The sequence below is a fragment of the Citrus sinensis genome, chromosome 5 (genome assembly GCF_022201045.2).
Source record: "Citrus sinensis cultivar Valencia sweet orange chromosome 5, DVS_A1.0, whole genome shotgun sequence".
NCBI classification, from domain to species: Eukaryota; Viridiplantae; Streptophyta; class Magnoliopsida; order Sapindales; family Rutaceae; genus Citrus; species Citrus sinensis.
In genome coordinates this window covers 14,987,057-15,059,145 of record NC_068560.1, presented here as the reverse complement: position 1 = coordinate 15,059,145, position 72,089 = coordinate 14,987,057, and the positions used below count along the sequence as shown (strand labels likewise).

The 72,089-nt window shown below is 33.7% G+C and overlaps 5 long non-coding RNA genes, 2 other non-coding genes and 1 pseudogene across 7 annotated transcripts; 2 read left to right on the top strand and 6 right to left on the bottom strand.

Moving 5' to 3' along the window:
• Positions 1–2,935: 2,935 nt before the first annotated feature.
• LOC127902846 (small nucleolar RNA R71) lies at positions 2,936–3,039 on the bottom strand. Its single transcript, XR_008055483.1, has one exon. It is a non-coding gene; the product is annotated as a small nucleolar RNA R71 (small nucleolar RNA).
• Positions 3,040–14,886: 11,847 nt separating this feature from the next.
• On the top strand, positions 14,887–14,990 carry LOC127902896 (small nucleolar RNA R71). Its single transcript, XR_008055533.1, has one exon. It is a non-coding gene; the product is annotated as a small nucleolar RNA R71 (small nucleolar RNA).
• Positions 14,991–31,523: 16,533 nt separating this feature from the next.
• Positions 31,524–37,704, top strand: LOC127902269 (uncharacterized; annotated as a pseudogene).
• A 4,283-nt stretch (positions 37,705–41,987) lies between these two features.
• LOC127902073 (uncharacterized) lies at positions 41,988–42,821 on the bottom strand. Its single transcript, XR_008054511.1, has 2 exons — positions 42,411–42,821; positions 41,988–42,325 (listed from the first exon to the last, which is right to left on the bottom strand). It is a non-coding gene; the product is annotated as an uncharacterized LOC127902073 (long non-coding RNA).
• Positions 42,822–48,409: 5,588 nt separating this feature from the next.
• Positions 48,410–49,253, bottom strand: LOC127902072 (uncharacterized). Its single transcript, XR_008054510.1, has 2 exons — positions 48,831–49,253; positions 48,410–48,745 (listed from the first exon to the last, which is right to left on the bottom strand). It is a non-coding gene; the product is annotated as an uncharacterized LOC127902072 (long non-coding RNA).
• A 5,641-nt stretch (positions 49,254–54,894) lies between these two features.
• Positions 54,895–55,673, bottom strand: LOC127902070 (uncharacterized). The gene is made up of 2 exons (XR_008054508.1): positions 55,251–55,673; positions 54,895–55,165 (listed from the first exon to the last, which is right to left on the bottom strand). It is a non-coding gene; the product is annotated as an uncharacterized LOC127902070 (long non-coding RNA).
• Positions 55,674–61,313: 5,640 nt separating this feature from the next.
• On the bottom strand, positions 61,314–62,092 carry LOC127902071 (uncharacterized). The gene is made up of 2 exons (XR_008054509.1): positions 61,670–62,092; positions 61,314–61,584 (listed from the first exon to the last, which is right to left on the bottom strand). It is a non-coding gene; the product is annotated as an uncharacterized LOC127902071 (long non-coding RNA).
• Positions 62,093–67,559: 5,467 nt separating this feature from the next.
• LOC102621752 (uncharacterized) lies at positions 67,560–68,379 on the bottom strand. The gene is made up of 2 exons (XR_369952.4): positions 68,059–68,379; positions 67,560–67,973 (listed from the first exon to the last, which is right to left on the bottom strand). It is a non-coding gene; the product is annotated as an uncharacterized LOC102621752 (long non-coding RNA).
• Positions 68,380–72,089: the final 3,710 nt, after the last annotated feature.

The following is a 72,089-nucleotide window of genomic DNA, read 5'->3' as shown; positions in this document are numbered from 1 at the left end:
ATTAACACATAAACACTTAAACAATGAGAATAGAGAACGAGATAAAGAGTTACCGCAATTGATTTGGACTTTCAAACCCTAGCTTTGCCCAAATTCTTCGCAACATTTCTAGGTTCTTCTGAGGGATATTTTAGCTTAAGGGTGGCAGCTTTCAAGGTGTTGACGGATGCAACTTTCAAGGTAGATCATTGTTAGAGAGAGAAAGAGAAAGAAAGAGAGAGGGAGGGAGGGAGGAAGAGGACTTCAGTTCTTTTAGTGAAGGAAAAGAGCTTCGGCGGCTGTGAGATAGATTTTTTACTTAGCAAAAGCTTTTAGATTTTAGGTTTCATATACACCATCGATTAGAAACGACATAGTACAATGGTTTCCAGGTAATTTATTTTAAATTTTAATATTTATTTGGTTATTAATTAAAAAATGTCATGGCCCAGTGGTTTAGCGCTTAAAATTAAAAAGTTATGGCTTGGAAGTCTTTGGTTTGATTACCAATAGATACAAAATTAAAACTCTATTTTTTTAACTACTAATACCTTAGTGTCACATATCTCTGATATTTAATTTACAGATACCATAGTATCATCAATTTATGATACTTATCTGTTAAACACGGAAAATGACCTAAATGCATGTAATTACTGATACTTGTTAATAAAGTGTTACAAGACAAGTGTCACAAGACAAGTGTCACAAAAGGCTATTTTTCTAGTAGTGTGAGTGTTGAGTGTTAGAAAATGCATATTTATAAAGGAGAAAATCATCATTTTACATTTCAAGTCTTACTAACAACCCTTACTTTTATGTATTTAACCTTCTTGTGATTTAATTACATGTGTTTTATTTTAATTAAGTATTTTATGTATTTTAGGGGCATTATAGTCATTTCACAATAAAGGAGAGATCAGACGGCAAAACGGACATCACTTTTGAACTCAGGACGGTCGAAAACCTTAGGAGGAGCATAAAAGGAAAAATGGCACTATTCATATGTACGGTACTATTCACGTGTACTGTACTAAGTACGTTACTGTTCACAACACTGTTCACATAGACAGATTGATGATGTGGCATTGACCGATGATGTGGCATTGACTGATGAGGTGTCACGATCCTGTTGGGCTAAAATTCTTATGTACTGTTGATGGTGACGTGGCAGCATATCAGTGGATGAAAAATCTCGCATACGGTACATGCATCACACAGGATTATTTTCAACCAAACCGTGTTACTGTTCATCCGAGTCAAACCGCGTTACTGTTCATCCGCGTGGTCAAACCGTGGACTGTTGACTGATGACGTGGCGCAATCCTGAGATTCCAAACTGTTTTTAATCCGATGGCCATGATTTACTCCATGTATCTATAAAAAGGGGGCCTCCCCCCCTAATTTGATATCTCTGAATCCATTTTTGGGATCCATTTTCTGTAATTCCTTCTCCATCTTGTATTTTCTACATATTTTAATAAATTTCTATTTTGCCCCTAGTTCAATTATAAGTGGCTAATTTTCTTTCAAGCTTGGGTTGAATGTGAAGTCTCAACATGTGTCATGGATTTTATTTGGTAAATTTATTTTCTCTTCCCCTCTAGTTTTTGTGGATGTTTTGACTTCTCGTCGACAAATAATACTAATCTTGTCTAGTACCGCCTTGGTTTCACCGGCCCTCTAGTACAAGGTTATTATTATTTGGCACGATAAGCCCTTAGCACCATATTGATTAGATCGTGGTTCATGAGGTGTGGATTCCCCTCTCATGATTTAATTGGCATTAATACGGATTATTTAGCCCATGATGCATGTTGATACGGATCCAGATACCCAAGTACGTCAATTTAATAGATTTTTTCTTCAATTTATTCTCTCCATTGCAATTCCAATTTTAGAATTTATTCTCGCCATTTTAATTTAAGTATTAGCATATTCCAAATCATTTCCACCATAAATCCAACTACCCATTTACAAAATTAATTCTATATATAATTAAAATCCATCTCCTCGTGGGATCGACACTCGTCACCATTAGTCTATACTACAATAGATTTGTGCGCTTGCGAGTACATTAAAATTTGCACAACAAGTTTTTGGCGTCGTTGCCGGGGAGGTAAGTAATTTTAATTCATAGAATTAATTTTTGTGAATAATTTCTTTTATTTTTTTCTTGTATTTTTTTATTATTAAAAAAAAAGAAAAAGAAAAAAAAAGTGAATCTACATTTAAAGGTTAGTATTTCTTTTCTTTTTCTCTTCTTTAAAATTCTGTAATTTAATTTTCAATTTATTTTTCTTTGTAATTTTTTTTGTTTATCTTATTAATTTATTTTTAGTTAATTTATTTCACGTATTTGTTTTTGTGTATTTTTATAGAAAGGTTTTAATAGCACAATAAGGTTAGTATCGTAATTTCTCCCTCTTATTTATTTTTATTTGTTTTGTTCCCATATTTATTTTCATTTTATTTGTTTTGCATGCATGGTCGTAGGGTATTATTACCTAATCTTGAACCTATAGACATTGAACTAGAGAAAACACTTTGCACACACAAACAAATTAAAAATAAAATGGATTTGCAACCACAGGAGAGGCCATTTAAGGACTACTTCAGTCCTTTAGCTAATTTGAGCACATCATGCATAAGATACCCAAATGTAGCTGCTAGGAGCTTTGAACTAAAACCTAGTGTGCTAAATTGTCTCCCCACATTTTATGGCCTAGAAAATGAGGACCCATATAATCATCTGAATGATTTTCATGCTATTTGTCAAACTTTTAAATACGAGAATTTTTCAAACGATGATGTTAAACTTAGATTATTCCCATTTTCTTTAAAGGATAGAGCTCGTTCATGGCTTAATACATTGCCTGCCAATAGCATTGCATCATGGGAACAAATGGTAACTAAATTTTTGAATAAATATTTCCCAGTGCATAAAACCAATGCTATTCGCAGGGAAATTTCAAAGTTTGCATAGAGAGAGGACGAATAATTTTTCGAAACATGGGAGCGATTCAATGGGCTACTCTTGAAGTGTCCACATCATGGGTATGAGAAATGGCACCAATGCCAGTACTTTTTGGAGGGATTATTGCCGAATGTGCAAGAATGGCTAATGGCAACGAGTGGAGGAGAGCTAATGTCAAAAAGTGCATCAGAGATTTGGGAATTCTTCCAGCGACAAGCAGATAATTTCCAACAACGGAGTCGATCACTCAGGACTACTAGAAGAATTAAAGGAGTGAATGAGGTTCAAATTGGCGAGTCAACTTCGGGAATCAAAGAAGTCAAGGAGATGGTTGAAGGTCTTGCTCGACAAATAGCATCGTTATCGACTGCAAAATCAACAGAACCACATGACCATGACTCATATCCAGACCAAGCCAATGCCATAGGTATAATGAAAAAGCCATCAAACTACAACCCATACTCCAACACATATAACCCTAGATGGAGAGACCACCCCAATTTTTAATGGTCTCAAGGATTCCAACAGAATGGACCAACAGCTCCAGCTCTACCAATGCAACAAATTCCTCAAGCCTCTCAGCCCCCATTTAGACCATACAATCAGAACCAGAACTACTCTCAACCTAGACCATGGGAGGATTCATTCCAGAATCTCAAGAATCTTACTCACTCTACGATTGAGCAACAGAACCGCACCATTGATGGACTACGAAATGAATTGAGAGCGGGCTTCAACTCACAAGCCCAATCAGTTTCAAGCCTCGAGAAGATGGTGGGACAACTTGCTTCTTCAGTTCAGACCTTGGCAATGACCGTTGAGAAAGGTAAGTTTCCAAGTCAACCAGTGCCTAACTCTAAAGGAGTGCATGAAGCAAGTACCAGTTCACCACAGCAGCATGGAGAAGTCAAAGCAGTAATGACCTTGCGAAAAGAAAAAGAAGTCGACAACAAAGTGGAGATGCCGGTGACAAAAGAAAATCAAATTGTACCTGTGAATGTTGAGGAATCATCACCGGAGGAGAAAGAAGAAACCAATCCACGAGAATACGTTCCGAAAGCTCCATTTCCTCAGAGGTTAGCAAAAGGAAAAAAGGAAAAATCCACAGGTGAGATTCTTGAAATCTTCAAACAGGTAAGTGTTAACATCCCTTTGCTTGATGCTATTAAACAAGTTCCATCTTATGCCAAGTTTCTTAAAGACCTTTGTACTAAAAAGAGAAACATGCATGTTCAAAAGAAGACATTTTTAACAGAAAACGTTAGTTCTATACTCCAACATAAAATTCCTTTAAAATGCAAAGACCCAGGCTCCCCCACTATCTCATGTAGTATAGGGAACCACACAATTGAGAATGCTTTGTTGGATTTAGGAGCTAGTGTAAATCTTTTGCCTTACTCTGTATTCGTGAAACTTGGACTTGGAGAATTACACCCAACTCCAGTGGTGTTACAACTTGCAGATCGGTCCACAAAAATACCTCGTGGTATTGTGGAGGACGTGCTTATCTAGGTAGACAAGTTTTATTTTCCTGTTGATTTCATTGTAATTGACACTCAACCAATACAGGATTCAAGGAAGCACATCCCCATTATTCTAGGCTGACCTTTCTTGGCAACTGCGGATGCTCACATTCAATGCAGGACTGGAAATATGCAGTTGTCTTTCGGCAACATGACTATGGAGCTGAACATCTTCAACATTGCCAAACAACCTCACAGTGCAGATGATGGAATTGTTGATGTGGATTTAATTGAAGCATTAGTTGATGATACTTTCGTTTTAAACCTTAGTGATGATCCTTTACAAACATGTTTAACTCACTTTAGTTTGAATTTTGATATTGACAGATCGGTCGATGAGGTCAACGCCCTGCTTGACTCAACACCATCTATGGACACTAATAAATGGAAGTCAAGAGTTAAGCAACTAGCACCATCAGAGAAGAAACTCATCCCATCATCAGAATCACCACCGAAACTCGAGCTCAAACCATTACCCAACACTCTGGAATATGCATTTTTGGGAGAAGAAAGTACTCTGCCGGTAATCATCTCATCATCCCTAAATGACGGACAAAAAGGTAAGTTGTTGGATGTTTTGAAAGAGCACAAAGGGGCATTAGGATGGACCATAGCAGACATAAAAGGTATAAACCTAGTAGACTGCATGCATTACATTCACCTTGATGAAAATGCTAAATCTACTAGAGAAATGCAACGTCGGTTAAATCCTAACATGAAAGAAGTTGTTAGAACTGAAGTCCTTAAGCTATTAGACGCATGTATCATTTACCTCATTTCTGATAGTTCATGGGTCAGTCCTGTGCAAGTTGTCCCCAAAAGGTCAGGAGTCACAGTAGTTACGAATGCTGATAATGAATTGATACCCACTAGAGTAACTACAGGATGTCGTGTATGTATTGATTATAGGAAGTTGAATTCTGTCACATGTAAAGACCATTTTCCTTTACCATTTATTGATCAAATGCTTGATAGATTAGCAGGCCATGAATTTTATTGCTTTCTAGATGGCTACTCAGGATATAATCAGATTCCCATAGCACCAAAAGATTAGGAGAAAACTACTTTCACTTGCCCTTTTGACACATTTGCATATAGGAGAATGCCATTTGGATTATGTAATGTGTTGTGCAAATTTTAATGTACTCGCAAGTGCACGAATCTATTGTAGTATAGACTAATAGTGACGAGTGTCGATCCCACGAGGAGGTGGATTTTAATTATATATAGAATTAATTTTGTAAATGGGTAGTTGGATTTATGGTGGAAATGATTTGGAATATGCTAATACTTAAATTAAAATGGCGAGAATAAATTCTAAAATTGGAATTGCAATGGAGAGAATAAATTGAAGAGAAAATCTATTAAATTGACGTACTTGGGTATCTGGATCCGTATCAACATGCATTATGGGCTAAATAATCTGTATTAATGCCAATTAAATCATGAGGGGGGAATCCACACCTCATGAACCACGCTCTAATCAATATGGTGCTAAGGGCTTATCGTGCCAAATAATAATAACTTTGTACTAAAGGGCCGGTGAAACCAAGGCGGTACTAGACAAGATTAATATTATTTGTCGACAAGAAGTCAAAACATCCACAAAAACTAGAGGGGAAGAGAAAATAAATTTACCAAATAAAGCCCATGACACATTTTGAGACTTCACCTTTAACCCAAGCTTGAAAGAACATTAGCCACTCATAATTGAACTAGGGGCAAAATAGAAATTTATTAAAATACGTAAAAAATACAAGATGGAGAAGGAATTACAGAAAACGGATCCCAAAAATGGATTCAGAGATATCAAATTAGGGGGGGGAGGCCCCCTTTTTATAGATACATGGAGTAAATCATGGCCATCGGATTAAAAACAGTTTGGACGCTCAGGATTGCACCACGTCATCAGTCAACAATCCACGGTTTGACCACGCAGATGAACAATAACGCGGTTTGACTCGGATGAACAGTAACGCGGTTTGGTTGAAAATAATCCTGTGTGATGCATGTACCGTACGCGAGATTTTTCGTCCACTAATATGCTGCCACGTCATCATCAACAGTATATAAGAATTTTAGTCCAACAGGATCGTGACAGCTCATCAGTCAATGCCACGTCATCGGTCAATGCCACGTCATCGATCCGTCTATGTGAACAGTGTCATGAACAGTAACGTAGACAGTACCGTATCCGTGAATAGTACCGTACATGTGAATAGTGTCATTTTTCCTTTTATGCTCCTCCTAAGGTTTTCGACCGTCCTGAGTTCAAAAGTGATGTCCGTTTTGCCGTCTAATCTCTCCTTTATTGTGAAATGACTGTAATGCCCCTAAAATACATAAAATACTTAATTAAAATAAAACACATGTAATTAAATCACAAGAAGGTTAAATACAGAAAAGTAAGGGTTGTTAGTAAGACTTGAAATGTAAAATGACGGTTTGCTCCTTTATAAATATGCATTTTCTAACACTCAACACACCCCCCAACCAGCTTATTGCTAGTCCCTAGCAAATAAAGCGAAAACAAAATTCAAATTCAAAAAAAAATTTCTTTTTTTTTAATAGAAACACTCGTATTTATTCCGTCAGATTAATGATAGCAATCAAATAAAAGTATAAGCATTATCTCCAGTCTAAAGCAACATCACACCCACATCAACCATCCACATGAATCAGCCCAGTAGACTTTGTCATAGCTACTTTCAAGAATGACATGTCAAACCCCAAAATCTCACTGAAAGTAGTGACACTCTCACAAAGAAAGTAAAACCAATAAAAATAGTCACTCCAATGAATGGTAATTGAGAGAGAAAATAATAAAGAAGTGATATCACATGCTCTCACCAAGATGAAAGAAATATGCTCTTAGCTTATAAATAATACGAACTCAAGTCAAACAAAAATGCTAGTCAACCCACTTTATTTATCTTTTTTTTTTATTATGCATCACTACATCTTTTTAGCCCATATAACTAGCTTCTACTTCAAACTATAGTTCCCTAAAATCAAGAAGGACTTTTATTAGGACGTAACGTAGGCTAGGGACATGGCTAATAAAGAAGGGAAAGAAGGAAAACAAAGTGTATGTTTGAGAAAAATGCAGAAATTTTTTTTTTTTTTGGAAGTTGCAAGGTGGATTTCACCTATTATTTTTATTTTTATTCTTTTGAAACAACAACTTTTGTTTTGTTTTTTTTTCTCTTTTTTTTTGGCATAACTTCACTGAACAAAATAATTATTTACATTTTTCTCAAACATAAATAGGTGATGGAACTTATAAGATATCGGGTAATACTCTAAATCGGAGTGGGTCAAGATGATAAGTTGACAAAGAAAAGGTTTTTTTTTTTTTAAAGGCTCAAAAGGGTTAACTATGGATATTTAATAAAAGGGATAGCTAGAAAGGCTCAAACGGATCAAAGATGGCCTTTCCATCGTCTTTTAGGGCTCTAAATAATCATCCATATCTACTAGTTAGATGGGCCTCCCAATATAACAACACACATTATTTTCTTTTTTTTTTATTTTACAATTTTTTTAAGGGTTAACTCAAAAGCAATTTAGAGATCGTGTGTAAAATAATAAACTGCTAAGCTGTATAAAGAATGGGCAAAAGGGTTATTCTCCAAGAAAAATAATAGGCTCAAAAACTCACTTGGTACTTATTATGACATGTTCATTCCTTCAAGCAACTCATATTTGTCTCCGACATCAACATGTAGAGTAGCAAACATAATGTAACATCACTTAAGACCAAAGATAATACAAATACTAAAATTTGAAATTAATCATGTCATCCAATGTTAAAACAAATCACAAATTTTTTTTTTTTTAAACAACATTCTACCCCCAACCTATTCTAAACATGAAAGGAAAATATGCATGCAGAAATGTGAAAATGATGCATAAAAACTAATTAGAAAAGTTACACGTAAAATGATAGAAAACGAAAATGTTTTTTTTTTTAAAGAAGATGCGTTTCTAGAGGAACTACACTCCATATTCAGCCATCTTCGACTCACAAGTTGGAAAATGTATATTTATAGAGGAGAAATTAAAAAGAAGAAAAATAAACATAAAAACATAATAAAGAAAAAGAAAATGTCTGAAATTTTTTTTTTACGATGAAGATGCGTTTCTAGAGTCACTACACTCCATATTTAGCCATCTTCGACACAAAAAGTTAGCAACAGTTAGTTTCTACAACAAAAATTAGTAAAAATTTAACCAAAATTCCATAATTGTCGACTATTCCCTCCCCCCAACCAGAAGGAAACATTGTCCTCAATGTTTGAAAGGAAAGAAGTAGAGTTTAGAAGACATCACCTGGGTGGTGCAACACAGAAAATAATATTTACAAGCGGAGAGTTAAATCTAATTTGTACTTCTTACTGCGGCTACTGTTACCATCATTATTTGGGCGTTCCAACACAAAGGTCCAGGGGTCTGGCTCCGGTTTATAAGCTTGTAACATAGCAAGTAGCTCATTAGCAGTGTGAGCACAAATAAAAAGTTTTTTCACATTAGAAGGAATGAAATAGTTTTTTATTGCATGGTTAAGAAATGCGATAAAGCCATCATAAAAGTTATTGACATTTAACAAACCGATGGGTTTTTGGTGGATGTACAGATGGGCCCAAGATGCTAGCGTGATAAGTGCCTCTAGTGTTGCAAAATCTCCTGGAAGGAAAATAAAAGCATCAACATGATTAAGCATTTCAGTTATTCTTTCTTGCATACCTGAGACGACTAACTCTTCTCCAGTTGATGAGTCAGACGAACTGCCTAATGGTTTTAAGACTCTTGGGATGATGCCTAACACTTGACTTCCTCTGATAAAAGCTGCTTCTGAGACCATTTTTGATAACCCTCGATTACCTCCTCCATACACCAAGTGTAATTTTCTCGCTGCTATGCTTCAACCAAGATCTATGGCTGCCTTAACGAACTCTTTATGTTTGCCATATGTAAATCCAGAAAGCACACAAATGTTCTTGAATTGTCTATTGGGAGTAGCTGACATTGTGATACTTCTCAAAAATAATTTGTGAGTGCTTGACCAAAAAGAAATCACATTTAAGAGTCTCGGTGATAGTGGGTCATAGTTGTGTATGAGGTAATATGTTAGTGTCAAATAACGTGTAAAGCACGTGGCTCGCAAGTCAAAAAGAAAACAGTAAAAAGGAAAAAGCAAACAGTAATAAAATTATTAAAGACAATAATGCAAACAATAAGACAATAGTGAAATAAAATAACAATAAAGTAAAAGGATATTTACAGGTAGTTGCGACTATGGCTCACATCTTCCTCTGGTTTTACGTCCAGAAACGGCTTGAACGCCCTCTATGGGTCGAGGATAGGCTTCCTATCCAGTTTTCTTATAAACTGGCAAACAGGGTCGTTTATAGTCAGATTCCCGAGACTATATCGTGCATGCTCTTTCTGGAATAATGGCCATAACTGGAGAATCGCTCCTTGCACATATCCACTGGGATGCGTTTCAAGAGACAAAAGGATATCATCCAATGACTCCTTATTCAAGCCATCCCTAATGAATTGAATCTTATCTTCCCTGTTATCAGACATCATTCCTAAAGAACATGGGTTTTTATTGCAACTCATTCTGGCACACTTATGACAAGCAAAAGAAATTCTTCGAGCTCGTCGTTTTCTTGCATAATTTCCTTTACCACAACCAGGCATGTATGCAATAAATTTTGGAGGTAACTCACCTGCCGATCGTACTTTAGCCTCGGTTAACCAACGGATGTCAGCAGGTATGTTATTCCTCATGAATAATCGCATGCATTCGGACTGAGCTTTATAGATCGTAAGGAGGGCATTATGAGGAAGTGAAGGGAATCGCTTGTGAAGGGAATCGCTTGTGAAGCTTCGCTAGAATCTCGTTTCTGTCCATACCTTCGCCTCAGAATATCAGTTATTATGGGAAACTGAAGTAACCAACTTGATTGTCACGGAGTACCGTTATCCGCCACTTCACCGGGGTAACAAACTAAAGCACACAAACAGAAAAACAAATTAAAACACACAAAGAAAATTAAAATCGTCCTCTTATTGAATTTACCTCAAGCTCCAACTGGATGTCGTAAACACTTCTCTCAATGTCTCTGAGTTGGCGTTCTAAACCCTCAACATAGGCTACTAACTCTGGTGGTTGTAGAGCCCAAATGCGTTGTGTTTTACAAAATTGAATCTGCCTTTTGAGATGCATTTTGACACGTTGAAGTGGTTTAAGAATGTTCAGGAGGAACGGTCTAAGTATGAGACTCATGATTAAAAATGATAAGAGAAAACTTAATGGTAAAATAAACACACACTTATGCACAAACAATTTTAATTAGCAAAAGAATAATAATAAAAAGAAAGAAAGAAAAATCAAATCAACGCAAAGAAAAAAAAAATCAATTCAAATTTGGTGGGTCACTCAAATTTATTTCGGTGTCTTCGTCATGTGGTTGGTACTCTAGATATGGCTTTAATCTTTGACCATTAACTTTAAACGTGACACCGTTCTTTGGGTCCTTAATTTCAATTACCCCATGTGGAAAAACAGTATGAACAATAAATGGGCCAGACCAACGAGAGCGTAACTTACCTGGGAATAGGTGCAAGCGAGAATTGAATAAAAGCACTTTCTGACCTGAAGTGAATGATTTTCTCATAATTTGCTTATCATGGAAGACTTTCATTCGTTGCTTGTAAATCCTGGCATTTTCGTATGCATCATTGCGAATTTCTTCAAGTTCTGCCAGCTGTAATCTTCTTTCTGAGCTGGCTTGCTGCATGTCAAACTTGAATTTCTTGATGGCCCAATATGCACGATGCTCGAGTTTCACAGGTAGGTGGCAAGCTTTTCCATACACTAGCCTGTAGGGTGACATCCCAATCGGGGTATTGAAAGCCGTTCTATATGCCCATAAGGCATCATCAAGTCTTAATGACCAATCTTTTCTGTCCGGCCTCACCGTCTTTTCTAATATGTGCTTTATTTCTCGATTGGAGATCTCAACTTGGCCACTGGTTTGCGGATGATACGGGGTCGCCACTTTGTGTGTGATTGAATACTTTGTCAAAAGAGCTTTGAATGCTTTGTTACAAAAGTGGGCACCACTATCACTAATTATTGCTCAAGGGAATCCAAAGCGTGAAACAATGTTGCTTTTCAAAAATGCTATCACCACCTTGTGATCATTGGTCCTACATGGAATTGCTTCTACCCATTTTGATACGTAGTCAACAGCAACCAATATGTATTGATGGCCAAAAGATGGGGGAAAGGGTCCCATGAAGTTGATACACCATACGTCAAAAATTTCAACCATTAGAATTGGATTTAATGGCATCATGTTCCTTCGTGTAATGCTCCCCATTCGTTGACACCTATCACATGAAGAACAGAAAGTGTAAGCATCTCGAAATATAGTTGGCCAATAGAAACCACATTGTAAAACTTTAGTTGCTGTTTTCTTAGCACTGAAATGGCCTCCACAAGCTTGTTCATGGCAGAATGAAAGAATATTCTGAATTTCACTTTCTGGGACACATCGTCTAACAATTTGATCTGCACAATACTTGAACAAATACGGGTCATCCCAAAAGAAATTCTTTATTTCTGCAAAGAATTTAGCCTTGTCTTGCTTGGTCCAATGCTCTGGAAGTTTACCTGTAACAAGATAATTAACTATATCAGCATACCAAGGTAATACTTCCACACTCATTAATTGTTCATCTGAAAATGACTCATTTAATGGTAATGGTTCTATAATTGTGTCAAAATGGAGACGAGAGAGATGGTCCGCCACAACATTTTCTGTCCCTTTCTTATCTTTGAATTCCAAGTCAAATTCCTGCAAAAGTAACACCCAACAAATTAGTCTAGCTTTTGCATCTTTCTTTGTGAGAAGATATTTAAGAGCAGCATGATCTGTGAACACGATTATTTTACAACCAATGAGATAAGATCGAAATTTCTCCAATGCAAACACTACTGCTAGCATTTCTTTTTCAGTAGTTGAATAGTTCAACTGTGCATCATTCAATGTCATACTAGCATAGTAAATAACATGCGGAATTCGATCAACTCTTTGTCCTAATACTCCTCCTACTGCATAGTCAGATGCATCACACATGAGCTCAAATGGTAAGCTCCAGTTTGGGGGCTGAATTATGGGTGATGATGTCAACAAATGCTTTAATTTTTCAAACGCAACAAGACATGAATCATTAAAGACAAAAGGTACATCCTTAGCAAGTAGATTGCATAAGGGTCTAGAAACTTTGCTAAAATCTTTAATGAAACGTCTATAAAAACCAGCATGCCCAAGGAAAGATCTTACTTCTCTGATTGTTTTAGGTGGAGGAAGATTAGAAATGAGATCCACCTTGGCTTTGTCAACCTCAATACCTTTGCTCGAAATGATGTGACCGAGAACAATACCTTGTTTTACCATAAAATGCCATTTCTCCCAATTTAAGACTAAGTTCTTCTCGATACATCTCTGCAGAACTAGTGTTAGATGATGTAAACATTGATCAAACGAGTCACCAAAGACAGAAAAGTCATCCATAAAGACTTCAAGAAATCGTTCAACCATATCAAAAAAAATGCTTAGCATGCATCGTTGAAATGTAGCAGGTGCATTACATAATCCAAATGACATCCTCCTATATGGAAAAGTGCCAAAAGGGCAAGTGAAAGTAGTTTTCTTTTGATCTTTTGGTGCTATGGGAATCTGATTATATCCTGAGTAGCCATTTAGAAAGCAATAAAATTCATGGCCTGCTAATCTATCAAGCATTTGATCGATAAATGGTAAAGGAAAATGGTCTTTACGTGTGACAGAATTCAACTTTCTATAATCAATGCATACACGCCATCCTGTAGTTACTCTAGTGGGTACCAATTCATTATCGGCATTCGTAACTACTGTAACTCCTGACTTTTTGGGGACAACTTGTACAGGACTGACCCATGAACTATCAGAAATTAGGTAAATGATACCTGCATCTAATAGCTTAAGGACTTCTGTTCTAACAACTTCTTTCATATTAGGATTTAACCGACGTTGCATTTCCCTAGTAGATTTAACATTTTCATCAAGGTGAATGTAATGCATGCAGTCTACTGGGTTTATACCTTTTATGTCTGCTATGGTCCATCCTAATGCTCCTTTGTGCTCTTTTAAAACATCCAACAACTTACCTTTTTGTTTATCATTGAGGGATGATGAGATGATTACCGGTAGAGTACTTTCTTCTCCCAAAAATGCATATTCCAGAGTGTTGGGTAATGGTTTGAGCTCGCGTTTCGGTGGTGATTCTGATGATGGGATGAGTTTCTTCTTTGATGGTGCTAGTTGTTCAACTCTTGACTTTCATTTATTAGTGTCTATGGATGGTGCTGAGTCAAGCAGGGCGTTGACCTCATCGACCGATCTGTCAATATCAAAATCCAAACCAAAGTGAGTTAAACATGTTTGTAAAGGATCATCACTAAGGTTTGAAACAAAAGTATCATCAACTAATGCTTCAATTAAATCCACATCAACAATTCCATCATCTGCACTGTGAGGTTGTTTGGCAATGTTGAAGATGTTCAGCTCCATAGTCATGTTACCGAAAGACAACTGCATATTTCCAGTCCTGCATTGAATGTGAGCATCCGCAGTTGCCAAGAAAGGTCGGCCTAGAATAATGGGGATGTGCTTCCTTGAATCCTGTATTGGTTGAGTGTCAATTACAATGAAATCAATAGGAAAATAAAACTTGTCTACCTGTTGCTCAATCGTGGAGTGAGTAACATTCTTGAAATTCTGGAATGCATCCTCCCATGGTCTGGGCTAAGTGTAGTTCTGATTCTGATTGTATGGTCTAAACGGTGGCTAAGAGGCTTGAGGATTTTGAGGAATTGGTGGAGCTGGAGCTGCTGGTCCATTCTGTTGGAATCCTTGAGACCATGAAAAATTGGGGTGGTCTCTCCATCCAGGGTTATATGTGCTGGAGTATGGGTTGTAATTCGATGGCTTTCTCATTACACCTATGGTATTAGCTTGATCTGAGTATGAGTCATGGTCATGTGCCTCTGTTGATTTAGCAGTCGATAACGATGCTATTTGTCGAGAGAGACCTTCAATTATCGCTTTGACTTCTTTAATTTCTGAACTTGATTCGCCAATGTGAACCTCATTTACTCCCTTAATTCTTCTAGTATTCCTGAGTGATCGACTCCGTTGTTGGGAATTATCCGCTTGTCGCTGGAAGAATTCCCAAATCTCTTATGCACTTTTTGACATTAGCTCTCCTCCACTTGTTGCCATTAGCCATTCTTGCACATTCGGCAATAATCCCTGCAAAAAGTATTGGCATTGGTGCCATTTCTCGTACCCATGATGTGGACACTTCAAGAGTAGCCCATTGAATCGCTCCCATGTTTCGAAAAATTGCTCGTCCTCTCTCTGGGTAAACTCCGAGATTTCCCTGCGAATAGCATTGGTTTTATACACTGGGAAATATTTATTCAAAAATTTTGTAACCATTTGTTCCCATGATGCAATGCTATTAGCAGGCAATGTATTAAGCCATGAACGAGCTCTATCCTTTAAAGAAAATGAGAATAGTCTAAGTTTAACATCATCGTCTGAAAAATTTTCATATTTAAAAGTTTGACAAATGGCATGAAAATCATTCAGATGATTATATGGATCCTCATTTTCTAGGCCATAAAATGTGGGGAGACAATTTAGCACACTAGGTTTTAATTCGAAACTCCTAGCAGCTACATTTGGGTATCTTATGCATGATATGCTCAAATTAGCTAAGGGACTGAAGTAGTCCTTAAATGGCCTCTCTTGTGGTTGCAAATCCATTTCAAATTTATTTTTAATGTGCTTTTGTGTGCGAAGTGTTTTTTCTAATTCAAAGTCTATAGGTTCAAGATTATGTAATAATGACCTACGACCATGCATGCAAAACAAATAAAATGAAAATAAAGATGGGAACAAAACAAATAAAAATAAATAAGAGGGAGAAATTACGATACTAACCTTATTGCGCTATTAAAACCTTTCTATAAAAATACACAAAAACAAATACGTGAAATAAATTAACTAAAAATAAATTAATAAGATAAAAAAAATTACAAACAAAAATAAATTGAAAATTAAATTACAGAATTTTAAAGAAGAGAAAAAGAAAAGAAATACTAACCTTTAAATGTAGATTCACTTTTTTTTTAATAATAAAAAAAATACAAGAAAACAAATAAAAGAAATTATTCACAAAAATTAATTCTATGAATTAAAATTACTTACCTCCCCGGCAACGACGCCAAAAACTTGTTGTGCAAATTTTAATGTACTCGCAAGCGCACGAATCTATTGTAGTATAGACTAATGGTGACGAGTGTCGATCCCACGAGGAGATGGATTTTAATTATATATAGAATTAATTTTGTAAATGGGTAGTTGGATTTATAGTGGAAATGATTTGGAATATGCTAATACTTAAATTAAAATGGCGAGAATAAATTCTAAAATTGGAATTGCAATGGAGAGAATAAATTGAAGAGAAAATCTATTAAATTGACGTACTTGGGTATCTGGATCCGTATCAACATGCATCATGGGCTAAATAATCCGTATTAATGCCAATTAAATCATGAGGGGGGAATCCACACCTCATGAACCACGCTTTAATCAATATGGTGCTAAGGGCTTATCGTGCCAAATAATAATAACCTTGTACTAGAGGGCCGGTGAAACCAAGGCGGTACTAGACAAGATTAGTATTATTTGTCGACGAGAAGTCAAAATATCCACAAAATCTAGAGGGGAAGAGAAAATAAATTTACCAAATTAAGCCCATGACACATGTTGAGACTTTACCTTCAACCCAAGCTTGAAAGAAAATTAGCCACTCATAATTGAAATAGGGGCAAAATGGAAATTTATTAAAATACGAAGAAAATACAAGATGGAGAGGGAATTACAGAAAATGGAGTCCAAAAATGGATTCCGAGATATCAAATTAGGGGGGAGAGACCCCCTTTTTATAGATACATGGAGTAAATCATGGTCATCGGATTAAAAACAGTTTGGACGCTCAGGATTGCGCCACGTCATCAGTCAACAGTCGACGGTTTGACCACGTGGATGAACAGTAACACGGTTTGACCCGGATGAACAGTAACGCAGTTTGGTTGAAAATAATCCTGTGTGATGCATGTACCGTACGCGAGATTTTTCGTCCACTAATATGCTGCCACGTCATCATCAACAGTATATAAGAATTTTAGTCCAACAGGATCGTGACACCTCATCAGTCAATGTCACGTCATCGGTCAATGCCACGTCATCGATCCGTCTATGTGAACAGTGTCATGAACAGTAACGTAGACAGTACCGTATCCGTAAATAGTACCGTACATGTGAATAGTATCATTTTTCCTTTTATGCTCCTCTTAAGATTTTCGACCGTCCTGAGTTCAAAAGTGATGTCCGTTTTGTTGTCTGATCTCTCCTTTATTGTAAAATGACTATAATGCCCCTAAAATACATAAAATACTTAATTAAAATAAAACACATGTAATTAAATCACAAGAAGGTTAAATACATAAAAGTAAGGGTTGTTAGTAAGACTTGAAATGTAAAATGACGGTTTTCTCCTTTATAAATATGCATTTTCTAACACTCAACATAATGCACCTGCTACATTTCAACATGCATGTTGAGCATTTTTTCTGATATGGTGGAACGATTCCTTGAAGTCTTTATGGATGATTTTTCTGTCTTTGGTGACTCGTTTGATCAATGTTTACATCATCTAACACTAGTTCTGCAGAGATGTATCGAGAAGAACTTGGTCTTAAATTGGGAGAAATGCCATTTTATGGTAAAACAAGGTATTGTTCTCGGTCACATCATTTCGAGCAAAGGTATTGAGGTTGACAAAGCCAAGGTGGATCTCATTTCTAATCTTCCTCCACCCAAAACAGTTAGAGAAGTAAGATCTTTCCTTGGGCATGCTGGTTTCTATAGACGTTTCATTAAAGATTTTAGCAAAGTTTCTAGACCCTTATGCAATTTACTTGCTAAGGATGTACCTTTTATCTTTAGTGATTCATGTCTTATGGCGTTTGAAAAATTAAAACAGTTGTTGACATCATCACCCATCATTCAGGCCCTAAACTGGAGCTTACCATTTGAGCTAATGTGTGATGCATCTGATTATGCAGTAGGAGCAGTATCGAATTCCCCACGTTATTTACTATGCTAGTATGACATTAAATGATGCACAGTTGAACTATTCAACTACTGAAAAAGAAATGCTAGCAGTAGTGTTTGCATTGGAAAAATTTCGATCATATCTCATTGGTTGTAAAATAATTATATTCACGGATCATGCTGCTCTTAAATATCTTCTCACAAAGAAATATGCAAAAGCCAGACTAATTCGTTGGGTGTTACTTTTGCAGGAGTTTGACTTGGAATTCAAAGATAAGAAAGGCACAGAGAATGTTATGGCGGACCACCTCTCTCGTCTCCATTTTGACACAATTACAGAATCATTACCATTGAATGAGTCATTTCCAGATGAACAATTAATGAATGTGGAAGTATTACCTTGGTATGCTGATATAGTTAATTATCTTGTTACAGGTAAACTTCCAGAGCATTGGACCAAGCAAGACAAGGCTAAATTCTTTGCAGAAATAAAGAATTTCTTTTAGGATGACCCGTATTTGTTCAAGTATTATGCAGACCAAATTGTTAGACGATGCGTCCCAAAAAGTGAAATTTCGAATATCCTTTCATTCTGCCATGAACAAGCTTGTGGAGGCCTTTTCAACGCTAAGAAAACAGCGACTAAAGTTTTACAATGTGGTTTCTATTGGCCAACTATATTTCGAGATGCTTACACTTTATGTTCTTCATGTGATAGGTGTCAACGAATGGGGAGCATTACACGAAGGAACATGATGCCATTAAATCCAATTTTAGTGGTTGAAATTTTTGACGTATGGGGTATCGACTTCATGGGACCCTTTCCCCCATCTTTTGGCCATCAATACATATTGGTTGCTGTTGACTACGTATCAAAATGGGTAGAAGCAATTCCATGTAGGACCAATGATCACAAGGTGGTGATAGCATTTTTGAAAAGCAACATTGTTTCACGCTTTGGATTCCCTTGAGCAATAATTAGTGATAGTGGTGCCCACTTTTGTAACAAAGCATTCAAAGCTCTTTTGACAAAGTATTCAATCACACACAAAGTGGCGACCCCGTATCATCCGCAAACCAGTGGCCAAGTTGAGATCTCCAATCGAGAAATAAAGCACATATTAGAAAAGACGGTGAGGCCGGACAGAAAAGATTGGTCATTAAGACTTGATGATGCCTTATGGGCATATAGAACGGCTTTCAATACCCCGATTGGGATGTCACCCTACAGGCTAGTGTATGGAAAAGCTTGCCACCTACCTGTGAAACTCGAGCATCGTGCATATTGGGCCATCAAGAAATTCAATTTTGACATGTAGCAAGCCAGCTCAGAAAGAAGATTACAGCTGGTAGAACTTGAAGAAATTCGCAATGATGCATACGAAAATGCCAAGATTTACAAGCAATGAATGAAAGTCTTCCATGATAAGCAAATTATGAGAAAATCATTCACTCTAGGTCAGAAAGTGCTTTTATTCAATTCTCGCTTGCACATATTCCCAGGTAAATTACGCTCTCGTTGGTCTGGCCCATTTATTGTTCATACTGTTTTTCCACATGGGGCAATTGAAATTAAGGACCCAAAGCACGGTGTCACGTTTAAAGTTAATGGTCAAAGATTAAAGCCATATCTAGAATACCAACCACATGGAGAAGACACCGAAATAAATTTGAGTGACCCACCAGATTTGAATTGATTTTTTTTTTCGTTGATTTGATTTTTTTTCTTTCTTTATATTATTCTTCTGCTAATTGAAATTATTTTTGCATAAGTGTGTTTGTTTAACTATTAAGTTTTCTTTTATCGTTTTTAATCATGAGTACCTTACTTAGACCGTTCCTCCTGAACATTCTTAAACCACTTCAACGTGTCAAAACTCATCTCAAAAGGCAGATTCAATTTTGTAAAACACATTGCATTTGGGCTCTATAACCACCAGAGTTAGTTGCCGATGTTGAGGGTTTAGAAAGCCAACTCAGAGACATTGAGAGAAGTGTTTACGACATCCAGTTGGAGCTTGAGGTAAATTCAATAAGAGGACGATTTTAATTTTCTTTGTGTGTTTTAATTTGTTTTTCTGTTTGTGTGCTTTAGTTTGTTACCCTGGTGAAGTGGCGGATAACGGTACTCCGTGACAATCAAGTCGGTTACTTCAGTTTCCCATAATAAATGATATTCTGAGGTGAAGGTATGCACAGAAATGAGATTCTAGCGAAACTTCACAAGCGATTCCCTTCACTTCCTCAGAATGCCCTCCTTACGATCTATAAAGCTCGGTCCGAACGCATGCGATTACTCATGAGGAATAACATACCTGCTGACATTCGTTGGTTAATCGAAGCTAAAGTACGATCGGCAGGTGAGTTACCTCCAAAATTTATTGCATACATGCCTGGTTGTGGTAAAGGAAATTATGCACGAAAACGATGAGCTCGAAGAATTTCTGTTGCTTGTCATAAGTGTGCCAGAATGAGTTGCAATAAAAACCCATGTTCTTTAGGAATGATGTGTGATAACAGGGAAGATAAGATTCAATTCATTAGGGATGGCTTGAATAAGGAGTCATTGGATGATATCCTTTTGTCTCTTGAAACGCATCCCAGTGGATATGTGCAAGGAGCGATTCTCCAGTTATGGCCATTATTCCAGAAAGAGCATGCACGATATAGTCTCGGGAATCTAACTATAAACGACCATGTTTGCCAGTTTATAAGAAAACTGGATAGGAAGCCTATCTTCGACCCATAGAGGGCGTTCAAGCCATTTCTGGACGTAAAACCAGAGGAAGATGTGAACCACAGTCGCAACTACCTGTAAATATCCTTTCACTTTACTGTTATTTTATTTCACTATTATTTTCTTGTGTGCATTATTGTCTTTAAAAATTTTATTACTGTTTGCTTATTACTGTTTTCTTTTTCCCTTTTACTGTTTCCTTTTTTACTAGCGAGCCACGTGCTTTACGCGTTATTTGACACTGACATGTTACCTCATACACAACTGTGATCCACTGTCACCAAGATTCTTAAATGTGATTTCCTTTTTGTCAAGCACTCACAAATTATTTTCGAGAAGTATCACAATGGCAGCTACTGCCAATAGACAATTCAAGAACATTTGTGTGCTTTCTGGATTTACCTATGGCAAACATAAAGAGTTTGTTGAGGCAGCTATAGATCTTGGTCGAAGCATAGCAGCGAGAAAATTACACTTGGTGTATGGAGGAGGTAACCGAGGGTTGTCAAAAATGGTCTCAGAAGCAGCTTTTATCAGAGGAAGTCAAGTGTTAGGCATCATCCCAAGAGTCCTAAAACCATTGGGCAGTTCGTCTGACTCATCAACTGGAGAAGAGTTAGTCATCTCAGGTATGCAAGAAAGAATAACTGAAGTGCTTAATCATGCTGATGCTTTTATTTTCCTTCCAGGAGATCTTGCAACACTAGAGGCACTTATCACACTAGCATCTTGGGCCCATCTGCACATCCACCAGAAACTCATCGGTTTGTTAAATGTCAATAACTTTTATGATGGCTTTATCGCATTTCTTAACCATGCAATAAAAAACTATTTCATTCCTTCTAATGTGAAAAAACTTTTTATTTGTGCTCACACTGCTAATGAGCCACTTGATCTATTACAAGCTTATAAACCGGAGCCAGACCCCTGGACCTTTGTGTTGGAGCATCCACATAATGATGGTCACAGTAGCCGCAGTAAGAAGTACAAATTAGATTTAACTCTCCGCTTGTAAATATTATTTTCTGTATTGCACCACCCAGGTGATGTCTTCTAAACTCTATTTCTTTCATTTCAAACATTGAGGACAATGTTTCGTTCTGGTTGGGGGGAGGGAATAATCGACAATTGTGGAATTTTAGTTAAGTTTTTACTAATTTTTTGTTGTAGAAACTAACTGTTGCTAACTTTTTGTGTTGAAGATGGCTGAATATGGAGTGTAGTGACTCTAGAAACGCATCTTCATCGTTTTAAAAAAAATTAAAAAAAAAATTCAGACATTTTCTTTTTCTTTATTATGTGTTTATGTTTATTTTTCTTCTTTTTAATTTCTCCTCTATAAATATACATTTTCCAACTTTTGAGTCGAAGATGGCTGAATATGGAGTGTAGTTCCTCTAGAAACGCATCTTTTTTTTTAAAAAAATCATTTTCGTTTTCTATCATTTTACGTGTAACTTTTTTAATTAATTTTTATGCATCATTTTCACATTTCTGCATGTATATTTTCCTTTCATGTTTAGAATAGGTTGGGGGGTAGAATGTTGTTTAAAAAAAAAATTGTGTGATTTGTTTTAACATTGGATGACATGATTAATTTCAAATTTTAGTATTTGTATTATCTTTGGTCTTAAGTGATGTTACGCTATGTTTGCTACTTTACATGTTGATGTCGAAGACAAATGTGAGTTGCTTGAAGGAATGAACATGTCATAATAAGTACCAAGTGAGTTTTTGAGCCTATTATTTTTCTTGGAGAATAACATTTTTGCCCACTCTTTATACAGCTTAGCAGTTTATTATTTTACACACGATCTCTAAATTGCTTTTGAGTTAACCCTTAAAAAAAATTGTAAAATAAAAAAAAAAGAAAAAAGAGTGTGTTGCTACATTTGGAGGCCCATCTAACTAGTAGATATGGAAGATTATTTAGAGCCCTAAAAGACGATGGAAAGGCCATCTTTGATTCGTTTGAGCCTTTCTAGCCATCCTTTTTATCAAATATCCATAGTTAACCCTTTTGAGCCTTTAAAAAAAAAAACCTTTTTCTTTGTCAACTTATCATCTTGACCCACTCTGATTTGGAGTATTACCCAATGTCTTATAAGTTCCATCACCTATTTATGTTTGAGAACATGTAAATAATTATGTTGTTCAGTAAAGTTATGCCAAAAAATAATAATAATAAAAGTTGTTGTTTCAAAAGAAAAAAAAATAAAAATAATAGGTGAAATCCACCTTGCAACTTCCAAAAAAAAAAAATTCTCTGCATTTTTCTCAAACATACACTTTGTTTTTCTTATTTTCCTTCTTTGTTAGCCATGTCCCTAGCCTATGTTTCGTCCTAATAAAAGTCCTTGATTTTAGGGAACTATAGTTTGAAGTAGAAGCTAGTTATATGGGCTAAAAAGATGTAGTGATGCATAATAAAAAAAATAATAAAAAAAAGAAGATAAATAAAGTGGGTTGACTAGCATTTTTGTTTGACTTGAGTTCGTATTATTTATAAGCTGATGACATATTTATTTCATCTTGATGAGAGCATGTGATATCACTTCTTTATTATTTTCTCTCTCAATTACCATTCATTGGAGTGACTATTTTTATTGGTTTTAATTTCTTTGTGAGAGTGTCACTACTTCTAGTGAGATTTTGGAGTTTGACATGTCATTCTTGAAAGTAGCTATGACAAAGTCTACTGGGCTGATTCATGTGGATGGTTGATGTGGGTGTGATGTTGCTTTAGACTGGAGATAATGCTTATACTTTTATTTGATTGCTATCATTAATCTGACGGAATAAATACTAACAACCCTTACTTTTATGTATTTAACGTTCTTGTGATTTAATTACATGTGTTTTATTTTAATTAAGTATTTTATGTATTTTAGGGGCATTATAGTCATTTCACAATAAAGGAGAGATCAGACGGCAAAACGGACATCACTTTTGAACTCAGGACGGTCGAAAACCTTAGGAGGAGCATAAAAGGAAAAATGACACTATTCATATGTACGATACTATTCACGTGTACGGTACTAACTACGTTACTGTTCACAACACTGTTCACATAGACGGATCGATGACGTGGCATTGACCGATAATGTGGCATTGACTGATGAGGTGTCATGATCCTGTTGGGCTAAAATTCTTATGTACTGTTGATGGTGACGTGGCAGCATATTAGTGGATGAAAAATCTCGTATACGGTACATGCATCACACAGGATTATTTTCAACCAAACCGCGTTACTGTTCATCAGAGTCAAACCGCGTTACTGTTCATCCGCGTGGTCAAACCGTAGACTGTTGACTGATGACGTGGCGCAATCCTGAGCGTCCAAACTGTTTTTAATCCGATGGCCATGATTTACTCCATGTATCTATAAAAAGGGGCCCTCCCCCCCTAATTTGATATCTCTGAATCCATTTTTGGGATCCGTTTTCTGTAATTCCTTCTCCATCTTGTATTTTCTATGTATTTTAATAAATTTTCATTTTGCCCCTATTTCAATTATGAGTGGCTAATTTTCTTTCAAGCTTGGGTTGAAGGTGAAGTCTCAACATGTGTCATGGGCTTTATTTGGTAAATTTATTTTCTCTTCCCCTCTAGTTTTTGTGGATGTTTTGACTTCTCGTCGACAAATAATACTAATCTTGTCTAGTACCGCCTTGGTTTCACCGGCCCTCTAGTACAAGGTTATTATTATTTGGCACGATAAGCCCTTAGCACCATATTGATTAGAGTGTGGTTCATGAGGTGTGGATTCCCCCCTCATGATTTAATTGGCATTAATACAGATTATTTAGCCCATGATGCATGTTGATACGAATCCAGATACCAAAGTACGTCAATTTAATAGATTTTCTCTTCAATTTATTCTCTCCATTGCAATTCCAATTTTAGAATTTATTCTCGCCATTTTAATTTAAGTATTAGCATATTCCAAATCATTTCCACCATAAATCCAACTACCTATTTACAAAATTAATTATATATATAATTAAAATCCACCTCCTCGTGGGATCGACACTCGTCACCATTAGTCTATATTACAATAGATTCGTGCGCTTGCGAGTACATTAAAATTTGCACAACAATGGGGACCTTCATTTTTGGTCTCATTCAAAATCGAGCAAGTTTACATCTAAGTCAACCTATCTTTTTCTTAATAATCCTACTTGCAACAATGATACCCATGTATAGAAATAGCTTTGGCATTGGAATAGACCCCAACAAGTTTGAATTTTCTTATGAGTGGTAATGTATGGAATAACTAAAACTAGAGAATACTTATTTAAGAGACATACCCAGAACATCATGGCTTACGAAAGATGTGACTATGAGAATGAAGATGTGATTCATGCCTTCGGGATTGTTTTGTTGCAATAAGAATCTAGAATTGTTTGGTTCCAGAATATTTTAGGCATTACTTTTTTCTCTCTTAATCTTCGTGATTGGCTTTGTTTTAATTTAGGGAAAGCCGGTATCAATGAGGTTGTGGATGAGTGGGCTTGCTTGTTTGCAGTTGCTATCCAGAAAATTTGGTTTTGGCGCAACCAATTTATCTTCTCATTGAATTCACCTTGCTATAGTTAGATTGTCATAGAAATTCAATCTTGGATCGATGATATTCACAATGCAAAATTAGCCCTCAATTTTGTTCATACTAGCAAAAACATCAAAGAGATTAGCTAGCAGGCTCCCTCTAAATCTTTTTTCAAATTGAATACATATGGCTCTCATTTAAACAAAGGTTTGGCTAGCGCTGGAGGCTTGGTTAGGGATTGCTCCGGCAAGTGGCAATTTGGTTTTGGCATGAACATTGGTCTTTGTTCTGTGACTACTGTAGAATTATAGGGTCTTTTTCAAGGTTTTCGCCTTGCTTAGGATCATGGTATTCGCTACTTGATTTTCAGAGACAATAGTGCTAAATAGCTAGAACGCTGAGAGAAGGCTGAAAGAAACGACAACTTGTGTTTCTGTTTCGCCTCTCTCCCTCTCTCAACATTATTAACATGTTTAATTGTTAAAAAAATAAAAAAGCCAGATCGTCCTTACTCTTCCTCTCTCCCTCTGTCTCGAGCTTCTCTTATCCTTACTCTCTCAAAACTACAGATTGTCCTCACTTTATATCATCCTCACTCTCTCTTTGTCTCGACTTCTTTTATCCTCATTGTCTCATGATTGCAGATCATCCTCACTCCATATCATCCTCGCTCTCTCCGTTTCAACTTCTCTTATCCTCACTTTCTCACTCTCTCTGGCCTCACTTTCTGCCTCCTGTTGCCCGTTTATGGTTAGTGAGAATTTTTTTTGTGTGCATTATTTTTAATTTCTTTTGGAAATTAATTTTATAAATCACTGTACTCTTGTTTAGAGTATTAATTATAGTACAAACTAAAAATCTGCCGATTTATGGATTAATTTTGTAAATTTTGGAGGTAATTATTTGATGATAAAGATGAATTTGTGGTTTGGAATATTAATTTGTGAGAATTGCTATGAAAATTGCTGGATTTTTCGTTTGGAGTCTTAATTGTGTGAAAATTACCATGGAAATTCCCGGATTTTTCATTAGATATATTAATTGTCTGAAATTGCTACGAAAATTACTAGATTTTGATTCAGTGTGATGAAGAAATATGAGTTGGGTGAAAATTTTATTGATCCATTAAGAAAATGTCTGCTTCAAGCTAGGATCGTTGCTGTGAATATGTAATTCTGAATTTGGTATTCAATATGTAGAATTTTTGGTCTTTAACTTTTGTATGGAGAGTAATTCTGGGGCTAGATGAATGCAATTGAAGATATTTATTGCAGTTGGCAATGACCCTAGCTTGAATTGGACACTTTAATCGGGTGGGTTGCCACTAATAGTTTATGTATTACACATGTTGAAACCATATTACAAGCAGACTTATTTTAACCGCATTTTTTTGCTATGCATTTTATGACCAGGGGAAGAGTTTGATGTATTATAAGCATAATTAATTCTCGATAACTAGCAACACTCTATTTTATACTGTTTACTGTTTGCGAACTTTAGATTTTATTTGAACTCTTTTTTTTTTGGCAATTAAAGTAGTCTAATAATGACAATGTCATCTAGTACAAATGAAAGTCGAAATTCATTGCAAATATGTAACAAATGTGGTGACCAAATAAAGTTGTTAACATCATGTACTACAAAGAATCCAAATCACAAATTTTGGAAATGTAGAGGATGTAAAAACTTTCAATGGGCAAAAGATCGTAAATTTAACTAAGAGAAAATTGACTTGTTAGTGGAGGAAGTTAGAAAGTTGACATTGGAGACTGAGCGTTTGTTTGTTGAATTTCAATTGTTGCATAAAAGAACTTGGGCATACGCAACAATGTGAGGTGCAGAGACGATTGTTTGACGATGAACTTCGAAGGAGACATACACCAAGATATGATTTCATTAGAATACTTGTGATTGTTGTACTATGCTTTATATTTGAGTTTTATTTTTAAATTGTTTCAATTTGTACTATCTATTGGAAAAAACTTATAGACATATATAATAGTATTTTCCATCCAAATATAAAACTCAGCATTGTTTCACTTTATTGAGTCTAAAATTAAATTCAAATTGTTGTTATAAATTCTTTATTAGATGCCGAAATAGCACATAGTGAGTATAAGCACATTGAAATTGTAATGATTTATGCCATGGAAAATTGTCAAAAAATATCCTCAAAAATTTTCAAAAAACCCACCAAACTAACAAAAATTATTGAAAAAAAAACAACGATAGTGCAATTAATCATCACTACAATTAATCGTTTTATGCCAAATCTAACGAAATGGTAGAAAAAATAATCTGAACAGATATAAGTCAAACATCACTCACATTAATTGTTGTCTTTATCACTTCCAAATCCTTCGTATGTCATCGAATGAGAAGAATAATGTGATTGCAAAGCATACGACGGGGCTGGTTACTATAATACACAAAAAATTAAAACATCATATTACATTTTAGAAATTTCACCAATTATTGGTTCTTTCCAAGGGGTGCAGCTTAAATGGAGGTTTGTTCTTGCATAGGCAGTTAATGGAAAAGATAACTCCCATTCTATGAGGCCCGAGAAGCGATTATTTGAGCTTACATTTCACCAGACTCGTAAAGACATGGTCTTAACTCTTACCAGTTCAAGGACAGAGTAAAGAAACTTTTAGCTAAGAGGGAAAAAAACAAACGAAATAAAAGAAGAGAAGAGAGAGTGAGAGAGAGAACACATGCACAAGGAGAGGAAATATAAGAAGGAGAAATATTTGAGTGGGGTCCACATAGAGAGAGAAAATATTGAAAATTCTTGAATTTTCATTTTAGTAAATCTCCTCCATTGATTTAACTCAAATCTAATAGACATTAGTGAGTGTAAAATTAAAGATATTTTTAAGAGGATGCTGATCTGCCCTAGACAATCGCACATACACATACATGTATATGTATATGTATGTGTGTATGTGTGTGTGTATACACATACATACGTATCATTTAGTACGATAATGATATTATACTATTAAATCATTTAGATTAATAGCTTTTTCGGACTTAAAGTCCAAAATCCTGGACAAGATCAATACTATATATATTACCTTAAACTTTTGATAAACATTGCTCAAATTATTTAGGCGTCTTTAAAATTTCTAATGAATTAATTGGGCTTTCAACAGTCAACTTATATTATATATTAGTTGCGAAGTTGTTATTAGGGGTGGGCAAATCGGGTTTCGATTTAGGTTGCTCGGGTTTTGGTTTGGGTTAAAACCCGATCGGGTTGGAGAATTGAACTCAATCGGGTTGAAAACGCCAACCCGAATCGAACCGAACCAAATTAAATTCAATTCGGTTCGGGTTCATAATTCGGATCGGATTGGGTTGGTAATTCGGGTTAAAATTTTGGTTTGGGTTAATTCGGGTTAGTTTGGGTTAAAAGAATTCAATTTAAAAATTTATTTAGAATGAGTTGGAACAATTTAATCCAAAACATTCTGGCAGCAACTACTTAAAATACAAAAATCTCAACAAGTCTTTTTAAAGTTAACAAAACATAAAACATAAAACATGTAGTCAAGTACAATAAAACTACTAATTGCAAATCTAAAAATTAAAATGGCAAACGGCATGATTAAATACCTCCACATGACAAACAAGGCTAATAATCCATCTCTAACACCATCAATACTCAACACAACGCCTCCAAATTAGCAATAATTAACCCCCACCGTAGCAAAATATCAAGCAACAATTGATAGAAAATGAAGCAAATTAGTCCATTCTAAAGTAAACAAAAAACACAAATTAATTAATTAATTAACAATCTCCAATTTAATTAATAATAATAATAACAGCAACTCACAACAACAATCAACAGCAACAAAACGACCCGAAATATTTGTATTGAGTATGGATGGCTGCCACAAAACCTTGATTGATGGGAAGTGAGTTCGTTGTACCTCTTCTTTGAAAATATCAGATAGATCAATAATCTCAAAACCTTCAACACTTCTCTTTTCTTTTGGCATCTCGCACAAATCTTAGTCCCCAACGATACGTGAACTTATTAGTATATCTTTAGACACTTTCATAGAGATACTCCATTCCTTTATTGTCAAGTTTCCACATAGTGAGTTCGTTGTGGCCAGTGATTGAAAACCATGATTTGGAGTGGAGATGGTCAGATCTGGTAAACAAGGTAGTGATGAGAGTAATGGCAGTAGTGGTGAAGGTCAACTCATAGTAGTTTGATAAAAAAATCAACTTGAAGTGGCGATTGTCGTGCTTGGTTCGTAAAGGAGATTATGCTGGTTAATCATGTTAGCCTATATGTTTATAAATATTGATTTTGATGATAACAAACCACATGTATTTATTGAGTCAAGATTTATGAATTGTGCTTTTATAATAAGAAAATGATGTTATGGGATTAAAGCATTTTGGACTAAAATGAAAGTAATTTTAAAATCTTTGATAGTATTTTAAATTTCGGATTTGGACCTATTTGAAACTATTTAAATGTTTTTGGACCATTCTATAATTTCACATAGTTTGGGCAAAGTCATAATTTCATAAAGTTGTGGGATTGACAAAGCATTATTCTAAAGTTCTGAAATTGGACCTTTTTGAAAACTTTCATAACGTTTTGGGCCACACTACAGTTTTATAAAGTTTTGGGGTCAAACTATAAATTTGGAAAACTATTCACTGTAGCAGTTACTGTAGCAAGCGGAAATCCGGATTATGACAAACGGAAGTCCGGATTTTAGGCAGAATCTATCCGAATTAAAAGCGGAATTCCGGATCCTGACAAACGGAAATCCGGTTGTTGGGCAGTAAGCTACTGAGCGTAAGCGGAAATCCGGATGTGACAAAGCGGAAATCCGGATGTTCAGAAATTCAAATTTGTGGCTGTAACGGTAACATTAAGCGGAATTCCGGTTGTCCATAACCGGTAATCCGGTTACGACCAAAATGTGCATAACGGCTAGTTTTCGAGCTCAAACTATAAAAACTCAAATCCAACTCATTTTCAATCTCTCCAACAAGCAAAAACAAAAAGCACACGTGATATCTTGAGCTTACAACTTGCAAAACACAAATCATTGAATCATTCATTGTTCTTCATCTTTGAATATCTACTTATTGAGTGAGTTTCATTGTATCTTTCATTTCTTCAATTTATTTGTAAGAGTTTGAGTGTGTGAGACACTTGAGTGAAGAGATTGGGAGATAATCTCTTTGTTGTAAAGGTTTATTGACACCTCAAAGTCAATTGTAATTGTTGAAGCCTTGGAAAGGCTTGGATAGTGAAATCCTCGAGCTTGGATCGCTTGGAGGCGTGGACGTAGGCGGAGATTGCCGAACCACGTAAAAATTCGTGTGTTTGTTTCTCTTCTCCCTTACTCTTTAATTATCGTGCTATTATTGAACTTATTGTTTTCTATTATTGTTAAGACATTAGATTGCTTGTTGTGTGGATTTGTTAGGATAATTTTTAAAATTCCAATTCACCCCCCCTCTTGGGTTGCACACTTGTATTTCATTTGGTATCAGAGCTAGGTGCTCTTATTTAGATTTAACCATCTAGAGTTAAAGATCAATGGCAACTCAAAACGATTCCACATTTAGGGAAGGACAGTCCACCACTAGACCACCTTACTTTGATGGAAACGATTATCCATATTGGAAAACTAGGATGAGAATTTACTTGCAAGCCTTAGATTATGAGATTTGGGAAATCGTTAATGATGGTCCTTTCATGCCCTTGACTAAAAATGAAGTCGGAGAAGATATTCCAAAACCTTCACGGGATTGGAATGAATTTGAAAAGAGAAAAGCTTCTCTAAATTCCAAAGCCATGAATGCCTTATTTTGTGCACTAGATAAGAAAGAGTTTCATAGAGTGTCTAGTTGCGAAAGTGCTAATGAGATTTGGCACAAACTTGAGGTTGTCTATGAAGGCACGAACCAAGTGAAAGAATCTAAAATAAGTAGGTACACTCGACAATATGAATTGTTCCAAATGGAACAAAATGAAAATGTGTACTCTATGTATACTAGATTCACGGACATAGTGAACACTCTAGGAGCCCTAGGAAAGACTTTTTCAAATAGCGAAAAAGTCAAGAAAATCATTAGGTCTCTACCTAAGGAATGGAGACCAAAAAGGACTGCCATTGAGGAAGCCAAGGATTTAAATGTGTTACCTATTGATGATTTAATTGGCTCTCTTATTTCATATGAAGAAGATTTGGCAGCTGAAAAAAGGCATGAGGAAAAGAAGAAGAACATTGCTCTCAAGGCTTCAAAACGTGAGAGTGATGAGGAAAGCGAAATGGATGATGAGGAGTTGGCTATGTTAGCTAGAAGATTCAGAAAATTTTACAAGAAGAATAATGAGCAGAGAAAGTTCAGAGGCTACAAGAATAAGAAGGAGAAGAAGGAGCCAATCACTTGTTATGAATGCAAGAAGCCCGGACACATACGACCAGAATGTCCTCTTCTCAACAAATTCAAGAAGAAGGCTATGGTGGCCACATGGGATGATAGCGATGAGGAAACAAGTGATGAGGATGAACAACAAGAAATGACAAACTTAGCTCTCATGGCCATTGGGGAAGAATCATGTGATGAACTTGATGAGGTAAGTGTTCTTCCTACATATGATGAATTGCATGATGCTTTTAATGATTTGCATGATGAGCTAATGAAGATTGGTAAAAAGAATATAAGTCTTAAAAAGAAGATGATAGAGCTTAAGAATGAAAATGATTCATTTAGTGCAAAGATTACATGCCTAGAATTAGAAAATAAGACATTGCATGATAGTATTGCATCATTTGAGAATTCTAGCACTTCACATGAGCACTTAGAGTCACACATGAATGACTTGAAAAATGAGAATGAAATGCTTAGAAAGAAGAGTAATGAACTAAATGAAATTGTGCTAAAATTCACAAATGGGCAAAAGATGTTGGACAATTTGCTAAACTCACAAAAATGTGTATTTGACAAAAGTGGCATAGGTTATAAACCGAATTTGAAACAAAAATTTTACAATAGTTATTTTGTAAAGAATACATCTATCAACAATAAAATTGTATGTCATTATTGCAATCAAGATGGTCATATGAAAAATAGATGTGCAGTGAAGAGAAATGCATATTATGGTATGAAATGTGTTTGGGTTCCGAAAGGAACCATTGCTAACTCTCAAGGACCCAAAAAGGTTTGGGTACCTAAAACTTGAGATTTTCTCTACAGGGCTTGAAGAAGAAGAAGAATAAATGGTACTTGGACAGCGGCTGTTCAAGACACATGACAGGGAATTATTCTTGGTTCTCAAGCTTTACTAAGATCGAAAATGGTGGAGATGTATCGTTTGGAGATAATTCAAAAGGAAAAATCATTGGGATTGGAAATGTCGGTAATGTATCCTCTACTCTCATTGAGAATGTGTGTTTGGTTGAAAACTTGAAACACAACTTGCTTAGTATTAGTCAATTATGCGATAAAGGATATAGAGTTATCTTTGATGAATCAAAATGTGTCATTGAGAATGCATGTGATGGGAAAGTCTTGTTTGTAGGAAATAGATGTGTTAATGTCTATACCATTAATATAGATTGTGCATCAACAAATGAGAAATGTCTTTCCGCATTGCATGATGATGGTTGGTTGTGGCATAGAAGATTAGGTCATGCAAGCATGGATTTGATTTCAAAAATCGTGAAAAATGATTTAGTAAAAGGCCTTCCAAAAATCAGTTTTCAAAAAGATAGAATTTGTGAAGCATGCCAATTTGGAAAACAAATCAAAACTTCCTTCAAAAGCAAGAATCATATCTCTACTTCAAAACCACTTCAATTACTTCATATAGATTTGTTTGGACCTTCTAGATATGCTAGTTTAAGTGGCAAATATTATGCATTTGTTATTGTGGATGATTATTCTAGATACACATGGGTATTATTCTTAGCTAATAAGGATGATGCCATTGATGCATTTCGAATTTTCTTTAAAAAGGTTCAAAATGAAAAAGGTTATTCTATTGCTTGTATTAGAAGTGATCATGGTGGAGAATTTGAAAATCATGCATTTGAAAATTTTTGTAATGACTTTTGCATTGAACATCAATTTTCATCACCTAGGACTCCACAACAAAATGGAGTAGTAGAGAGAAAGAATAGGTCTATTCAAGAAATGGCTAGGACCATGTTGAATGAAAACTCTTTGCCTAAGTATTTTTGGGCCGAAGCCGTCAACACCGCTTGTTATGTTTTAAATCGGGTGTTGATTAGACCTAATCTTAATAAAACTCCATATGAGCTTTGGAAAGATAGAAAACCCAACATTGGTTATTTTAAAGTTTTTGGATGCAAATGTTTTGTTTTGAACACAAAAGATAATCTTGGTAAATTTGATCCAAAATCTGATGTTGGTATCTTTCTTGGTTATTCAAATTCAAGCAAAGCTTATAGAGTTTATAATAAAAGAACTTTAGTTGTGGAAGAATCTATGCATGTTACATTTGATGAGTCTAACTCCTCCTCTACGGAGAAAGTTGTTGTTGATGATAATGCAGAAGAAGAACAACAAGAAGAAGCATCGAATGACAACCAAGAAGTCGCGCCACATGGAATTCAAGAGGAACATCATGAAGAAACAAATGCAGAGCAAAATGAAGGTACTTCACAAACACTCCCCAAGGAGTGGAGGTATGTGTCCTCTCATCCTAAGGATGTAATTTTAGGAGATCCCTCACGAGGTGTTACCACTAGATCATCTCTTAGGAACACATGTGAGCATGCTGCATTTATTTCTCAAATTGAACCAAAATCCTTTGCGGATGCGGAAAATGATGAATCTTGGATTATGGCAATGCAAGAGGAGTTGAATCAATTTGAGAGAAACAATGTGTGGGAGTTAGTTCCTAATCCAGAACATCAATCCATTATAGGCACTAAATGGGTATTTAGAAATAAAATGGATGAATTTGGTGTGGTTGTAAGAAATAAAGCTAGATTAGTGGCTCAAGGTTACAACCAAGAAGAAGGAATTGGTTTTGATGAAACTTTTGCACCTGTAGCAAGATTAGAATCCATTAGGATGTTGTTAGCATATGCATGTCATAAGGATTTTATTTTATATCAAATGGATGTCAAGAGTGCTTTCTTAAATGGATATATTATGGAGGAAGTTTATGTGAAACAACCTCCTGGTTTTGAAAATGAAAAATTTCCAGATCATGTGTATAAGTTATCCAAGGCTTTGTATGGTTTAAAACAAGCACCTAGAGCTTGGTATGATAGGCTTAAAAACTTCTTATTGGATAACAATTTTTCGATGGGAAAAGCGGACACAACTCTTTTTGTTAAGCATAAGAACTAAGACATACTTATTGTTCAAATTTATGTTGATGATATTATTTTTGGTTCTACTAATGAGTTGTTGTGTAAAGATTTTTCATCATGTATGAGCCAAGAGTTTGAGATGAGTATGATGGGAGAGTTGAAGTACTTCCTTGGACTTCAAATCAAACAAAACGAGGAAGGAATTTTCATAAACCAAGCCAAGTACGTGAAAGATCTACTCAAAAGATTTGGCTATGAAAATGGAACGGCAAAAAGCACTCCTATGAGTACTACCATCAAGCTGGACAAAGATGAGAAAGGTAAGGAAGTTGATATCAAGACTTATCGAGGTATGATCGGATCCTTACTCTACTTGACTGCTAGTAGGCCTGATATTATGTTTAGTGTTTGCTTGTGTGCTAGATTTCAATCTTGTCCTAAAGAGTCTCACATGCTTGCTGTCAAACGCATTTTTCAATATTTAATTGGCACTATTAATCTTGGCCTTTGGTATCCTAGAGGAACTCATATTGATTTAACTTGTTATTCGGATGCCGACTTTGCTGGGTATAAGGTTGATAGAAAAAGTACTAGTGGAACATGTCACTTCCTAGGTCATTCTCTTGTCTCTTGGTTTAGTAAGAAACAAAACTCGGTTGCGCTTTCAACCACCGAGGCAGAATATATTGCCGCAGGTAGTTGTTGTGCACAAATTCTTTGGATGAAACAAACCCTTAGAGACTATGGTATTAAGCTTGATCAAATACCTATTTTATGTGACAATACTAGTGCTATTAATCTTTCCAAGAATCCCATTCAACATTCTAGGACTAAACATATAGAAATTAGACATCATTTCCTTAGAGATCATGTTCAAAAAGGAGATGTTGTGATTAAATTTGTTTCCACTGAAAATCAACTTGCGGATATCTTTACAAAATCTCTTAGCGAAGAGCATTTTATAAAGATAAGACATGAGCTTGGAATGATGAATGTTGAATCTTAATTCATGTTTTACTATATAGCTTGATATGTTTGTTATTATATGGATTTATGGTTCATAAATTAGATAGCTTGATATGCTTGTAATTTTATGATTTTATGATTTTATGTTGCTTGCATTAAATGGCTTATTGAAAGGTTTTAAATCTTAAAATGATTTAAAATTAATCAATTTTTAAGGCCGGAAATAAAATGGTGTGTGTAATACAAGTTTAAGAGCTAGCAAATATTCCCTTTCTATTCATTTGGAAAATCATTTTTCCTTATTGATTTCTCTCGAGACAAATTCCGGATAATCGGATTTTCAATCCGGAAAAACCGGATTTGTTTTGGTTGCTCTCGGGACAACATTCGGATAACCGGATCTTCAATCCGGAAAACCGGATTTCCTAAGCTTCATTTCTGCTTCAAACCGGACTACCGGTTATAAAAACCGAAAAGCCGGATTCGCAAGCAAAGCTTGCTGGACCAAACCGGATTTCCGGTTATGTCAATCCGGAAATCCGATTTCGAGACTTTGGCAAACCGGCATTGCTATCCTCTGGATCCAACCGGCAAGCCAGTTCATGTTATCTGGAAAACCGTTTTTTTGCGTGGAACCTTGCTGGTAACAACCGGAATGCCGGTTAGTGAAAACCGGAAATCCGGTTTCGGGTTTCAAGCTTCTGGTCACAACCGGACTTCCGGTTAGTGCAAACCGGAATTCCGGTTTCGGAAGCTATTTCAACTGTTCCTCTTCCCTCTTCAAACGGAAATCCGGTTCTTGCTCTCTCTCTAAAACCCGGTTTCTCTCTCTCATTTTTCACTCCAAAATCCATCTTTTTTCTTCCTTTTTCACATCAAATTGAATCAAGAAAATCATTCCCCATCACTTCATTCACTCAAAAGCATCTTTAAACTTCATTTTCATCATCCAAAACTCTAGATCTCAAATTCTACCTAGGGTTTATCCAAATTTTTCTCTCTCTAGATTTCTCATTCTCAAGCCGTTTTTGATTCAAATTGTTTCTCAAAATCACTTTCAATCCTCATTATCTTCATTCTCCTTATCCTTTTCAATCCCAAATCAACCATATCACAACGTCTAGTTCACGGCCGGTTCGAAGAAAAGGCAAAGAACCGGTTCAACAAACCGACCGGCCACGGGAAGCAAGGAGCACCACCAATCAATCCAATTTTGAGTCCACACATTTTCAGAACAAGAAACATCTAGCCAAACGTTTTCATCAACAGTTCAGGACTCGTGAGGTACTCCAAACCTTTTTTATTTTACCGGATTGGTTGAATCATCTTAGTATTAGCAATAGAACTTTATTGCAATTGTTGGAAGATGTTGGTTGGCTTAATGCATTGTTGATTGAGGAGAATGTGTATCCCGACTTGGTGAAAGTATTTTACTCGAATATGGATTGTTCCGCGGAGAAAGAGAATCGAGTAATCACCACAGTTGGAGGAGTTTTGATTGAGTTTGATGATTCGGACTTGAACAACATCCTAGGATCCTCCGATAATGGCCTAGAAATTTTTTCACCTAGGAAACCTCCTGACATTGATGACTATGCTTATATTGATGCTGTTAAGAATATATGTCGTCGTGTCGACCTTTCCGATGAAGATTGTACTATCCATTTTCGCAACCTTTGTCTTTGTCTTCAAACTCGGATATTCCTTCGTTTTATTCAGAGTATTGTTCTTCCTAGATCAGGCCATTTGGATGAGGTCTCTCATATGGATGTCGCCTTGATTGATTGTATTCTTAGACATCGTCCAGTCGACTTAGGATATACCATTGTCCGAAACATGCTCAGCATACCTAAGTTGATTACCCGCTCCCTTCCATATGGTCATTTCATTACCCGAATCCTGAAATTTTTTGATGTATCTATTAAAGAACCGTCATGTAGACCGTCTAAGGGTATCGGAGATGAAGCTATTGTCGGCTTAGGCTTTGAGTGGAAGAATGGCACTTGGGTTAAATACTCTGAAAACAAGTTTACCTTCCTTGCTCCAAGTGATGATCGGCCACTTAATGATGTGGTTCCAGCCGATCAGCTACCCATTTTCTCACTCTCATTTCGGGGGCAGCGTAGACGCCGTGATCCTCCTGTGATTGCTTCAGATCCTGTTGTCTCTGCATCCGTTTCATCACCTCCACGGCCTCCTACATCTGGAGATGTTACTCTTCAGCAGCTTATGGATGAGGTGCGGACACTTTCAGTGCGGCAGACTGAGTTTCAGCAGCAGCGGCAGCTGCAGCAGCAGCTCATTCATGGGCAGCGCCTCCTCTTTGAGCACTTCGGCATTCCATATCCATTTCCACCTCCATCACATCCATCCTCACCACCTGAGTAGTATCTTATGCTTGTATTTGGACACACCTACATTTCATTTACTGCATTGTGTGTTCTTTTATTTTCGGCTCTATGGATGGTTATTATGATTTTTGGTTTATGGTTTTTGGATGATATGGATTTGTTGTGACTATTTATGTTGGATATTATGGATTTGTTTTTGTTGATCATTATGGATTATATGGATTTTTTTTATGCTTATGGATATTTTTTTTTACTAATGTGCTTATGTTGCGATTTTGATGATTGATAGGGGGAGCCTTTTATTCTTTTTGATGATGAAGGGGGAGAATGATTTAATTTGTGTTATGAAAATATATGCATGTATCTAGGGGGAGCATGTATGCAGGGGGAGTTTTTATTAAACTATTTTCAAATCATTTTTTAACTTGCATTGATTAAGGGGGAGCTTTTTCATAACAAGATTAAAGTTTTGAATGTGCTTTGTCATCATCAAAAAGGGGGAGAGTGTTAGCCTATATGTTTATAAATATTGATTTTGATGATAACAAACCACATGTATTTATTGAGTCAAGATTTATGAATTGTGCTTTTATAATAAGAAAATGATGTTATGGGATTAAAGCATTTTGGACTAAAATGAAAGTAATTTTAAAATCTTTGATAGTATTTTAAATTTCGGATTTGGACCTATTTGAAACTATTTAAATGTTTTTGGACCATTCTATAATTTCACATAGTTTGGGCAAAGTCATAATTTCATAAAGTTGTGGGATTGACAAAGCATTATTCTAAAGTTCTGAAATTGGACCTTTTTGAAAACTTTCATAACGTTTTGGGCCACACTACAGTTTTATAAAGTTTTGGGGTCAAACTATAAATTTGGAAAACTATTCACTGTAGCAGTTACTGTAGCAAGCGGAAATCCGGATTATGACAAACGGAAGTCCGGATTTTAGGCAGAATCTATCCGAATTAAAAGCGGAATTCCGGATCCTGACAAACGGAAATCCGGTTGTTGGGCAGTAAGCTACTGAGCGTAAGCGGAAATCCGGATGTGACAAAGCGGAAATCCGGATGTTCAGAAATTCAAATTTGTGGCTGTAACGGTAACATTAAGCGGAATTCCGGTTGTCCATAACCGGTAATCCGGTTACGACCAAAATGTGCATAACGGCTAGTTTTCGAGCTCAAACTATAAAAACTCAAATCCAACTCATTTTCAATCTCTCCAACAAGCAAAAACAAAAAGCACACGTGATATCTTGAGCTTACAACTTGCAAAACACAAATCATTGAATCATTCATTTTTCTTCATCTTTGAATATCTACTTATTGAGTGAGTTTCATTGTATCTTTCATTTCTTCAATTTATTTGTAAGAGTTTGAGTGTGTGAGACACTTGAGTGAAGAGATTGGGAGATAATCTCTTTGTTGTAAAGGTTTATTGACACCTCAAAGTCAATTGTAATTGTTGAAGCCTTGGAAAGGCTTGGATAGTGAAATCCTCGAGCTTGGATCGCTTGGAGGCGTGGACGTAGGCGGAGATTGCCGAACCACGTAAAAATTCGTGTGTTTGTTTCTCTTCTCCCTTACTCTTTAATTATCGTGCTATTATTGAACTTATTGTTTTCTATTATTGTTAAGACATTAGATTGCTTGTTGTGTGGATTTGTTAGGATAATTTTTAAAATTCCAATTCACCCCCCCTCTTGGGTTGCACACTTGTATTTCAAATCAGACCCAGTGGTGGATGGGATTTGACATGCAGGAAGAAGGAAGTGTGTTAATGGTGTCGGTCATTGGTAAAAGTGGCAAGTTTCATGGTAGTGGCTGGTGGAGAGCTCGCAGGTTTAGGTTACCTGTGCGGCGGCTACGCGACTGATTAAGGGCAAAGAACATTTGGGTTTTGGTTGACGGCTGACGATGAATCTGGTGGTGGCTTGAACAGAGGTGGTAGTGGCCGGAGATGGTGGCAACTAGGGCTTTATGATTTTTTTTTAAGCGATGGATTTGGTGGAGATTGATAAGGGTAACCAGGAAAGCTATGCAATTGGCACAAAAACACTCTGATACCAACTAATAGAGCTGGCACAACAGAAGCGAAATTGATAAGATAGGAAACACTAGTTATCGTTCTAGTCATGGACCAAGCTTACAGATTAGGTTACGCTCTAATCAAAGTATAATTAGATCTCATTCTAATCCAAACGATTCAACGAGATTTTTTTAATATCGCATTAAGCGAGATTAGATGACGTTGTAGTTCAAACAACTTTACAAGAGAGTTTTTTGATAGATAATCCCATAGGGAATTATAAAAGGGGTTTTATTGAATAATTGAAATTGAAGTTACAATAATAAGACCACTCTATTTATAATAGAGTAAACCTATAAATAGAGTAAACCTACTTTCCTAATTTAATTTAAAAATGAATACAAAATCACAATTACAATAGAAATAGAAGAATAAGACACATACCAAATTAACACTAATTAAAATAGAAAGTCCAAAAATAATAAAAATTCTAGAATCCTATAATAACGTCCTACATCATAAATGCAACTTAAGTATTGTTTAAGATATTAGAAATTGCATTTTTTATGGTTTAAGGCACGAGAATTATATATTAATAATTTGAGTGTGTTACAATAGGTCTTCATAGTAATTATGTTATATTAGCTCATAATAAATTGTCTTTAATAGTAATTCACATAATGAATATTTTTATAATAAATTATTTTATTAAGGGTAGGGTATTTGAACTGACAAAAAAAGTCTTTACGGCCATAATTTCTCAATAACTTTTAGGGAAAAGAACAAACACACCCCCAACATTTAGACAAAGGGACAAAAACCCCCCCTAACATTTCGAAAAAGACATTTACAGCCCTATTCACTAACGAAAATAATAACTTTAACAGAAATTACCGTTATACCCTTCTAGCATATAAAAAAATTATTGATTATCCAATTTGTCCATATATTATTAATAAAATTATAAATATACCCTCATTAACCAATTCCTCTATTTAAATTTTTATCAAATTTCCTCTTCAAGCCAAATAAATTTAATTCATTACTCAAGAATAAAAATAAATAAAATTGGTTATTAATGTTAACTTGTATTTCAATTAATACCATAATAAATAACATAAAAAATTAGTTATAAATATACAAGTTTAAATGATAACATGTGGAGAATTGTTAAATATACAAGTTTAAAATTTAAATAAAATTTTATGGTATTTCTACCACAAGTTAAACTTGTATATTTTTTTTTATATGCTAGAAGGGTATAACGGTAATTTCAATTAAAAGTTACTGTTTTCGTTAGTAAATGAGGGTGTAAATGTCTTTTTTGAAACTTTAGGGGGGTTTTTGTCCCTTTGTCTAAACGTTGGGGATGTGTTTGTCATTTTTCCTAAATTTTATTATCAAATTATCCATTATGACAATTACCGTTTAGGACCGAAAAAAGAAAACGCAGTAGTTGCTAGGAAATGAATGAAAATTCTGCATAAACTAACAAAAAGAATTTCTGCGTGTTTTGAAGATACACAATCAAATACCAAAAGCAAACAATAGAAATGAAAAATGAGAATCTCTAAGGCTTTAAGAAAAATAGAATCGTCGATATGTATAACTAAAAATTAATTAAGCTGATTTGAACTCTATGGCATTTATGGAGATGAATGAAAAAAGCAAGAAGAATGTTTTGCAAATTGCAATTACGATAAAAAATTATAAAGACTTTCATGAAGGCCAGTGGATGAAAAAGAAATCGATAATTTCATTGTAATCCATCCATAATATATTCAGCAGTTTGTAATTTAATATTAGCAAGGTTGATCAGAGTTAGACCCCTTATGCTGTAACCATTTAGTATGATATAAAAGGGTGTGAGAAAAGAAAAAAACAGTGAATGAAGAAGAAGAAAAACAAGAAGAAGAAGAAGAAGAAAATTTATACAGTAATTCAATACCAGGATTATTTTTGGATTTTTGAAAGATTTATAGAGTAAACTTTTTATTTTTAAATTAACATTGCGTCTTTGATGAGAAAATGGGTGTGGAGAGTGAATTTTTGGGATCAAATAGTTAGATCTTTTTATTAAAAGTTTGAAAAATTGATTTCAAATAGCCCAATGGCAGATGAATAACCATCATTTAACAATATTGCCTATTTTAAAAGGCTGAAGCTCTAAATTTATATTGTATATTCAATAAATTATGACTCAAGGATCACTTGCTAACTCCAAGAATTAGCTAATCAATATGTGAAATTTATTTGAGAAAATTATCCAACAAGAGAGAGCATAATTTAGTTGACACACAATAATTTTTTTTATTTATTTCCTCTTCTGGGAAACATGGTACACGTAAATAGATAAAGAAAATCTCTTGTAAATCTCAAGAGATCATATCAATTGAACAAAAACGAACTAACACTCAGCACGATTGATAGGTAAAGCAGTACCCATATTTTTATTCAGTTAAACACAACAGAAAAGAATAACATTTTAATTAACCAGTGCGGTCGGCATTTCTCCCATATTGAGGGACAACAAGAAAATCCAGATCCTCATTCGCAATGCCACCATCTGAAATGCTGAGAAGAGGAAATAGTGCAACGACCCCCTCCGACCAACTGTTATCTCCTGAAAATTTATAATAGAAAACTTAGTCGTGAGTAACATTTCAAAATTATAAGAATCGTAATTCAACTGAAAATGGCCTAAAAACCTGCGCAAGTAGTTTCCATATTCTTCAAATCGAAAAGATCTCTGCTTCGGTAGTCAAAACTCAAGAAGTAGTCAAGTTGCTTCTGCGAGTTTTTGCTATTTGGGAAATACACATATATGGTCTATATATATATAGACTGAAGTAGCCGACGATAGTGCCAAGGTGGGTGATTGGGGCGTATTTAATTATTTACAAGACGACCTAACAACATTACATAATACCGTCTTTTCTTTGAAAATGCTCTGTTGTTTTCTGAAACATTTTTTAATGGCTCAGAAGCATCTCATGGCAGATAATTGAAGATCTGTAGTCGGTGCTGGACTCGACAAACATAGTCCTTTACTTTGCTGGCAATATATATAGTCTATGCCATAATTCATAATATGTAAATATATAGATTCAAGCAGATGCCAGATCAACGGCTGATGCGTAGATTAGTAGAAAACACGAGGGAGCTAGCTAAGATCATGGACAGCTAACACAAATCGTTCAAGGTCAGCATCAAAATTAAGGTTACAGTTAGAATTGATACCTTTTTATATTAATTAATACGGAAATACAATCTCTTTCGATATCACTTCACGTGATTCTCGCAATCCAAAGTCAAATATCAAAATATATTTGATGTTATCAAATTTCTAATTTACGACATTGTCACTGTTGGCGACTTGAATTTATATATTTATTATATATATTATGTTGTACACATATTTGTACAAAATTGGACCCAATGGCATAAACAAATGGGCAGCGGTGATACCACCTTCACCGCTGCTAGAAAGCAGCCAAAAACAGCCACACGAAGCTGAAGTTTCTAGCGCAAAAGGTCACCACAATTGGCGCGAACTGCTGGATTTCAAACCCGGTACCACCAGGAATTTTCTCCTCACGGTAGTGGCCGGCGAGCCTCAAGCTCCTTGTTCTCGATCTTGTAATGCGTATTTCAGCCTCATACTCGTAGGCCTCAATTTTATAATACGAACCACAGCCTCATGCTCATAGGGCTCATTTATATGTAATACATATCTCGATCTCTTGTGCCCATATTTTTATCTTTCTTTAATCAAAACATCAATAAAAACTACTTAACACACCCAAATTTTTGAAAAAAAAATTAGGACATATACACTTACTAGTCGAGAAAAATCAGTTTTTAAATTTTAAAAAAAAACTTTTAGGACCGATCTCATACAATACATAAGAATTCATAATCTGAAAAACCATACCTTGACAATCCGTTTTGACTTTTCGCTGAATTAATCTAGGCTCCCAGATCATGATCCGTCACCACCACTTATGTTAGATCACGATCCGTCACCACCAATCTTGTTAGATCACGATCCGTTACCAATGATCCTCCAGGTTGTGACTCAAGTTTGATCTGCACTTGACCTGTGGGTGCCTTAATCACCACTAAAGCAACTAGAAAGAGAAAATATTCCTCTCAAAATCAGAGAGAAAAATATTTTTTTTATCTGTATAATGTGGCTGCTGCCTTCTTTTTTTAGAGAAAACAAGCCCTTTTATATTTCTATTTGGTGGAAACCCTAGGTTTTATATTTATTAATTTTTTTAATTCTATTAAATCACATTTGATTTAAATTAAAAAATAATAAAACTAAAAGTGGCGTTACTTGTTCTTGTGTTATAGGGGCCCACGTTGTAAAATAACACAAAGTCCCTTACACACAAACATATTAAATGAAGCCTCCCACTAGATAATATATTTAGGCTTTTAACCCAAATTGCTGGTTATCTTGCTTATTAATCCAGTAGCGGTGCAGTCAATTAAATGAGCTAACCCGGAGATCATATGGGTACATACAATATTGGCTACAATAATTAGGCCTGTAATTAAACTAGCCCAATTATTCATTTCGAAATCCACTCCACTAAAAGATTGGAATTGACCTCCATAATTGTATGCTATCTTGGATAGTATTTTTGAATAATAATTTGACCCATGCCACGTTGATTTCTTTACTGCATAATCCTTTGTACCACATCGTTAATTAAATCAATATCTCAACTGTACAATTAATTTAATTACATCTTGTTCCTTGATACTTACTGGTTTTCTCTAATGATCATTTTCAACATACTAAATATGTTGACACACTCTGGCCAGAGAATTCTATAATTTGACCCATTAAGTGATGTGTTGTACAAATTCTATATTGTTAATCTATAACTCCAATACTCATAATTGCTCCCACCAAGATACCGAGTAATCTTGACTACAAGTGTGTGTCGTGCCCATTGGTAACTCAAATGGATAACAATTACAATCATGAAATTATAACTAACTCAAGATTAAGATTACAGTAAAATCAATGCCTATGAGATTTAATAAGTTTGACTGTTATTACAAAGTTAATTAAATCTAATATGTGATCTTGTTCAATCTAGTCGTACTACATCAATAAATTCATACATGATTAAGACAAATCATTCAATGAATTTATTACAGTCTATACCTAAATAAAGTGCTCAACTTTATTTATCAAATGTGAACTAAATTTATTTAATCATAAGATAACTTGTATTTATGTTTTCTGTGAATCCACATGGTGATCAAATAAATACATATAATATGATTAAATGGATTTTACTGAAAATATTAATGCAATTAAGATACTTGAATAAAATACCTTATTTATTTTATTAATAAGAAAAATTGTTTATTACAATTAAATAAACACATATGCTTTTAAAGAGCATATTTCCCAACACTTACAACCATGGTCAAGTCAAGATATGTAAATAGATTCTTTAACACAATTTTATTTATAATTAGTTTTCATTTAATTTAACACAAATGTTCGATATTGGGAACGTGCACCAAAAAAACACTTGCGATTGACAAAGAACGTGATGGCAAGAAAAGAAGAATAACGAATAAGAAGTGGAATAGGTTTAAGACGTCAACTTTTTTTAGTTAATTTTTAAAATCAGGAAAAGAATGCTATTTTTGCAGTACTTTTATTTTATTTTTTGAAAAATTAAAAGGGTCACACGGTTCTAGTGAAAAGCTTTCAAAATATTGATTTTCTTCTCGCTCAATTAAGGTACGGTTTGATTTTTTGAAAAAAAGAAGAATAAAACATGTCATTTAGACATTTCCATTCAAATTTATTTGGACTTTAATTAAATTCAAATCTATTCAGATATCAGACAAAAAAATAAATGCAACCAAAGTATTGTTTAAGATACTATAATTTTTTTTTTTTTTTATGGTTTAAGGTGTTAGGAAAATATACTCTTTAAAAGCATATGTGTTTATTTAATTTTAATAAACAATTTTTCTGATTAATAAGATAAATGAGGTATTTTATTCAAGTATCTTAATTGCATTAATATTTTGAGTAAAGTCCATTCAATCATATTATATGTATTTATGTGATCACCATGTGGATTCATAGAAGACATAAATGCAAGTTATCTTATGATTAAATAAATTAAGTTTGCAGTTGATAAATAAAGTTGGGCACTTTATTTAGGTATAGACTGTAATAAATTTATTGAATGATTTGTCTTAATCATGTATGAATTTATTGATGTAGTACGACTACATTGAACAGAACCACATATGAGATTTAATTAACTTCGTAATAACTGTAAGACTTATTAAAACTCATATGCATTGATTTTACTGTAATCTTAATCTTGAGTTAGTCATGATTTCATGATTGTAATTGTTATTCCATTTGAGTTACCAATGGGCACGACAGACACTTATAGTCAAGATTACCCGGTATCTTAGTGGGAGCAATTATGAGTATTGGAGTTATAGATTAACAATATTGAATTTGTACAACATAGTGGGAGCAATTATGAGTATTGAAGTTATAGATTAACAGTATTGAATTTGTACAGCACATCACTTGATGGGTTTTCGGCACTTGATCATAGAATTCTCTTGTCATAGTGTGTCAACATATTTAGTATGTTGAAAATGATCATTAGAGAAAACCAGTAAGTATTAAGGAACAATATGTAATTAAATTGATTGGACAGTTGAGTTATCGATTTAATTAACGATGTGGTACAAAGGATTATATAGTAAAGAAATCAATGTGGCATGGGTCAAATTATTATTCGAAAACACTATCCTAGATAGCATACAATTATGGAGGTCAATTCTAATTTTTTAGTGGAGTAGATTTGGAATTAAATAATTGGGTTAGTTTAATTACATGCTTAATTATTTTAGCCACTATTATATGTACCCATATGATCCCCGGGTTAGCTCATTTAATTGACTGCACCGCTACTGGATTAATAAGCAAGATAACTAGCTATTTGAGTTAAAAGTCTAAATGTATTATTTAGTGGGAGGGTCCATTTAATATGTTTGTGTGTAAGGAGCCTTGTTTTATTTTACAAGGTGGGCCCCTATAACACGAGAACAAGTAACGCCACTTTGGTTTTATTGTTTTTTAATTTAAATCAAATGTGATTTAATAGAATTAAAAAAATTAATAAATATGGAGTCTATGGTTTCTACCAAATAGAAATATAAAATGGCTTGTTTTCTCTAAAAAAGAAGACAGCAGTCACATTATACAGATCAGAGAAAAATATTTTTCTCTCTCTAATTTTGAGAGGAACATTTTCTCTTGCTAGTTGCTTTTAGTTGTGATAAAGGCGTCCACACGTCAAGTGCATATCAAACTTGAGTCATAACCTGGAAGATCATTAGTGATGGATCGTGATCTAACAAGATTGGTAGTGACGGATCCTGATCTAACATGAGTGGTGGTAATGGATCGTGATCTGGAAGCCTAGATTAATTAAGCGAAAAAGCCAAATCGAATTGTGAAGATATGATTTTTTAGATTATGAATTCCTATGTATTGTATGAGATCAGTCCTAAAACGTTTTTATAAAATATTTTAAAAAACTGATTTTTCTCCAACATAAGGCATGAGAAATGCATGTTAAACAATAGGTCTGTTATAATAGGTGTTCAAAACAATTATGCTATATTACCTCATAATAAATTGTCTTTAACCGTAATTCACATAACAAAAATCTTTATAATAAATTGTTTTGTTAAGAGCGCAACTATTTGAACTCAAAAAAAAAAAAAAAACTCTTAACAATGATAATTTTACAATAATTTTTATTATCAAATTATCCATTATGACAATTACCATTATGGACCAAAAAAAGAAAACGTCGTAGTTGCTAGGAAGTGAATGAAAATTCTGCTTAAACTAAGTTTTGAAGATACAGAATCAAATACCAAAAGCAAACAATAGAAAGGAAAAATGAGAATCTCTAAGGCTTTAAGAAAAATAGAATCATCGATATGTATAACTAAAAATTAATTAAGCTGATTTGAACTCTATGGCATTTATGGAGATGAATGAAAAAAGCAAGAAGAATGTTTTGCGCCTTGCAAGTACGATAAAAAATTATAACGACTTTCATGAAGGCCAGTGGATGAAAAAGAAATCGATAATTTCATTGTAATCCATCCGTAATATATTCAGCGGTTTGTAATTTAATATTAGCAAGGTTGATCAGAGTTAGACCCCTTATGCTGTAACCATTTAGTATGATATAAAAGGGTGTGAGAAAAGAAAAAAAAACAGTGAATGAAGAAGAAGAAAACAAGAAGAAGAAGAAGAAGAAAATTTATAGGGCAATTTAATATCAGGATTATTTTTGGATTTTTGAAAGATTTATAGAGTAAATTTTTTATTTTTAAATTTACATTGCGTGTCTGTTGAGAAAATGGGTGTGGAGAGTGAATTTTTGGGATCAAATAGTTAGACCTTTTTATTAAAAGTTTGAAAATTTGATTTCAAACAGTCCAATGTCAGATGAATAACCATCATTTAATGATATTGCCTATTTTAAAAGGCTGAAGCTCTAAATTTATATTGTATATTCAATAAATTATGACCCAGGGATCACTTGCTAACTCCAAGAAGCAGCTAATCAATATGTGAAATTTATTTCAGAAAATTATCCAACAAGAGAGAGCATAATTTAGTTGACACACAATAATTTTTTTATTTATTTCCTCTTCTGGGAAACATGGTACACGTAAATAGACAAAGAAAATCTTTTGTATATCTCAAGAGATCATATCAATTGAACATAAACGAACTAACACTTGCTTGATTGATAGGTAAAGCAGTACCCATATTTTTATTCAATTAAACACAACAGAAAAGAATAACATTTTAATTAACCAGTGCGGTCGGCATTTCTCCCATATTGAGGGACAACAAGAAAATCCAGATCCTCATTCGCAATGCCACCATCTGAAATGCTGAGAAGAGGAAATAGTGCAACGACCCCCTCCGACCAACTGTTATCTCCTGAAAATTTATAATAGAAAACTTAGTCGTGAGTAACATTTCAAAATTATAAGAATCGTAATTCAACTGAAAATGGCCTAAAAACCTGCGCAAGTAGTTTCCATATTCTTCAAATCGAAAAGATCTCTGCTTCGGTAGTCAAAACTCAAGAAGTAGTCAAGTTGCTTCTGCGAGTTTTTGCTATTTGGGAAATACACATATATGGTCTATATATATATAGACTGAAGTAGCCGACGATAGTGCCAAGGTGGGTGATTGGGGCGTATTTAATTATTTACAAGACGACCTAACAACATTACATAATACCGTCTTTTCTTTGAAAATGCTCTGTTGTTTTCTGAAACATTTTTTAATGGCTCAGAAGCATCTCATGGCAGATAATTGAAGATCTGTAGTCGGTGCTGGACTCGACAAACATAGTCCTTTACTTTGCTGGCAATATATATAGTCTATGCCATAATTCATAATATGTAAATATATAGATTCAAGCAGATGCCAGATCAACGGCTGATGCGTAGATTAGTAGAAAACACGAGGGAGCTAGCTAAGATCATGGACAGCTAACACAAATCGTTCAAGGTCAGCATCAAAATTAAGGTTACAGTTAGAATTGATACCTTTTTATATTAATTAATACGGAAATACAATCTCTTTCGATATCACTTCACGTGATTCTCGCAATCCAAAGTCAAATATCAAAATATATTTGATGTTATCAAATTTCTAATTTATGACATTGTCACTGTTGGCGACTTGAATTTATATATTTATTATATATATTATGTTGTACACATATTTGTACAAAATTGGACCCAATGGCATAAACAAATGGGCAGCGGTGATACCACCTTCACCGCTGCTAGAAAGCAGCCAAAAACAGCCACACGAAGCTGAAGTTTCTAGCGCAAAAGGTCACCACAATTGGCGCGAACTGCTGGATTTCAAACCCGGTACCACCAGGAATTTTCTCCTCACGGTAGTGGCCGGCGAGCCTCAAGCTCCTTGTTCTCGATCTTGTAATGCGTATTTCAGCCTCATACTCGTAGGCCTCAATTTTATAATACGAACCACAGCCTCATGCTCATAGGGCTCATTTATATGTAATACATATCTCGATCTCTTGTGCCCATATTTTTATCTTTCTTTAATCAAAACATCAATAAAAACTACTTAACACACCCAAATTTTTGAAAAAAAAAAAAGGACATATACACTTACTAGTCGAGAAAAATCAGTTTTTAAATTTTTTAAAAAAACTTTTAGGACCGATCTCATACAATACATAAGAATTCATAATCTGAAAAACCATACCTTGACAATCCGTTTTGACTTTTCGCTGAATTAATCTAGGCTCCCAGATCATGACCCGTCACCACCACTTATGTTAGATCACGATCCGTCACCACCAATCTTGTTAGATCACGATCCGTCACCAATGATCCTCCAGGTTGTGACTCAAGTTTGATCTGCACTTGACGTGTGGGTGCCTTAATCACCACTAAAGCAACTAGAAAGAGAAAATATTCCTCTCAAAATCAGAGAGAAAAATATTTTTTTTATCTGTATAATGTGGCTGCTGCCTTCTTTTTTTAGAGAAAACAAGCCCTTTTATATTTCTATTTGGTGGAAACCCTAGGTTTTATATTTATTAATTTTTTTAATTCTATTAAATCACATTTGATTTAAATTAAAAAATAATAAAACTAAAAGTGGCGTTACTTGTTCTTGTGTTATAGGGGCCCACGTTGTAAAATAACACAAAGTCCCTTACACACAAACATATTAAATGAAGCCTCCCACTAGATAATATATTTAGGCTTTTAACCCAAATTGCTGGTTATCTTGCTTATTAATCCAGTAGCGGTGCAGTCAATTAAATGAGCTAACCCGGAGATCATATGGGTACATACAATATTGGCTACAATAATTAGGCCTGTAATTAAACTAGCCCAATTATTCATTTCGAAATCCACTCCACTAAAAGATTGGAATTGACCTCCATAATTGTATGCTATCTTGGATAGTATTTTTGAATAATAATTTGACCCATGCCACGTTGATTTCTTTACTGCATAATCCTTTGTACCACATCGTTAATTAAATCAATATCTCAACTGTACAATTAATTTAATTACATCTTGTTCCTTGATACTTACTGGTTTTCTCTAATGATCATTTTCAACATACTAAATATGTTGACACACTCTGGCCAGAGAATTCTATAATTTGACCCATTAAGTGATGTGTTGTACAAATTCTATATTGTTAATCTATAACTCCAATACTCATAATTGCTCCCACCAAGATACCGAGTAATCTTGACTACAAGTGTGTGTCGTGCCCATTGGTAACTCAAATGGATAACAATTACAATCATGAAATTATAACTAACTCAAGATTAAGATTACAGTAAAATCAATGCCTATGAGATTTAATAAGTTTGACTGTTATTACAAAGTTAATTAAATCTAATATGTGATCTTGTTCAATCTAGTCGTACTACATCAATAAATTCATACATGATTAAGACAAATCATTCAATGAATTTATTACAGTCTATACCTAAATAAAGTGCTCAACTTTATTTATCAAATGTGAACTAAATTTATTTAATCATAAGATAACTTGTATTTATGTTTTCTGTGAATCCACATGGTGATCAAATAAATACATATAATATGATTAAATGGATTTTACTGAAAATATTAATGCAATTAAGATACTTGAATAAAATACCTTATTTATTTTATTAATAAGAAAAATTGTTTATTACAATTAAATAAACACATATGCTTTTAAAGAGCATATTTCCCAACACTTACAACCATGGTCAAGTCAAGATATGTAAATAGATTCTTTAACACAATTTTATTTATAATTAGTTTTCATTTAATTTAACACAAATGTTCGATATTGGGAACGTGCACCAAAAAAACACTTGCGATTGACAAAGAACGTGATGGCAAGAAAAGAAGAATAACGAATAAGAAGTGGAATAGGTTTAAGACGTCAACTTTTTTTAGTTAATTTTTAAAATCAGGAAAAGAATGCTATTTTTGCAGTACTTTTATTTTATTTTTTGAAAAATTAAAAGGGTCACACGGTTCTAGTGAAAAGCTTTCAAAATATTGATTTTCTTCTCGCTCAATTAAGGTACGGTTTGATTTTTTGAAAAAAAGAAGAATAAAACATGTCATTTAGACATTTCCATTCAAATTTATTTGGACTTTAATTAAATTCAAATCTATTCAGATATCAGACAAAAAAATAAATGCAACCAAAGTATTGTTTAAGATACTATAATTTTTTTTTTTTTTATGGTTTAAGGTGTTAGGAAAATATACTCTTTAAAAGCATATGTGTTTATTTAATTTTAATAAACAATTTTTCTGATTAATAAGATAAATGAGGTATTTTATTCAAGTATCTTAATTGCATTAATATTTTGAGTAAAGTCCATTCAATCATATTATATGTATTTATGTGATCACCATGTGGATTCATAGAAGACATAAATGCAAGTTATCTTATGATTAAATAAATTAAGTTTGCAGTTGATAAATAAAGTTGGGCACTTTATTTAGGTATAGACTGTAATAAATTTATTGAATGATTTGTCTTAATCATGTATGAATTTATTGATGTAGTACGACTACATTGAACAGAACCACATATGAGATTTAATTAACTTCGTAATAACTGTAAGACTTATTAAAACTCATATGCATTGATTTTACTGTAATCTTAATCTTGAGTTAGTCATGATTTCATGATTGTAATTGTTATTCCATTTGAGTTACCAATGGGCACGACAGACACTTATAGTCAAGATTACCCGGTATCTTAGTGGGAGCAATTATGAATATTGGAGTTATAGATTAACAATATTGAATTTGTACAACATAGTGGGAGCAATTATGAGTATTGAAGTTATAGATTAACAATATTGAATTTGTACAGCACATCACTTGATGGGTTTTCGGCACTTGATCATAGAATTCTCTTGTCATAGTGTGTCAACATATTTAGTATGTTGAAAATGATCATTAGAGAAAACCAGTAAGTATTAAGGAACAATATGTAATTAAATTGATTGGACAGTTGAGTTATCGATTTAATTAACGATGTGGTACAAAGGATTATATAGTAAAGAAATCAATGTGGCATGGGTCAAATTATTATTCGAAAACACTATCCTAGATAGCATACAATTATGGAGGTCAATTCTAATTTTTTAGTGGAGTAGATTTGGAATTAAATAATTGGGTTAGTTTAATTACATGCTTAATTATTTTAGCCACTATTATATGTACCCATATGATCCCCGGGTTAGCTCATTTAATTGACTGCACCGCTACTGGATTAATAAGCAAGATAACTAGCTATTTGAGTTAAAAGTCTAAATGTATTATTTAGTGGGAGGGTCCATTTAATATGTTTGTGTGTAAGGAGCCTTGTTTTATTTTACAAGGTGGGCCCCTATAACACGAGAACAAGTAACGCCACTTTGGTTTTATTGTTTTTTAATTTAAATCAAATGTGATTTAATAGAATTAAAAAAAATTAATAAATATGGAGTCTATGGTTTCTACCAAATAGAAATATAAAATGGCTTGTTTTCTCTAAAAAAGAAGACAGCAGTCACATTATACAGATCAGAGAAAAATATTTTTCTCTCTCTAATTTTGAGAGGAACATTTTCTCTTGCTAGTTGCTTTTAGTTGTGATAAAGGCGTCCACACGTCAAGTGCATATCAAACTTGAGTCATAACCTGGAAGATCATTAGTGATGGATCGTGATCTAACAAGATTGGTGGTGACGGATCCTGATCTAACATGAGTGGTGGTAATGGATCGTGATCTGGAAGCCTAGATTAATTAAGCAAAAAAGCCAAATCGAATTGTGAAGATATGATTTTCTAGATTACGAATTCCTATGTATTGTATGAGATCAGTCCTAAAACGTTTTTATAAAATATTTTAAAAAACTGATTTTTCTCCAACATAAGGCATGAGAAATGCATGTTAAACAATAGGTCTGTTATAATAGGTGTTCAAAACAATTATGCTATATTACCTCATAATAAATTGTCTTTAACCGTAATTCACATAACAAAAATCTTTATAATAAATTGTTTTGTTAAGAGCGCAACTATTTGAACTCAAAAAAAAAAAAAAAACTCTTAACAATGATAATTTTACAATAATTTTTATTATCAAATTATCCATTATGACAATTACCATTATGGACCAAAAAAAGAAAACGTCGTAGTTGCTAGGAAGTGAATGAAAATTCTGCTTAAACTAAGTTTTGAAGATACAGAATCAAATACCAAAAGCAAACAATAGAAAGGAAAAATGAGAATCTCTAAGGCTTTAAGAAAAATAGAATCATCGATATGTATAACTAAAAATTAATTAAGCTGATTTGAACTCTATGGCATTTATGGAGATGAATGAAAAAAGCAAGAAGAATGTTTTGCGCCTTGCAAGTACGATAAAAAATTATAACGACTTTCATGAAGGCCAGTGGATGAAAAAGAAATCGATAATTTCATTGTAATCCATCCGTAATATATTCAGCGGTTTGTAATTTAATATTAGCAAGGTTGATCAGAGTTAGACCCCTTATGCTGTAACCATTTAGTATGATATAAAAGGGTGTGAGAAAAGAAAAAAAAACAGTGAATGAAGAAGAAGAAAACAAGAAGAAGAAGAAGAAGAAAATTTATAGGGTAATTTAATATCAGGATTATTTTTGGATTTTTGAAAGATTTATAGAGTAAATTTTTTATTTTTAAATTTACATTGCCTGTCTGTTGAGAAAATGGGTGTGGAGAGTGAATTTTTGGGATCAAATAGTTAGACCTTTTTATTAAAAGTTTGAAAATTTGATTTCAAACAGTCCAATGTCAGATGAATAACCATCATTTAATGATATTGCCTATTTTAAAAGGCTGAAGCTCTAAATTTATATTGTATATTCAATAAATTATGACCCAGGGATCACTTGCTAACTCCAAGAAGCAGCTAATCAATATGTGAAATTTATTTCAGAAAATTATCCAACAAGAGAGAGCATAATTTAGTTGACACACAATAATTTTTTTATTTATTTCCTCTCCTGGGAAACATGGTACACGTAAATAGACAAAGAAAATCTTTTGTATATCTCAAGAGATCATATCAATTGAACATAAACGAACTAACACTTGCTTGATTGACAGGTAAAGCAGTACCCATATTTTTATTCAATTAAACACAACAGAAAAGAATAACATTTTAATTAACCAGTGCGGTCGGCATTTCTCCCATATTGAGGGACAACAAGAAAATCCAGATCCTCATTCGCAATGCCACCATCTGAAATGCTGAGAAGAGGAAATAGTGCAACGACCCCCTCCGACCAACTGTTATCTCCTGAAAATTTATAATAGAAAACTTAGTCGTGAGTAACATTTCAAAATTATAAGAATCGTAATTCAACTGAAAATGGCCTAAAAACCTGCGCAAGTAGTTTCCATATTCTTCAAATCGAAAAGATCTCTGCTTCGGTAGTCAAAACTCAAGAAGTAGTCAAGTTGCTTCTGCGAGTTTTTGCTATTTGGGAAATACACATATATGGTCTATATATATATAGACTGAAGTAGCCGACGATAGTGCCAAGGTGGGTGATTGGGGCGTATTTAATTATTTACAAGACGACCTAACAACATTACATAATACCGTCTTTTCTTTGAAAATGCTCTGTTGTTTTCTGAAACATTTTTTAATGGCTCAGAAGCATCTCATGGCAGATAATTGAAGATCTGTAGTCGGTGCTGGACTCGACAAACATAGTCCTTTACTTTGCTGGCAATATATATAGTCTATGCCATAATTCATAATATGTAAATATATAGATTCAAGCAGATGCCAGATCAACGGCTGATGCGTAGATTAGTAGAAAACACGAGGGAGCTAGCTAAGATCATGGACAGCTAACACAAATCGTTCAAGGTCAGCATCAAAATTAAGGTTACAGTTAGAATTGATACCTTTTTATATTAATTAATACGGAAATACAATCTCTTTCGATATCACTTCACGTGATTCTCGCAATCCAAAGTCAAATATCATAATATATTTGATGTTATCAAATTTCTAATTTATGACATTGTCACTGTTGGCGACTTGAATTTATATATTTATTATATATATTATGTTGTACACATATTTGTACAAAATTGGACCCAATGGCATAAACAAATGGGCAGCGGTGATACCACCTTCACCGCTGCTAGAAAGCAGCCAAAAACAGCCACACGAAGCTGAAGTTTCTAGCGCAAAAGGTCACCACAATTGGCGCGAACTGCTGGATTTCAAACCCGGTACCACCAGGAATTTTCTCCTCACGGTAGTGGCCGGCGAGCCTCAAGCTCCTTGTTCTCGATCTTGTAATGCGTATTTCAGCCTCATACTCGTAGGCCTCAATTTTATAATACGAACCACAGCCTCATGCTCATAGGGCTCATTTATATGTAATACATATCTCGATCTCTTGTGCCCATATTTTTATCTTTCTTTAATCAAAACATCAATAAAAACTACTTAACACACCCAAATTTTTGAAAAAAAAAAAAGGACATATACACTTACTAGTCGAGAAAAATCAGTTTTTAAATTTTTTAAAAAAACTTTTAGGACCGATCTCATACAATACATAAGAATTCATAATCTGAAAAACCATACCTTGACAATCCGTTTTGACTTTTCGCTGAATTAATCTAGGCTCCCAGATCATGACCCGTCACCACCACTTATGTTAGATCACGATCCGTCACCACCAATCTTGTTAGATCACGATCCGTCACCAATGATCCTCCAGGTTGTGACTCAAGTTTGATCTGCACTTGACGTGTGGGTGCCTTAATCACCACTAAAGCAACTAGAAAGAGAAAATATTCCTCTCAAAATCAGAGAGAAAAATATTTTTTTTATCTGTATAATGTGGCTGCTGCCTTCTTTTTTTAGAGAAAACAAGCCCTTTTATATTTCTATTTGGTGGAAACCCTAGGTTTTATATTTATTAATTTTTTTAATTCTATTAAATCACATTTGATTTAAATTAAAAAATAATAAAACTAAAAGTGGCGTTACTTGTTCTTGTGTTATAGGGGCCCACGTTGTAAAATAACACAAAGTCCCTTACACACAAACATATTAAATGAAGCCTCCCACTAGATAATATATTTAGGCTTTTAACCCAAATTGCTGGTTATCTTGCTTATTAATCCAGTAGCGGTGCAGTCAATTAAATGAGCTAACCCGGAGATCATATGGGTACATACAATATTGGCTATAATAATTAGGCCTGTAATTAAACTAGCCCAATTATTCATTTCGAAATCCACTCCACTAAAAGATTGGAATTGACCTCCATAATTGTATGCTATCTTGGATAGTATTTTTGAATAATAATTTGACCCATGCCACGTTGATTTCTTTACTGCATAATCCTTTGTACCACATCGTTAATTAAATCAATATCTCAACTGTACAATTAATTTAATTACATCTTGTTCCTTGATACTTACTGGTTTTCTCTAATGATCATTTTCAACATACTAAATATGTTGACACACTCTGGCCAGAGAATTCTATAATTTGACCCATTAAGTGATGTGTTGTACAAATTCTATATTGTTAATCTATAACTCCAATACTCATAATTGCTCCCACCAAGATACCGAGTAATCTTGACTACAAGTGTGTGTCGTGCCCATTGGTAACTCAAATGGATAACAATTACAATCATGAAATTATAACTAACTCAAGATTAAGATTACAGTAAAATCAATGCCTATGAGATTTAATAAGTTTGACTGTTATTACAAAGTTAATTAAATCTAATATGTGATCTTGTTCAATCTAGTCGTACTACATCAATAAATTCATACATGATTAAGACAAATCATTCAATGAATTTATTACAGTCTATACCTAAATAAAGTGCTCAACTTTATTTATCAAATGTGAACTAAATTTATTTAATCATAAGATAACTTGTATTTATGTTTTCTGTGAATCCACATGGTGATCAAATAAATACATATAATATGATTAAATGGATTTTACTGAAAATATTAATGCAATTAAGATACTTGAATAAAATACCTTATTTATTTTATTAATAAGAAAAATTGTTTATTACAATTAAATAAACACATATGCTTTTAAAGAGCATATTTCCCAACACTTACAACCATGGTCAAGTCAAGATATGTAAATAGATTCTTTAACACAATTTTATTTATAATTAGTTTTCATTTAATTTAACACAAATGTTCGATATTGGGAACGTGCACCAAAAAAACACTTGCGATTGACAAAGAACGTGATGGCAAGAAAAGAAGAATAACGAATAAGAAGTGGAATAGGTTTAAGACGTCAACTTTTTTTAGTTAATTTTTAAAATCAGGAAAAGAATGCTATTTTTGCAGTACTTTTATTTTATTTTTTGAAAAATTAAAAGGGTCACACGGTTCTAGTGAAAAGCTTTCAAAATATTGATTTTCTTCTCGCTCAATTAAGGTACGGTTTGATTTTTTGAAAAAAAGAAGAATAAAACATGTCATTTAGACATTTCCATTCAAATTTATTTGGACTTTAATTAAATTCAAATCTATTCAGATATCAGACAAAAAAATAAATGCAACCAAAGTATTGTTTAAGATACTATAATTTTTTTTTTTTATGGTTTAAGGTGTTAGGAAAATATACTCTTTAAAAGCATATGTGTTTATTTAATTTTAATAAACAATTTTTCTGATTAATAAGATAAATGAGGTATTTTATTCAAGTATCTTAATTGCATTAATATTTTGAGTAAAGTCCATTCAATCATATTATATGTATTTATGTGATCACCATGTGGATTCATAGAAGACATAAATGCAAGTTATCTTATGATTAAATAAATTAAGTTTGCAGTTGATAAATAAAGTTGGGCACTTTATTTAGGTATAGACTGTAATAAATTTATTGAATGATTTGTCTTAATCATGTATGAATTTATTGATGTAGTACGACTACATTGAACAGAACCACATATGAGATTTAATTAACTTCGTAATAACTGTAAGACTTATTAAAACTCATATGCATTGATTTTACTGTAATCTTAATCTTGAGTTAGTCATGATTTCATGATTGTAATTGTTATTCCATTTGAGTTACCAATGGGCACGACAGACACTTATAGTCAAGATTACCCGGTATCTTAGTGGGAGCAATTATGAGTATTGGAGTTATAGATTAACAATATTGAATTTGTACAACATAGTGGGAGCAATTATGAGTATTGAAGTTATAGATTAACAGTATTGAATTTGTACAGCACATCACTTGATGGGTTTTCGGCACTTGATCATAGAATTCTCTTGTCATAGTGTGTCAACATATTTAGTATGTTGAAAATGATCATTAGAGAAAACCAGTAAGTATTAAGGAACAATATGTAATTAAATTGATTGGACAGTTGAGTTATCGATTTAATTAACGATGTGGTACAAAGGATTATATAGTAAAGAAATCAATGTGGCATGGGTCAAATTATTATTCGAAAACACTATCCTAGATAGCATACAATTATGGAGGTCAATTCTAATTTTTTTGTGGAGTAGATTTGGAATTAAATAATTGGGTTAGTTTAATTACATGCTTAATTATTTTAGCCACTATTATATGTACCCATATGATCCCCGGGTTAGCTCATTTAATTGACTGCACCGCTACTGGATTAATAAGCAAGATAACTAGCTATTTGAGTTAAAAGTCTAAATGTATTATTTAGTGGGAGGGTCCATTTAATATGTTTGTGTGTAAGGAGCCTTGTTTTATTTTACAAGGTGGGCCCCTATAACACGAGAACAAGTAACGCCACTTTGGTTTTATTGTTTTTTAATTTAAATCAAATGTGATTTAATAGAATTAAAAAAAATTAATAAATATGGAGTCTATGGTTTCTACCAAATAGAAATATAAAATGGCTTGTTTTCTCTAAAAAAGAAGACAGCAGTCACATTATACAGATCAGAGAAAAATATTTTTCTCTCTCTAATTTTGAGAGGAACATTTTCTCTTGCTAGTTGCTTTTAGTTGTGATAAAGACGTCCACACGTCAAGTGCATATCAAACTTGAGTCATAACCTGGAAGATCATTAGTGATGGATCGTGATCTAACAAGATTGGTGGTGACGGATCGTGATCTAACATGAGTGGTGGTAATGGATCGTGATCTGGAAGCCTAGATTAATTAAGCGAAAAAGCCAAATCGAATTGTGAAGATATGATTTTCTAGATTACGAATTCCTATGTATTGTATGAGATCAGTCCTAAAACGTTTTTATAAAATATTTTAAAAAACTGATTTTTCTCCAACATAAGGCATGAGAAATGCATGTTAAACAATAGGTCTGTTATAATAGGTGTTCAAAACAATTATGCTATATTACCTCATAATAAATTGTCTTTAACCGTAATTCACATAACAAAAATCTTTATAATAAATTGTTTTGTTAAGAGCGCAACTATTTGAACTCAAAAAAAAAAAAAAAAACTCTTAACAATGATAATTTTACAATAATTTTTATTATCAAATTATCCATTATGACAATTACCATTATGGACCAAAAAAAGAAAACGTCGTAGTTGCTAGGAAGTGAATGAAAATTCTGCTTAAACTAAGTTTTGAAGATACAGAATCAAATACCAAAAGCAAACAATAGAAAGGAAAAATGAGAATCTCTAAGGCTTTAAGAAAAATAGAATCATCGATATGTATAACTAAAAATTAATTAAGCTGATTTGAACTCTATGGCATTTATGGAGATGAATGAAAAAAGCAAGAAGAATGTTTTGCGCCTTGCAAGTACGATAAAAAATTATAACGACTTTCATGAAGGCCAGTGGATGAAAAAGAAATCGATAATTTCATTGTAATCCATCCGTAATATATTCAGCGGTTTGTAATTTAATATTAGCAAGGTTGATCAGAGTTAGACCCCTTATGCTGTAACCATTTAGTATGATATAAAAGGGTGTGAGAAAAGAAAAAAAAACAGTGAATGAAGAAGAAGAAAACAAGAAGAAGAAGAAGAAGAAAATTTATAGGGTAATTTAATATCAGGATTATTTTTGGATTTTTGAAAGATTTATAGAGTAAATTTTTTATTTTTAAATTTACATTGCGTGTCTGTTGAGAAAATGGGTGTGGAGAGTGAATTTTTGGGATCAAATAGTTAGACCTTTTTATTAAAAGTTTGAAAATTTGATTTCAAACAGTCCAATGTCAGATGAATAACCATCATTTAATGATATTGCCTATTTTAAAAGGCTGAAGCTCTAAATTTATATTGTATATTCAATAAATTATGACCCAGGGATCACTTGCTAACTCCAAGAAGCAGCTAATCAATATGTGAAATTTATTTCAGAAAATTATCCAACAAGAGAGAGCATAATTTAGTTGACACACAATAATTTTTTTATTTATTTCCTCTCCTGGGAAACATGGTACACGTAAATAGACAAAGAAAATCTTTTGTATATCTCAAGAGATCATATCAATTGAACATAAACGAACTAACACTTGCTTGATTGACAGGTAAAGCAGTGCCCATATTTTTATTCAATTAAACACAACAGAAAAGAATAACATTTTAATTAACCAGTGCGGTCGGCATTTCTCCCATATTGAGGGACAACAAGAAAATCCAGATCCTCATTCGCAATGCCACCATCTGAAATGCTGAGAAGAGGAAATAGTGCAACGACCCCCTCCGACCAACTGTTATCTCCTGAAAATTTATAATAGAAAACTTAGTCGTGAGTAACATTTCAAAATTATAAGAATCGTAATTCAACTGAAAATGGCCTAAAAACCTGCGCAAGTAGTTTCCATATTCTTCAAATCGAAAAGATCTCTGCTTCGGTAGTCAAAACTCAAGAAGTAGTCAAGTTGCTTCTGCGAGTTTTTGCTATTTGGGAAATACACATATATGGTCTATATATATATAGACTGAAGTAGCCGACGATAGTGCCAAGGTGGGTGATTGGGGCGTATTTAATTATTTACAAGACGACCTAACAACATTACATAATACCGTCTTTTCTTTGAAAATGCTCTGTTGTTTTCTGAAACATTTTTTAATGGCTCAGAAGCATCTCATGGCAGATAATTGAAGATCTGTAGTCGGTGCTGGACTCGACAAACATAGTCCTTTACTTTGCTGGCAATATATATAGTCTATGCCATAATTCATAATATGTAAATATATAGATTCAAGCAGATGCCAGATCAACGGCTGATGCGTAGATTAGTAGAAAACACGAGGGAGCTAGCTAAGATCATGGACAGCTAACACAAATCGTTCAAGGTCAGCATCAAAATTAAGGTTACAGTTAGAATTGATACCTTTTTATATTAATTAATACGGAAATACAATCTCTTTCGATATCACTTCACGTGATTCTCGCAATCCAAAGTCAAATATCATAATATATTTGATGTTATCAAATTTCTAATTTATGACATTGTCACTGTTGGCGACTTGAATTTATATATTTATTATATATATTATGTTGTACACATATTTGTACAAAATTGGACCCAATGGCATAAACAAATGGGCAGCGGTGATACCACCTTCACCGCTGCTAGAAAGCAGCCAAAAACAGCCACACGAAGCTGAAGTTTCTAGCGCAAAAGGTCACCACAATTGGCGCGAACTGCTGGATTTCAAACCCGGTACCACCAGGAATTTTCTCCTCACGGTAGTGGCCGGCGAGCCTCAAGCTCCTTGTTCTCGATCTTGTAATGCGTATTTCAGCCTCATACTCGTAGGCCTCAATTTTATAATACGAACCACAGCCTCATGCTCATAGGGCTCATTTATATGTAATACATATCTCGATCTCTTGTGCCAATATTTTTATCTTTCTTTAATCAAAACATCAATAAAAACTACTTAACACACCCAAATTTTTGAAAAAAAAAATAGGACATATACACTTACTAGTCGAGAAAAATCAGTTTTTAAATTTTTTAAAAAAACTTTTAGGACCGATCTCATACAATACATAAGAATTCATAATCTGAAAAACCATACCTTGACAATCCGTTTTGACTTTTCGCTGAATTAATCTAGGCTCCCAGATCATGATCCGTCACCACCACTTATGTTAGATCACGATCCGTCACCAATGATCCTCCAGGTTGTGACTCAAGTTTGATCTGCACTTGACGTGTGGGTGCCTTAATCACCACTAAAGCAACTAGAAAGAGAAAATATTCCTCTCAAAATCAGAGAGAAAAATATTTTTTTTATCTGTATAATGTGGCTGCTGCCTTCTTTTTTTAGAGAAAACAAGCCCTTTTATATTTCTATTTGGTGGAAACCCTAGGTTTTATATTTATTAATTTTTTTAATTCTATTAAATCACATTTGATTTAAATTAAAAAATAATAAAACTAAAAGTGGCGTTACTTGTTCTTGTGTTATAGGGGCCCACGTTGTAAAATAACACAAAGTCCCTTACACACAAACATATTAAATGAAGCCTCCCACTAGATAATATATTTAGGCTTTTAACCCAAATTGCTGGTTATCTTGCTTATTAATCCAGTAGCGGTGCAGTCAATTAAATGAGCTAACCCGGAGATCATATGGGTACATACAATATTGGCTACAATAATTAGGCATGTAATTAAACTAGCCCAATTATTCATTTCGAAATCCACTCCACTAAAAGATTGGAATTGACCTCCATAATTGTATGCTATCTTGGATAGTATTTTTGAATAATAATTTGACCCATGCCACGTTGATTTCTTTACTGCATAATCCTTTGTACCACATCGTTAATTAAATCAATATCTCAACTGTACAATTAATTTAATTACATCTTGTTCCTTGATACTTACTGGTTTTCTCTAATGATCATTTTCAACATACTAAATATGTTGACACACTCTGGCCAGAGAATTCTATAATTTGACCCATTAAGTGATGTGTTGTACAAATTCTATATTGTTAATCTATAACTCCAATACTCATAATTGCTCCCACCAAGATACTGAGTAATCTTGACTACAAGTGTGTGTCGTGCCCATTGGTAACTCAAATGGATAACAATTACAATCATGAAATTATAACTAACTCAAGATTAAGATTACAGTAAAATCAATGCCTATGAGATTTAATAAGTTTGACTGTTATTACAAAGTTAATTAAATCTAATATGTGATCTTGTTCAATCTAGTCGTACTACATCAATAAATTCATACATGATTAAGACAAATCATTCAATGAATTTATTACAGTCTATACCTAAATAAAGTGCTCAACTTTATTTATCAAATGTGAACTAAATTTATTTAATCATAAGATAACTTGTATTTATGTTTTCTGTGAATCCACATGGTGATCAAATAAATACATATAATATGATTAAATGGATTTTACTGAAAATATTAATGCAATTAAGATACTTGAATAAAATACCTTATTTATTTTATTAATAAGAAAAATTGTTTATTACAATTAAATAAACACATATGCTTTTAAAGAGCATATTTCCCAACACTTACAACCATGGTCAAGTCAAGATATGTAAATAGATTCTTTAACACAATTTTATTTATAATTAGTTTTCATTTAATTTAACACAAATGTTCGATATTGGGAACGTGCACCAAAAAAACACTTGCGATTGACAAAGAACGTGATGGCAAGAAAAGAAGAATAACGAATAAGAAGTGGAATAGGTTTAAGACGTCAACTTTTTTTAGTTAATTTTTAAAATCAGGAAAAGAATGCTATTTTTGCAGTACTTTTATTTTATTTTTTGAAAAATTAAAAGGGTCACACGGTTCTAGTGAAAAGCTTTCAAAATATTGATTTTCTTCTCGCTCAATTAAGGTACGGTTTGATTTTTTGAAAAAAAGAAGAATAAAACATGTCATTTAGACATTTCCATTCAAATTTATTTGGACTTTAATTAAATTCAAATCTATTCAGATATCAGACAAAAAAATAAATGCAACCAAAGTATTGTTTAAGATACTATAATTTTTTTTTTTTATGGTTTAAGGTGTTAGGAAAATATACTCTTTAAAAGCATATGTGTTTATTTAATTTTAATAAACAATTTTTCTGATTAATAAGATAAATGAGGTATTTTATTCAAGTATCTTAATTGCATTAATATTTTGAGTAAAGTCCATTCAATCATATTATATGTATTTATGTGATCACCATGTGGATTCATAGAAGACATAAATGCAAGTTATCTTATGATTAAATAAATTAAGTTTGCAGTTGATAAATAAAGTTGGGCACTTTATTTAGGTATAGACTGTAATAAATTTATTGAATGATTTGTCTTAATCATGTATGAATTTATTGATGTAGTACGACTACATTGAACAGAACCACATATGAGATTTAATTAACTTCGTAATAACTGTAAGACTTATTAAAACTCATATGCATTGATTTTACTGTAATCTTAATCTTGAGTTAGTCATGATTTCATGATTGTAATTGTTATTCCATTTGAGTTACCAATGGGCACGACAGACACTTATAGTCAAGATTACCCGGTATCTTAGTGGGAGCAATTATGAATATTGGAGTTATAGATTAACAATATTGAATTTGTACAACATAGTGGGAGCAATTATGAGTATTGAAGTTATAGATTAACAATATTGAATTTGTACAGCACATCACTTGATGGGTTTTCGGCACTTGATCATAGAATTCTCTTGTCATAGTGTGTCAACATATTTAGTATGTTGAAAATGATCATTAGAGAAAACCAGTAAGTATTAAGGAACAATATGTAATTAAATTGATTGGACAGTTGAGTTATCGATTTAATTAACGATGTGGTACAAAGGATTATATAGTAAAGAAATCAATGTGGCATGGGTCAAATTATTATTCGAAAACACTATCCTAGATAGCATACAATTATGGAGGTCAATTCTAATTTTTTAGTGGAGTAGATTTGGAATTAAATAATTGGGTTAGTTTAATTACATGCTTAATTATTTTAGCCACTATTATATGTACCCATATGATCCCCGGGTTAGCTCATTTAATTGACTGCACCGCTACTGGATTAATAAGCAAGATAACTAGCTATTTGAGTTAAAAGTCTAAATGTATTATTTAGTGGGAGGGTCCATTTAATATGTTTGTGTGTAAGGAGCCTTGTTTTATTTTACAAGGTGGGCCCCTATAACACGAGAACAAGTAACGCCACTTTGGTTTTATTGTTTTTTAATTTAAATCAAATGTGATTTAATAGAATTAAAAAAAATTAATAAATATGGAGTCTATGGTTTCTACCAAATAGAAATATAAAATGGCTTGTTTTCTCTAAAAAAGAAGACAGCAGTCACATTATACAGATCAGAGAAAAATATTTTTCTCTCTCTAATTTTGAGAGGAACATTTTCTCTTGCTAGTTGCTTTTAGTTGTGATAAAGGCGTCCACACGTCAAGTGCATATCAAACTTGAGTCATAACCTGGAAGATCATTAGTGATGGATCGTGATCTAACAAGATTGGTGGTGACGGATCGTGATCTAACATGAGTGGTGGTAATGGATCGTGATCTGGAAGCCTAGATTAATTAAGCGAAAAAGCCAAATCGAATTGTGAAGATATGATTTTCTAGATTACGAATTCCTATGTATTGTATGAGATCAGTCCTAAAACGTTTTTATAAAATATTTTAAAAAACTGATTTTTCTCCAACATAAGGCATGAGAAATGCATGTTAAACAATAGGTCTGTTATAATAGGTGTTCAAAACAATTATGCTATATTACCTCATAATAAATTGTCTTTAACCGTAATTCACATAACAAAAATCTTTATAATAAATTGTTTTGTTAAGAGCGCAACTATTTGAACTCAAAAAAAAAAAAAAAAACTCTTAACAATGATAATTTTACAATAATTTTTATTATCAAATTATCCATTATGACAATTACCATTATGGACCAAAAAAAGAAAACGTCGTAGTTGCTAGGAAGTGAATGAAAATTCTGCTTAAACTAAGTTTTGAAGATACAGAATCAAATACCAAAAGCAAACAATAGAAAGGAAAAATGAGAATCTCTAAGGCTTTAAGAAAAATAGAATCATCGATATGTATAACTAAAAATTAATTAAGCTGATTTGAACTCTATGGCATTTATGGAGATGAATGAAAAAAGCAAGAAGAATGTTTTGCGCCTTGCAAGTACGATAAAAAATTATAACGACTTTCATGAAGGCCAGTGGATGAAAAAGAAATCGATAATTTCATTGTAATCCATCCGTAATATATTCAGCGGTTTGTAATTTAATATTAGCAAGGTTGATCAGAGTTAGACCCCTTATGCTGTAACCATTTAGTATGATATAAAAGGGTGTGAGAAAAGAAAAAAAAACAGTGAATGAAGAAGAAGAAAACAAGAAGAAGAAGAAGAAGAAAATTTATAGGGTAATTTAATATCAGGATTATTTTTGGATTTTTGAAAGATTTATAGAGTAAATTTTTTATTTTTAAATTTACATTGCCTGTCTGTTGAGAAAATGGGTGTGGAGAGTGAATTTTTGGGATCAAATAGTTAGACCTTTTTATTAAAAGTTTGAAAATTTGATTTCAAACAGTCCAATGTCAGATGAATAACCATCATTTAATGATATTGCCTATTTTAAAAGGCTGAAGCTCTAAATTTATATTGTATATTCAATAAATTATGACCCAGGGATCACTTGCTAACTCCAAGAAGCAGCTAATCAATATGTGAAATTTATTTCAGAAAATTATCCAACAAGAGAGAGCATAATTTAGTTGACACACAATAATTTTTTTATTTATTTCCTCTTCTGGGAAACATGGTACACGTAAATAGACAAAGAAAATCTTTTGTATATCTCAAGAGATCATATCAATTGAACATAAACGAACTAACACTTGCTAGATTGATAGGTAAAGCAGTACCCATATTTTTATTCAATTAAACACAACAGAAAAGAATAACATTTTAATTAACCAGTGCGGTCGGCATTTCTCCCATATTGAGGGACAACAAGAAAATCCAGATCCTCATTCGCAATGCCACCATCTGAAATGCTGAGAAGAGGAAATAGTGCAACGACCCCCTCCGACCAACTGTTATCTCCTGAAAATTTATAATAGAAAACTTAGTCGTGAGTAACATTTCAAAATTATAAGAATCGTAATTCAACTGAAAATGGCCTAAAAACCTGCGCAAGTAGTTTCCATATTCTTCAAATCGAAAAGATCTCTGCTTCAGTAGTCAAAACTCAAGAAGTAATCAAGTTGCTTCTGCGAGTTTTTGCTATTTGTGAAATACACATATATGGTCTATATATATATAGACTGAAGTAGCCGACGATAGTGCCAAGGTGGGTGATTGGGGCGTATTTAATTATTTACAAGACGACCTAACAGCATTAGATAATACCGTCTTTTCTTTGAAATTGCTGTGTTGTTTTCTGAAATATTTTTTAATGGCTCAAAAGCATCTCATGGCAGATAATTGAAGATCTGTAGTCGGTGCTGGACTCGACAAACATATTCCTTTAATTTGCTGGCAATATGTATAGTCTATCAGCAATAATTCATAATATGTAAATATATAAATTCAAGCAGATGCCAGTTCAACGGCTGATGCTTAGATTAGTAGAAAACACGAGGGAGCTAGCTAAGATCATGGACAGCTAACACCAATCGTTCAAGGTCAGAATCAAAATTAAGGTTACAATTAGAATTGATACCTTTTTATAGTAATTAATATGGAAATACAATCTCTTTCGATATCACTTCACGTGATTCTCGTAATCCAAAGTCAAATATCATAATATATTTGATGTTATCAAATTTCTAATTTATGACATTGTCACTATTGGCGAATTGAATTTGTATATTTATTAAATATATTATGTTGTACGCATATTTTTACTAAATTGGACCCAATGGCATAAACGAATGGGCAGCGGTGATACCACCTTCACCGCTGCTAGAAAGCAGCCAAAAACGGCCACCCGAAACTGAGGTTTCTAGTGCAAAAGGTCACCACAATTGGCGCGAACTGCTGGATTTATAACCGGTACCACAAGGATTTTGCTCCTGACGGTAGTGGCTGGCGAGCGTCGTGCTCCTAGTTCTTGATCTTGTAATACGTATTTCAGCCTCATACCCGTAGGGCTTCATCTTGGAAATTAATTGGTGAAGCAAACACACAACTAAAGTAAAATTGAGAAATAATGAGACAACAAAATCACACATGGACACCAGAAATGAAATGGTTCGGCTTTTAGCCTACGTCCACGGGCGAAAACAGAAAGTAAATATTTTACTGGTGAAATGAGAATTACAATTATTATAGTATTTTTGGCTCACTACCCAGAATCTCAATACACCTAATCTCTCACTCACTAATCACTCAACTCTCACTTGGCTTTTTCTTCTCTCAAAATGGATCTGAAGAAGAAGAGAAGAATTGAATGCTGAGAAGGGAAATGAAGCCTTCTATTTATAGGCTTCATTTTCCTTCGTTTTCAATTAAAATAATAATAATTTTATTTTATTATTTTTTCTTCTTACCTATGCAGTGGAAATGACTGATAAATATTATGCACACCACCTTTGGTCGGGTATATACGTGCCTAGGCAAATAAAAAAATATACATGTAAAGTCTATATTAAAAATTAAAAATTAAATTTTCTTCAAATTTAACAACACTTCCTTCCTATAATGTCTATATATGCTCAACAATACACATAGTTATGTATCTTCAAAATAAAAGAAACATTTGACATAAAAATCCATAAACTTACCATGGGCACATTGCTATGCTGTGTGGAGATTTCATTAGGCACTTCATAAAACGATGGCGCATCTTCTTGTAAAATCCTGTAAAATTATGAAAGACAATTAAATGAAGATCGAATAAAATTAGAAAACATATATTTTCATTTCAACAAACCTTGTTTTTTCTGCAATCTTCTTCTTTTTGGTCAGTTTCTTTCGAATTACAGATTGTTTCCTCAGAAAAAAAGGATGGCCTTTACGACGTGTTGCTACTAGATCATTGATTACATGTTCAACATTATTGCTGCTGTGACTTACTTCACCTGTAACAGTTGTTGGTGAAACAATTGTTTTCACACTTGCACACTGAATTTGCTTGGACAAATCTTTCAGCGCCATATTAATCCAATCCAATACAAATTTATAACTACTTTCAACATCAGCAGTTATGTTTTTAACCTCACTGAAAGCAGTCCACATTTTGGCATATCTCTCCTGTTGAATGGACAAATGTTGCACACCATAACTAACTTTCACCTTGCTGTAGGATCTCTTTACATCTTTCCTCCACCTTGATAAAATATACATTTTTGGAAATAATTCAACACTGTTACATATCAACACTGCAAGGGCATGTGTACAAAGAATCCCTTTAAAATAAAACTCTAAACAGATATAGTTAATTCACACGCAATTTCGTAAAAAACAATCTTAAAGCTTCTTTTCTTACCTTGCCCATAAGCTTCGCTAATTTCATATACTAATCCCACAGAATTAACTATATGATTATACGTCAATGCAGTTAATTCTCATTGGAATTCTTTAAACTATAGTGTACACCTTTTTAACTTGCTTCTTCATCTTATATCTTGTTACACATGGAATCTTTTTGCTGAAACACTTGGCATTTGCTTGCCACTCTAACTCAGTTTTCCTTCTCAACGCATTTTCATACTACTTCACAAACTACTTCAAATTTATTTTTGAGATAACAAATCCATCAAAAAATGCATTCATACTTTTACTTCGCTGAGTTGTTGACATTCCCACCCAAAAACAATCTTTCAAATAGTATAGGACCTAACAATGCCGCTTCTCATATAAACCATTCAACCAATCATTATCCCATAAATCATATATCGTAATCATGTCATGCCATGCTTCCTTAAACATAGTAGGGTTCAATGAATCATAAACAACAGAAAGTAACGAAGAAATAATACCTTTATGTTCTTTAAAAGCCCCTAACTTCTCAGGCACCTTATTCATTATATGCCATAAACACCATTGATTCCTAGTCGTACGAAAAACATTCTCAATTTTCCTTTTGCATTGCTTTGTCTTCGTTTTTAATGATACCAATGAGAGGAGAATCGAACATGCGTGATAACCACGCCTCAAATAACCATGTAATGTCTCTGTATCCTCGTGTGAGATCAATCTGCATCCTAACAAAATAAATTGGTCATGATGATTAACTCTGACAAAAGAAGCGAATGGTATGTCATACTTGTTGGTAAGATATGTGGTTTCAAATGTGATGGCATCTTCAAAATATTTGTAAGCTGCTCTACTCGTCGGATCTACCCAAAGTACATTCTTTAATCGATCTTACTTATTCAAATCAATGCTAAAAAAAAAATAATTGCATACTATTTGTTTTTTATGGAAGTAGTTTAGAATTGTCATAGCATCTCCTTCTCCAAGCTGTAATCGCCTAACTTTGTCAACAAGAATTCTACAATCTTTTTCTAAAAATGAGACATTTTCATATCCACCAGCTTTAACAGCAATATAATTAAAATTTCAGACAATATTAACTCCCGCACAATCATTCATTTCAGTACGCTTTTTTGTACTTGTACTAATGCTATGGTTATAAGAAAATACCTAGCTTTATCTAGACTCAATCCATGATTGTATTGAAGGTTTAAAGATTGAAGAACCCATTTTCCAACTTCATTTACACAATCTCCAATTCTAGCATCACAAACTGTTTTCACAATAAGTTTTGACTTCAACACACATTAGTATATTTACTTTCTGACTTGCCACTACGGCCACATACAAATGTCGTGTATTTTACAATTCCATCACTCATTTTCTTACTAGTTAGCTTCTTCACAAGAAACCGTTTCTTATTTACCGTAGGCTTTGTAAAATGCCCACTTGTCCTCATGACTATTAAATAACATCCCAAGAGTCAGCTCATATTTTTCCAGTTGCACATCTTCCACTGCGGCCTCTTTTTCCAAATTTTCCATTTATGCAAAATAATTAATATTTGTATTAAGAATAAATTATTGAGTGATGATACAACCACAAAATCTTGTACAAACTTATTTTGTACAAACTGATGTGGCATTAATTCATTGATTGAATGAAAATACAAAATAATGAAAATAAATCATGTGGGCCAGGAGATATTTAATTCAACCAATTTTATCATGCCACATTAGT